General features: G+C 44.7%; 2 protein-coding genes and 1 long non-coding RNA gene across 8 annotated transcripts in view; 1 reads left to right on the forward strand and 2 right to left on the reverse strand.

Annotated features, from left to right (window-relative positions):
- Positions 1–2283: 2283 nt before the first annotated feature.
- On the reverse strand, positions 2284–23351 carry Ddo (D-aspartate oxidase). 2 transcript variants are annotated; one of them, XM_034524540.2, is made up of 5 exons: positions 23213–23351; positions 21280–21454; positions 19960–20068; positions 15618–15794; positions 2284–4785 (listed from the first exon to the last, which is right to left on the reverse strand). In XM_034524540.2, exons 2-5 carry the CDS (start codon positions 21443–21445, stop codon positions 4218–4220), a joined length of 1020 nt encoding a protein of 339 aa, XP_034380431.1. In that variant the 5' UTR covers positions 21446–21454; positions 23213–23351; the 3' UTR covers positions 2284–4217. The 2 variants fall into 2 exon arrangements, with proteins under 2 accessions (XP_034380431.1, XP_076773095.1); XM_076916980.1 differs by lacking the exon at positions 15618–15794.
- Positions 22206–38998, forward strand: LOC143435279 (uncharacterized). 5 transcript variants are annotated; one of them, XR_013105423.1, is made up of 6 exons: positions 22206–22680; positions 22810–24029; positions 31699–31752; positions 32326–32509; positions 36734–36877; positions 37737–38998. It is a non-coding gene; the product is annotated as an uncharacterized LOC143435279 (long non-coding RNA). The 5 variants fall into 5 exon arrangements; XR_013105424.1 differs by lacking the exons at positions 31699–31752; positions 32326–32509 and adding an exon at positions 36298–36327 and having other exon boundaries at positions 22209–22680; XR_013105421.1 differs by lacking the exon at positions 31699–31752 and having other exon boundaries at positions 22210–22680.
- Positions 38999–52388: 13390 nt separating this feature from the next.
- Slc22a16 (solute carrier family 22 member 16) overlaps positions 52389–71335 on the reverse strand; it is a 35212-nt gene continuing 16265 nt past the window's right edge. The window contains exons 6-8 of the mRNA XM_076916510.1: positions 66783–66892; positions 62108–62207; positions 52389–53096 (exon numbers count right to left, since the gene is read on the reverse strand). Of these exons, the coding sequence (XP_076772625.1) occupies positions 52584–53096; positions 62108–62207; positions 66783–66892 (723 nt within the window). The 3' untranslated portion in view covers positions 52389–52583. The remainder of the gene's footprint in view (positions 53097–62107; positions 62208–66782; positions 66893–71335) is intronic.

Here is a 71335-nt window from a genome sequence, read left to right on the forward strand (position 1 = left end):
ATGTGGCATGAGCCAGCCAGTGCAGGCCTGAATGGATGGAAGGAAGGTACGGAAGGATGGACCTCTTCTCTACCGTAACTGGGCTATCTCCTGTCATCAGACTTCAGCACTCCCAACCGTCACACCAAGACTGGAGCTGCTCTGGTTCCCAGGCTTCAGGCCTGGACTGGAGCTTTCCTGGATGCAGGTGGACCATTCCATCATCTGCAAAATGGAGATCTTACAGACATCTGCTCAGTCTCCATGCTCATGTCATCTGACCTGCTCCTTGTGATAAATTTCTATATAGCTATATCTTGGCTTTATTTCTCTGAAGAATGCTGACTAACACAGCAGTCAAAAGAAAAGTGAGGGCTAGATCTTCAGTGCTGGTGTGGGAGGCGGCCTGAGTCCCTTGCATTTGGCAGGTACTCGAAGGAGGCAGAGGAGTCAGAAAGCTTTGGAATGGGAAAGGGGGAAGGCGTCCGTAACGTCCTGATTGGAGACCTTCCATGTGGAAAGCAGCAAGCAGGTTCACAGAGGCAAGACGTCTACCCTCACTGGATAGCAGTCCATATTTTGATTCTTGGGTTGATCCAAAGTTAGAAAGAGAGACAAAATTAAGGAAGATCTTGGTTATCTATCATGCCCTGAGTGTTTTGTGTCGATCCTTACAGAAGTGATTGTTCAGGTTTCCAGACTGGAGCCCCTGCAAGTCTGACACACAGCAGGATGCTGTCCTGTGCTGCATCTTGTAGATAAGGGGATGGTTTCCTGGACAGAGGTCATGCCCAGAGCTCTATTGTCTTACATGCACAGGTTGTTGTTGTTGTTGTTGTTGTTGTTGTGCGTGTGCATATCGATCACTCATCTTTCAGACAGGCAGCTGTCTCTCAGCAGCTAACCTCTAGCTGGCAAGCTAATTTCCAGCATTTCTTGAGAACCACTAATTCTCATAAGCCACCTTGTCCAAACAGAGTGCATGAGGATGCATTTCTGAAGCCAGCACACTCTGCTAGCTCTGCAACATGGCGACAAGGGAGAAAGGGAAGGCAAGGGTTATAGCAGCAACAAGAACTCTAAGGGAAAAAGAGGCAGTGCCCTGATACCCAGCCAAGGCTCAGAGCCCAGTGGACAGCTCTAAACACATACTAATGCCGCAGCACCTTCCCCTCCCCCAAACCCACCGGTTGTCTTAAAGATTCTGCTGTGACAGAGCAAGGCCATCAGGACCCCCACCCCCAGCTCCCCATGTAAGTTTAAGATGCAGCCCAGATCGGCGGCTCATGACCAACATGAATAATATCCTTTGAGAAATACCAAGGAAGCCTTTAGCAATTAGTGGCAGTGAAATCGGGGCAGGTAGCCAGGAAGCCTCTGGTCTCCCAATCCTACAGCTTGGAGCTTTAGAGATATAAAAAGGCTGAGAAGCTAAACCGGAATGGCAAACAGAGAGAGGTCGCGCCAGAGTGTGGGAGACTGGAGATGCAAAATGCGGAAGCTGGGGCATCTACGAGGTACAAGAACCGGATGAGAGCACTTAAAACACAAGCCACGTGGGGTCCCAGCACTGAGAGGGCTGTAGACCCAGGTCCCCGCCCCTACCCAAGGTGCCATTTACAACTGACACCTGACGCCAAAGGAAAGTCAGTTTTCTGCATTGGCGTGGCACTGGACGTGTCAATCACACTCCACGGCAAGTCCAGGCGTAGCTGGCCCACGCAAAGCGAATTCCACGGCTTGCAGTTTTGCTTGGGTTACTTTTTTTTTTTTAATGGGATTTATGTTTTCGGCCATTTGTTTTAGTATTTTCTTGTCTTATTAGGGGCTTGGGGGTTACATTTTTTTTATTTTTGAGTTCTTGCGGGTGTTTTGTTTCTTCAAAGAGAGCATAAAGGTGTGTGAGTAGGAAAGTGGGGAGAGTCTGGGGTTGCCTGGGGGAGGGGAAACATGATCAAATATAATGTATGAAAAAATGTGAATAGCCCTGTGAAGGACAGGACTCCCGTTGTGCTGGGCTGCACCCTTCGTTTTTTATTTTTAACCATTGGTTACCTTGTCATGTTAAAATACCAGTTCAGTTTTTCATGCTACATTTCCCATGTGATGCACTTGTTCTCGATGTAAACACATGCATTTCTTGCCTACTTTAAATAGAATCTAGAAGAGTTGGATTTTGACCATAGAAATTCTAGTCTCCACATCAAAAAGAAAAAAGACGAAGAGGAGGAAGCAGAGGAGGAGGAGGGCAAGGGAGGAAGAGGGGGAGAAGGAGGGGAAAAAAACCTCACACACGCCACACACTTCCTTATCTACTTTTTATTTCTTATCATTTCTACATTTTCAGAGGCTCTGGTTTATTTGCGATTGATACAACATCGCCCCCTGGTGGAAATGAATAGAAATGAGCCTGCTTGATTTAGCAAGAATTTTAGCAGTCCATTAAACACTGTTTTGTCTGAAGCCCCAGCCCAGTGCTCTCTTCAAACAAAATCACACACAAAACCTCAACAAAAAAGCAAAAACAAGCTTCTCGCCCATAGGTTTAAAAATATTTTTTAAAGATTTATTTAATGTGTGTGTGTGTGTGTGTGTGTGTGTGTATACCTACAAAAGCCAGAAGAGGGTGCTGGAAACCTTGAAGCTGTAGTTACAGGAGGTTGTAGGCACCTCACGGGCACTAGGAAACAAACTATTTCCTCTAAAAGAGCAGCAAGCAATCTTAACTGTTGAGCCATCTCTCCAGCCCTGCCCCTGTGTTTGTGGCCAATCCCATACCTCCTAGGAGGTTCAAAACAGGCCTTATTATTCACAAACAAAAAGTACCTCTCTCCAAACTTTAATGGCATCTTTGCCGAGGATTGCTTACCTCGATGAATAATCTTTCCCGGGGCCAAAAACCCTACCGAGGTTCCGCAATGTACACGAGAGGTTAAGGGCTCTGAATAGACCTAAGTTAGGGAGCCAGGTTAAATTACTCAACTCAGCAATTCTCAAATTTACATTATCACAAGACACATTCCCTCCCTCCCCCACACTTTTTGACATGAAGAACACTTTGTGTCGTATGTCATTTAAAATAATTGCTCTGTCTCCATTACTAAATTAGCTCCTCGGTTGCATACACGACTCCATCTTCAACAGTGTTCATCCACTACGCGGTCAGCGGCTCCGGATCATTTGTGGTAACGGAGTATACACCCTCCGTGGTTACTATGGTAAATCCCTATGGGCAGCCTGACAAGATAGGGGACTGCTTAGGAGAGCCCTAAAGCACTCCTTTGAGTGGGGCTGAAGGTGTTTCTAGATACAGATGACCTACCTAATCGATGACTTAATCCTCGGACAGATTCGAGAATTAAATGAACTATTGGGAGAAGGTAGAGGTATTGGAGGAGAATTGGAGAGGAGAGCAGATAACTGGGAATGAATGCTTGGGCCCCATATCTCACCCCATCCACCCTGGTTCCTCCTCACACTACTTTCTTACAGACATGGATTTACCTTGTAGAACAGCTCTGTTCTACAAGGTCCTCCCTGGCGCGATGGGCAGCAACTATGAGCAAATTAATTCTTTAGGTTGTTTCTGTTGGGTGTTTGGTCCCAGAAACAACAAAACACGCAGTGACAGACACAAAGCTGCTCCAAAAGCAGTGCAGCCTTCGCAGGCAACTCCGCCTCCATCAGCTTCCATCCGTACCTGCTGGAGGGGGGAAGTGGCTGCCGCCTACACTCGGTTAAATACAGAGGTGAGGGGTGGGGGTAGGGGTGGTAGCGGGGGTGGTCAGCACTGCGTGGTCCTATCTAGTGAGATGATAACACTTCCGTGGTTGGCTCTATGACCTGAGAGGATCACGTACAGCTCTACGATGGACAGGGAACCAAGTATTTCCCACACATTAGTCTCCTCTGGTGTGCTTACGTGCTTCTGAGCCAAAGATACAAAAATCCCTATCGCTTACATCATTCATATAAATTAGCACTCTATCCTCCCCAAATCTTACCCTATAGCACAAGAATTTTTAAATAGCACGTATTTTGACAAAAATGGAGCTTTGTTCCCTGTGTCATTCCTGGCAAGCTTTCTACGTCTACTGATACGCATTGCGTAATTACTAATTTTGGAAGCAAAGAAGGTCAGACCTTCAAGCAGTGGGAAAGTTATGAGACCCGGTTATGGGCCTTAACTTGTGCTTTGACCCATGTCATCTGGATTATTTGCTGTTACTTGGTGTCAGCTACAGCTTTGACATGGAAGCTGGGGTCCTGAGGGTACGGATACATTCCATCACCAGCCTGGTGGCTTCCAGAGCAGAGCCCCAGTGCACTGAGATGCCCCCACTCCCATGGCCGTAGTTGTGGACCACAGGCAGCCTCTGTTCCCCACGGACCAGGATCTCCTTCTGCAGCCGCACCCCTGGCCTGCTGGGCCTCAGGCCCACTTTCTCTTTTATGTCACGGGCTCTGTGGAGGGAAGGCTCGAGAGCACAGCATCGAGAAAAAATCTCTCTGCTAAGTTCTGCATCTGGGGAGAGATTCCAGTCTCCTTCCTGTCTAGTTCCTCCCAGGGTTACATAGGACGTACCGGGGTAAACGTAAGTCAGTCCGCCCCCGTCTCGGATGAAATGCTTCACCCAGGGGGCCTGTGCCTGGAGCACTTGACCCCTTACTGGGGAAATCAAGGGGTCTCCTACAAGTCGTCGGCTTCCCAGGCCTGAGCAATTGACCACGATATCAAAAAATGGCTGCAGCTCCCACAGGTCGTCTATTCTCCTGGTGAGTAGCAGACCTCCGCTTCCCTTTATCCTGGGAAAGAGAGACTGGCGTGAGCCTTGGCAGCCACCTGCTCACCCACTTCCCAGAAATGAAGGGCAACTGGAACAAGAGGCTTTCGGGCACTTTGAGGGCTCCCGCGTCGCACCACAGTCTGGCTCCGTGCTTGGCCAGTGGAGACTCCTATGGTTAATCTTTGGAAATCCAAAACGGAGAAAATCATGTCTTGCTCCTATAACATTCTACAGAGTTCCCCTATCTAGATGCAAAACAAATACCAAATTGATCTGTGCTTTAGACACCCAAGTGTTCCTTGTTCAGATACTACCCGTCTCCACTCTGTGTCACACGGTGTTTATTCTTGCATGTGCCTTTGTATCCATCAGCTCTCTACTAGATGGTTGCTCCGTGCTCTCTGTCTCTGTGTCTCTGTGTCTCTGTCTCTCTGTGTGTCTCTCTGTCTCTGTCTCTCTCTCTGTCATACACACAAACACATGCTCACTCACAGGGTAAGGGGGGATGTTTTCATCAAAAGAACAATATAGAGAGCTGATGGAGTAATGGCTTCTTATTGTTGGGCCAAATGAGAAAAATGGCTTAGCAAGCCTTGTAATCATCGTTGAATTGTAGGATAATACACAGCATAAAACCTAACCACAGGGCCATTTTTTGTGTATACAGCTCAGTGGCCCTAAGCTCATTTGTGCCATTGTATGACCCTTGTCACCACCCATCCCAGGGACTCTCTTCATATTGAATGTGAAAATTCTGTAGCCATTTAAAAAAAAAAATAAGCCCAGTAATCTTGTCATCATAATCTTAATCCTTTATAATCCTATAATCTTATTCCAGGTTTCTTATAGGATACAGGGGATTTAATATAAGAGACTCTTGGCAGTTCTGTTCAACAGACGCAGGTTGATGTTCTAGAAGCAAAACACTGCTAAGAGGAACAAAAATGTAGTAAGACATGGTGTCTTTCTCAGGGGCCAGAGAAGAACTGGGAGAGAGTGTAGCTAGCTGAAAGAGTGAAGTGTTAACATATAGATATGTGCGTGTACACACACACACACACACACACACACACACACACACGAACACACACAATCAGTTCCATCTCTGGATAACTCTGACAAATAGACTGGTACCACAGAGACATCTGTCTCCCTGTCTGCTGTCACTCAAGAGAGAGCACAGGGACAACGTGACTGACAGCAACAACAGAGGTTTGGATGCCTGTACCCCCCCTGCCTCTGAGACAGCAGAGGTGCACACGCCAGTTCTCAGCATGCCCCTCTTCCATTCCAGATGAATAAAAGCTTCACAAGAAAGAAAACACAGGAAAAGCCAGAACCGCCCAGACATAGTCGCGTATAGATGTGGCTAGAAATGGCATAGCTTCATTGCTGATTTCAACGGAACAAGAAAAGACTCTGACTTTCCATGCCCACTTGCTAGCTGGGAAGTTCAACTGTGACTTGCACTGAGGTCTGCGAGGAACTGGCTTTCTGACGCCAGCCTCATTTCTAGAAAACACCACAAGTAGAGGAGAGTACAGGAGAGCATTGGCGTCCCCAGTGTCACAGACCCGACAGCTGCCTTCTCCACAGTTCTGCCGAGGGTGGCTGGTGATCAGTTCATCAATCGCCACATTCCTTTCCCTGTGGGGACTATTTCACCACTGAACAATTTGAAGGACAGCTGGAAACCTCTGGATTTGACTCATGTATTATATATACCAAACATTTACAGAAGACTGGCTATACTAGGCCTTCAAACCTGGAGTGCACTTTCTTTCCATTCAGTGCAAGAGGACATTTCAGGCACCATTGTTCAGCCTGTGTATCCTTGCTTGTTATTCAGAAAACCAGTGGAAGGCTTTGGCATTTTACCTGGGACAGGAAAATCAAAGACCCTGGCAGGCATCCATGGGGCCACAAATAACCATGAAAAGTATCAGTGTGCTGGAGTGATTTGTATGAGTGAGAACAGAGCCTCTCATTTCATGGACATAAGTTTCTGCTCTTGCCATGCAACAATTTGGAAGCCAAGATCATGTCCGCTGGATGTACACTAACGGTCTGTCTTTACAGGTGAAGCCATTCTCTCAGGCGGAACAAGGCCACAGAAAGAGGAGAGAGTCAGTGCTTCGCAGTAACTCTAACCAGCACACTGTTTTGTGGTGTTTAAGACAGAAAGCACCAGCCCTACAGAAACATAGAATGGAAAAAGTGTAAGAGGCAGAAGGTAGGGAGGAGTTGGGGGGGGGCAGGGGCAGGGTAGGGGCAGGGGCTGGGCGGGGCAGGGCGGGGGCGGGAGCAGGGCGGGAGGAAGGTCTTCTGGACATTGTCATATAACCATGAACCAGCAGCAGCTATAGTGACAGGACCCACAATGCTTCATCATGGATGGGGAGGGGCTCAGGAGGCCCCACCCTTCCCTGGTAGCTTCTGGAGGAGAAGGTATTGTTTATTTCAGTGGGGTACCCACTGATAATTTGCCCATGCTCTAGTAATAACTGCCCCACCCCACACACACACACATACACGTTTTAATTAAACTCAGTGGGTCACAAAAAGGAAAAGAAGTACACAAAAGTAGGTCAGGGGCTATTGGAAGAAAGGTGAGCTACTTACTCTTGTTATGTTTTCTTTTGCCAGCTTGACAAAAGCTAGAGGTACTCTCCCGAAAAGAAGAAACCTCAATTGAGAAAATGCCGGCCATCAGATTGGCCAGTAGGCAAGCCTGTAGGGTATTTTCTTGAGTGGTGATTGAGATAGGTGTTGCCATCCCTGGGCAGGTGGTCCTAGGTTATATAAGAAAGCAGACTAAGAGTGGTGGCTTGAATAAAAATGGCCCCCATAGCCTCATAGGAAGTGGCATGATTAGGAGGTTTGGCCTTGCCTTCTGGTCTTCGCTGGTGCGCAGAGCAAACCCGGAGCATCAACTCTGCACCCAATCCCCCAAAGCCCAGAGAAGGCTGGACTCCTAGGAGCTCTAACACGCCCAGGATCGTAATTATCTAATATGAGGATGAGGGCATGTTTGTGTTTTTTTCTGCAGGATGCTATAGGAACATGGTGGCTGCCAGGGAGATTGGTATGACATGCTGATGCTGGGACAAAGAAACATGCTGACCCATGAGATGGCTGAGTGCCCTGACAATGGTGACTGGGAAGCTGTATTGGACATATGTTCCTGATCCACCTTTGCTTGCCTATATCCCAGATGGGACAAGCTGCCTTGCCTCAAGTTTTTAGACCTTGTGGGATAGAGAATCAAAAAGAAAAGTTATAACAACTCTTGTATTTTTCTTAAATGTGACCAGTTTTTCAGACTCAATCATGTACTGGTCTAGAAATCAATCCAATATTGGAAATAACAGTCTTCATTTGGAAGGCTGGTTCTGGACATTTTCAGTGACATATTGGGAAATTAGCTGCGATTCTCTATGATGTTATGTTAGCAAAAGATAAAGCTGGGACAGAATCTGGATTTCAAACAAGTGTCAGTACGTGTGTTATAGCTCTTTTAATTGTCAAATTAAAATTACTTTTTTCTACAGTATTTAATGTAAGCTGTATTAATTGTGTATTTTCTAATTGTGTTAGTGTGTTGAAACCTGGCATGTCTGTTACAGGGTTCTATCAACCAGCTTTTGTCTTATTGCCTTGAGTATCACAGAACCTTGTTATTCTGGAAAAAAGCTAGCAAGTACTGGAAGAAGTGAGTCAGGCTTTAAGCAGAAGAGGGTCGTGGGTTTGATTATTGCTGGTATAACAGCTTTAATTACATTAATTGCTAGCACCACTGCTTCTGCAATTGCTTTGGCACAAGTTAAGACAGATAATTTGTTAATCAATTAGCAAAAAAAAACAAAAAAAAAAAAAAAAAAAAACCATAATAATAAAAGAGGATTTAGATAGGCATTTGGAACAATGGATTGATGCTCTTTATCCTATTCAGATTATTGGAAGGAGGTTCAGAGTTTAAGAGTAAGGAGCCATCTCGAGTGTCATGCCAAATACCAATGAAGTTGTGTTACTTCTAAAATTTACAATGATAGTCATTATAATTAGGAAAAAGTTTAAAGACACTTGCATGGTATTTGGCATAATCCTAACACCTCTCTGGATGTTTTAACTTTGCACAGTGAGATTATGAATTTAAAGAATGCTGCTCTGCTGAGCTTTGATGCTGCAGATAATGCTGATAAAAATTATCCATGGCTTAAGGTCAGTATTTCCATTTTGGTTAAGTGTCAAGAATGGCATATATAGCTTGATCATGCAGCCTTTTTTGTCCTGGGAATACTTTTATTCCTGCCCATCATGTGAAAGTTTGTCTTTAACAACATCAACATATTGGCAGCCAAAGTATATGACTTGAAACTGAAAATGGACCCCCAGACAGAGTTATTAATTTGACAGGCTGACAAGCCAAGGACAGGTAAGATTCTGCACAGAGCCTTACCAACCTAAGACAGAAATGCATTGCTTTTGATAATACATATTCCATGATGGGAAAGGAAGGCATTCTTGTCAAAATGACCTAAGACAGGCTCAGTCTTGTTTATGAAATAAAAAGGGGGTGATGTGGAGAGCTTTTGGGGCTGCTTGGCAGGAATCTGACATTGGCCAAGGACAAGGAAATGGGCTTCAGGCAGGAATCTGACATTAGGCGAGAACAAAGAAATAATTTCAGGCAAGAAAATAAATCTTAGGCTAAAACAAAGAAGTAAGCTTCAGGCATGAAGATGACTTTGGGCTAGGACAGGGAAGTAGGCTCAGATGTTTTGGTCATCCTGATAAGCCCTTAGAAACAGTGGTCACTGGAGTGTTCATGGAACTTTATTACCTTGCTTGTTCTTTGACTGTTTGCATCTGTTGTATTGCTAGTTCCTCAACTTAGAACTGACCTTAATATTTGCATGTAATTAAAATGGTATAGAAGCAAAAAGGAGGAGGATGGATAACACCTGAAATATAAATAAATAAAATATCCCGAAAAAGGAGGTTTGGCTTTGCTGGAGTAGGTAGGGCTTTGTTGGAGGAAGTGTGTCACTAGGGGAGAATGGGCTTTGAGGTCTCAGAAGCTCAAGCCTGGCCAATGTCTCATTGTCACTTCCTGCCACAAGTAGATCCAGGTATAGAGTTCTCAGCTCCTTCCCCAGCACCATGCCTGCACACTGTCAGGCTTTCCACCATAGTGATAATGAACTAAACCCCTGGACTGTAAGCCAACCCCAAATGAGTGTTTTTTTTTTATAAGAGTTGCCATGGTCATTGTGTCTCTTCAGAGCAATAAAACCCTAAGTAAGACACCAAGCAAGCCATGCAGAGCAATCCAGTAAGCAGCACCCATCCATGGCCTCTGCATCAGCTCCTGCCCTGAGTCCTGACTTTCCTTCATGATAGACTGTGATCAGAACATACAAACCAAGGAAGCCCTTTCCTGCCCACGTGACTTTGGCTGTATTTTCTCACAGCAGCAGAAAGCAAACCAGGACAAAGGGTTTGAACAGAGGAGGCAGAGGCATGAGAGGGGGTAATGAGAACTGAAAACAACTGAAAGTCCTTATATGCATGGCACTGTCAAAGACTAAAAGCAGACAGGTACTGGGAAAAGACTTGGGGAGCCAGCCGTCTACCCCTCCCTATCCCTGCAACCCATCAGCTCATTGTGAAGCTGAAAGAAGCAGGCCTGACACCAGGCAAGACAAACCACAGCTGCTGCAGATGTTTTCCTAGAAAAACAAGAGGGGTCAAGGGTCAAGGGTCAAGGCCAGGCTCTGTTATCTATGGGCAGCTCTGTTTCACATCCTATTTAACTACAACCATTTAAACTCTTTAAAGGCTTTACCTGGTTGCTCTTTTAAAAAAAAAAAAAAAAAACAAAAAAAAAAAAAAAAACAAAAAAAAAAAAAAAAAAAAAAAAACAAAAACAAAAAAACGCTATCTTGGCTTTGTTTTTGTTTTTCTTTGATAGGCTGTGGGTTCCATGTGCTAGTCTTTGAACATTCTGTCCTGGGCTCCATCATTTGAATCAGAATTCAGGGTTTTTTTTTTTTTTTAATTCAGGGAAATAAGTAGACTTCTCAGCCTTAGGGTTCATGTAATTTTCTTAAATTCGCTGAACTTGTTTCCTTAACCATAGCCCAGGGATAAGCGAGTGCCCAGCTCAAAGAGTAGTTAGGTCTATGAGAGAATTCAATAAATGCAAATGTTCTTTTCTATTTCAACAGCCCTTGCCGGGAGCTATGGTAAGAGTCCAACATGTCACAGGAGAGGAGCCAAGCGAGCTTTGGGAAGGCCTGGCCAGGCTTGTTGTGCCGAGTCCCTTTTGGATTGGCTGGAGGAAACTTGCTGCCTATGTCCAGAGACAGATCAGCCAGGGCTATCTGACTGTGAGTGCATGGTGCTGCCTGGCCATCATTATATATTTCAGGGATATGGTTTGTACATGCTCGGCCTGGGGACTGGAGCTATTAGAAGGTGTGTCTCTGTGGGTGTGAGTTATAAGACCCTCGCCCTAGCTGCCTGGACGTGAGTATTCTGCTAGCAGCCTTCAGATGAAGATGTAGAACTCTCAGTTCCTCCTGCACTATGTCTGCCTGGTTGCTGCCCTGCTCTTGCCTTGATAATAATGGACTGAACTGCTGAACCTGTAAGCCAGCCCCAATTAAATGTTGTCCTTATAAGAGTTGCCTTGGTCATGATATCTGTTCACAGCAGTCAACCCTAACAAAGATTATCTCTGTATTTCTATCTCTATCTCTATCTCTATCTCTATCTCTATCTCTATCTCTATCTCTATCAAGACCCTCACACCAGTGTAGAGAAGGAAACTGTATCCAGAAGCCAGATATGAACTTAGATGACCAGGTCCCTAAAAGTTGCTTTTACAACCATACAAAGCTGCTATTACAGAAGTCGGGGGGGGGGGGGGACAAACCAGGGCTGTAAAAACACTCAGTTGCTTTCCTCTGGGACTTCCGGCAACTGAGCGAGACCCCATCCTGTAGAAGGAGCACACCAACGCCTGAGGACCCGTGAGGAAAAGGCAGCTGTATTGACTCAGAGCACTGAGGCAGAAGGAGGGGCTCTGTTGGAGAAGCACTGCAGAGACGGGCAGGAGTGCGCAGAGAGCTTTGGGTGGGAGAGCAGGGCAGGGCAGAGGGAACAGGTCAGTGCAGTGGCAAACTCACTCCACAGAGCTGCCCAACCATGCCCTGGGACCACTCACCTGGGACCCACCTATGAGACACATTCTAATCTTTAAATAGGAACCTGATGAAGAGAAAAGGAAGAACAGTCGACACCTTTAAATCATTTCAATTCTAAGTGGGTTCTAAGCTGGTGAACATTTCTTTGAGACAGACTATACCTTATTTTGAGAATGTTACCCAAGTAGTCCTCTGCATTGATAAGCTATAAGGGAAAACTCCTTTTGCAGACTAAGTCAATGCTGGAGACAAGGTAAAAGACTTGAGGTTGTGTCTCTGCAGACTACATGCCTGGGAAACTTCTGCGGCTAAGAGGAGAGGAAGGAGGCTGGTACCCTGCCCATGCCCAGCTGGCTTCTCGGGCATCGGTGCATCCTGCCTCAGAGGGTGAGAGCATCGATCCCAGTGGAATGGAGGAAGCTGGAGGTGGAGCAGGGCTGCCTGGAATTGAGATTCAGATCTGAGTGTGGAATGAACCCTGGTAGGAGCGAAAATAATCTAGACAGGCTTGTCCCCTCAATATAGCATTCAGACTGCTGAAAATGGATCCCAAGAAATTAAATTTTCTCAGGAATCTCATGCTGGGGGAGGAAGGCTGAAACCCTGACTGTGTTAGACAGAGGGGGAGTGTCTCCTGGAAAGAGATTTGGGCAATTTGTTAGACCACGTGCAGAAAAGACTGCAGCTGGACACAGTGTGGTACCCAGAGCACTCCCTGACCAGAGCTGTTAGGTTACACATACCTCTGGCCTTCTCTTTGAACCCAAATCTAATTTTAGCACCCTGAAGGTGGATCTGGTTCTGGAGGGTGGAGTAGACCTCTTTGTTTTTGTCAGTGTGGCTAGACTGAATAACGCTCCTTTCTGTTAGTTTGCTGGTTTGTTTGCCCTGCTTTGCTTTTCACTGTTACCTGTGCGCTTTATTGGCTTAAGGAAGATGGGGTCAAACCTGGCTTGTTAGGGTCCACTCGGTATCTGAAGGAGGACATTCTCTCTTGATATGGAGTCAGGTCTCCTCACCCAAGAATGAATAGAAGCGACCCTGGTGGGGGTCTCTAGAGTCCATCAGAATGAGCTTTTAGTCACGGTGGGAAAGCAAGTTCGGAGTGGAGGTGTGAGAAACAGCGAGAGGCTTGAAGCCACACTGAGGGTGAAGAGGACCGTATGTCCACGCTGGACTCAAGAACAATGGAACTTGTGAGGGTTGTTTTAGGATTGCTGCATGTGCATTGTTAATCAGCTTTCAAGCTGACTCCCAGACCTCAACCCAAAGAACAGCACCTTCTCATCCGAGATCAAAAAACTACCACAACAAAACAAACAACAACAACAAAAAGAAACAAAAAACGAATCATCTATGTTCTATGTTCAGTCAATTTGTTCAAAAACAAGAGGAAGCCTAGTTTAAAGTTTGAGTTGGCAAGTCTTAAAGGGAGACCTAGTTTCTTCATAGCAACACATCCTGTCACCACGCCTGACGTAGCTCCCAGAGTTAGAGCCTTAAAATATATTTTAGGTTGGCAAAGCCGTCAGATGCATATGGTCTAATTCTGCCTTGACGTTATCACTAACTCCCTCACGGTGAGCTGCATGCTACTGCACACCTCTGGCAGTGTCCACCCCAGCCTGGCCAACTCCATGAATACATACAAATCACTCCAAGCACAACAGGCATCAGGTATAAGGCGGCCTCCAGTCCCTCGGTCCCTCGGAGGAGGGTATATGGACATGGCCCAGGGGTTCTATGGGCAGACAGGCCTGAACAGGAATAGTCATGCTCCCTTAGTCTGTAGAGGTGATGGTGAGGAAGGAGGTCCAGCCAGGAAGATGCCTCCAAGCAGACGAAGGCCTTAATAAACCCACAGGGGCTGCCGTACCTGCATCCTGCATCTGTTCCTAACAAGCTTACCACCAGCATCAGGAAGAGCAGGCGCCATCCTCTTTCCGCCTTTGACAGTGTCCTCTCAATTCATCCTTGCTTTTACCCAGGAATAAAACAACAGTGAGCACATTCAACTGTATCTGGGGCCTGTGTGGTCTCATACTCCTCTGACGGGCACTGGAGGACAGAAGGTAGGATATAGTGGCAGTCCCTGAGGGGATGCTTCGGACGAGCTATGCTCCAGTAGGCCCAGCGTGGGCTGCTGGGCCAGAGGAGCACAGGAGTCTGCCCCCGCACACAAGAAAAGGCCCTTGCAAGTTGGTCAAACATAAAGCTGGGACAGCCTGTCCCCTAGGTGATGTGCAGTGTAGGTGTGTATTTCTACATAATCGAGAAAATCACAGGTGTCAGGCAGGTGGGAGAACCCAAAGAATGGGAGAAAAACTCAGGGAGTCAATGCCTGCCCAGAAAAGACAGCAGGGATGCCAATGGTGTGGGCAGGGAGGTCGGCTGTGCGATCTGTGTGGGCCCTGGGACAAAGCCTGCGTCCTGGAAAGGAATCAGCTCGTCTAAATTATAGGCCTCTGGCACTGATAGGAAGCACCTTCTAGATGCCATCAAATACAGGGTGACTCTGCTCCCTTCAGAATAATTTACTTAGGTAGGCTGCCTGGCAGGAGACTTACTGCCTCTGTGATTCATTTCCTGAGATGGCAAGCAAAACTGCATGGGTGACTAAACCTCTGAGGGCATTTGCATGTCGGTTGTTCTAGGCATTCTTGGGCAATGTTTGAGCAGGGGTTGACCTTTGCTGGTTTTGGAAAAGAATGAATGATTTAAGTTATAATAAAATAATATGCTTGTCCTGGGTTGTTGTGATTTCCTAGCTAGCGCTGAGGATGAAGCCATTGCTCCAGTGCTCGCTGAGAGGAATGTTCCCTTTTGAATCAGGACACAGAAGGCTGAGTGCTCACACTGTGGGGGAGAAGGTGTAGGAGGCAACAGAACAGGCCCAAGTGTGAGGAGCAGCAGGGATTGTGTGGCTGCCCATCTGGGTCTGCCTAGCCCACAGAGTGAGCCCCAGATGCCCAATTCCTTCATGGTGGCTCTGCCCCACCTCCTGCCAGCCTGAAGGTCTCCCCTTGGACTGCTATGAGGCCCTGCCCTGTTTCACAATGCCTTTTATAAAAGAAAAGGGGGCGGGTAACCCTTGTCATCTCATATTGGCCATCTGGCCAGATGCCAAGCTCATTAGTTATATTTAAAAAAAAAAAAAAAAAAAGGAAGAAAGAAAAGAAAACTAAATTTCAAAATACCTCCAGTCCCAAACATTTTAGATATGAGTTCTTTACACCACAACCAAGTTTGAGAACTGACAGTGCATATGTTTTACAACCCCACCCACCCCCGACCCTCAACATCATGCAATGGCTGAGAAAATCATCAAATTTATTAGTGTGTCTCAAATGAAAACAGTCTTGCTGTGTATCCTAACAATCTAGACACAGGGCATGCTGAAACCAAGCCAAAATGAACGCTCAAAGGTTTAAGGTGCAAATTTTAAGGAAGCAAGTACATACTTTCAAAAGGTTCTCAATTTAAATGTTCTCAGATGCTTGCACAGACCACTGTGCAAGCCGTTTGTGAGCAGTAAGACCGCACAAGAAAGTCCCAGAGAGTCTGCTGTGTGCTTTATGAGGCTGTGCAATAATTTATCACCACGTCAGACAGGACAGAGCACAGAGACATTTCAACCAACCTTTTCTCCAGCCACGGGAGGTAGGCAGAAGCCTCGCACTTCAGGGTTGTAAAAGCCTGACCAAACAGGTACTGAGGGAATCGCTTCAGCTCAGCCTCTGTCATCTTCCGAAATCCCAGCACAACATCAGCCCAGAAAGGCACTTCTTCAGCGGGGACACTGCGAAATATCTGCCAACTGAAGCACCGGAAGTAGAAACTGCTCCTTACATTTTGTGAAGTTGTGTGTTTTTCATTAACTCCCTAAACTTCATTCATACACATCTCCCTAAAGCACTTTAAAACATTACTGCCTATAAACACAAAGAGGGAGAGATGAATTCCTCCATTCTCTTGCGTTCTGATGAGTGAGTAGCTAGATTTCAGATGTTCACAACTGAAGGCGTCAGATGCTTGTAAAGTTCTCACAAGGCTGGGACATTACTCAATGAGTAAGTCCCACTAGCATTCAACAGGTCAGATGTTTAACCCCCAGCAAGTCAAAAAAAATAAAATAAAAATAAATAGAATGTCTTTTTTAAAATTTTACTTGCTAGGCCAGGCAGTGGTGGCCCATGCCTTGCACTTGGGAGACAGAGGCAGGCAGATCTCTGTGAGTTCAAGACCAGCCTGGTCTACAGAACAAGCTCCAGAATAGCCAGGACTGCACAGAGAAACAAAACAAAATGAACAGAACTTTATTTTTTCCAAAATTCTTTTTCCATCATTTCCTTTACTTAAACGTGACTGTGCATTTTAGAGGAAACGTCTTTAATGTTTTACACAACCCTTCACATGAAGAAGAAAAGGAAAACATGAGGAATGCAAAGGTTAGCCTTGATTTTGAACAGATCTTAATCAGTAGGGTTTTGTTTGTTTTTGAGACAGGATCTCACCATGAAACTTTGGCTGTCCTGAAACTCACAATATAGCACAGGCTGGCCTTCAAATCATAGTGATCCTCCTGCCTCAGCCTCCTGAGTGCTGGGATTAAAGGTATGAATCACCAGACCTGGATAATGGAGGGAAGCAGGCACTTAAGTCAAGTTCTAGGTCATAAAGTGAGGGGTCACCAAGAGGAGCCTATGGAGGGGGCACTGGGGTCACAGCACAGTCGGGGTGGAGGGGGCAACAGTGCTATCGGTAGTTAACAAGAAGCTTGTGAACACTGGATGATTCCAATCAGAGTGCACTTCGTGAAACTTTCAAAGAACTAACAACAACAACACTTTAGATTAAAAAAAAAAAAAAAGGCCTGGAACAGGCTGCCAGTGGCTGCTCCACAACTGGACTTGTTCAGTCCTGGGCTGTTTCTGTCAGCAATTGGTGACTGTCCCTGTTAAAGACATGGCTGCTGACGTGCCACAGTTAGTGTCTCTAAGAACACCAGTGTTCACTCACAGGAGACCCCGAGAAGGAGGAAGTGCGGCTTGGGCCTTTTTCCTTGTCAATCTGCAAACCCTTCCTGGGTTCGAGGCCCTCCTTCACAACTTCAGTGCAGTCACTTCCTCCTCCAGCAGGGCCCAAGTCTAAAATGTTAATTATCTTGCCGGGAGCTCATAAGAGCCCTCCTTGGTCCCTAGTTCCCCACACCATTAAGTTGGGTTTTGTTGTTGTTGTTGTTGTTGTTGTTGTTATTTTTGTTTTGTTTTGTTTTTGTTTTGTTTTGAGACAGTGCCTACCTATGTAGCTATGGTTGTCCTGGAACTCACTTTGTAGACCAGACTGACCTCAAACTCACAGATATTCCCCTGCCTCTACCTCTGGGAGTTGCCACCATGACCCAGTTTAACTATTAAAGCCCTTCAAGTTCCTCTTAGGCATTTCTCTAATCCATCCACTCTGTCTTCTCACTATCAATATATCCTACCATTATCTCTCTTTCCCCTAACCTAGTCTCTCCACTACAGATAAAACACATTTACAATACAAATCTGAAGTTACCTCACTGTGTTCAAGACCCCCATGGCTTCTCAATACCATGGATTTACTTGAGTTTTCAATACACCACAGTCACATGAGACAGGTCAGTGTGTGTGCTGTCCTCTCTACCTGGACCTGTCTCCTGTGAGCCTCCCTCTGTCCCTTCATCTGTATGAACTTATACTCATCTTGAGTGTCTCGTGGAAACCATGTTTCCCTACATGGCTTCTGATGAATCTTTAAAGCAAGTGTCTTCTCTATCTCTCCAGCCTCCAGTCACTGATACTTCGTTTATAACTAATAAGATTTGGGAGATTCCCCCTCAGGCCAGAGACACTTGAGGACAGGACTGTGTCTGTCTTCTGCAAAATTCACTTAACGTGTATTTATTAAGCATTTATTGTATGTGAAATTCTTTATTGTCACCTCCCTAAGACCTAGAAGACCATCTGCAGAGAAGGTTGCCAAAAGTCCTCTTCAAAGAATGAATTGAAGATTAAGGTCACATCGAAGATACATGGGACATTTGTAAGGCCTTAATTCTGAAAGGAAAGAATATATGAACATATATGTTTCTAAAAATTAGAGGCAATATTGATGAATTTCTATTGGTTTTGGAACAAATTAAGCATGACCATAACACAGAAAATGACATGCCTCAATGTGGCTCAATAACTAACGTTGGAGAGAGAGACTAGACTCTGCCATTGATAAAAAGAAGTCCATGCTTCGTGTTTAAGTAAAACCTGCCATTTTGGGTAGGGGCTTGGGAAAAGTAAGGATTTTGCCATCCATCCTGGTGGTTCTATGGTGAGGGAAGGTGTGGGAGAAAGAATAGAAATTCTTCTGATACAAGTATGCACTTGATGCACACATGAACTTAGAAGAGGTGTCCTGGGGCCTGGCATCAGTTGGGTAGACTGGTACTTTTGCTTTCTTCTGTTTGTTTTTTTAAATGTTATTTGGTTCTTATATGTATATGTATGTGTGCTTGCATATGTTTATGAATACTGTATGTAGGCAGACACACAGAGGCCAGAGGGGACACCAGAGCTCCTGGAACTGGAGCTGCAGGTGGTTGTGAGTAACAGTGTGGGTGCTGGGAACTGAACCCAGGTCCTCTGTGAGAAGAGAAAATCTCCTAACCACTGAGCCATATCTCCAGTTCCAAGACTGGTACTTTTTAAATTGTATTAATGTCACAAAGATAGAATTGTCCTTGAAAACATCCCTCTGCTCTTTGGAAGGCTGTGCTGACACATAGGATAACATGGGTGACAAATGTTTTTTAATGACACCAAGACCTGAATTAAAGTTGCTAGATCATTTAATAAGCTCTGCCTAGGAGAATGTAGGATGAAATCATCACGTTTTGAGAGCTGTCTGTGTTAGAAATGTTAAATTGAACACATCATTAAACCTCACTTAATTATGCATCTCCTCCCAATCAGATATTAACAAACAAATAGAAACGTATAGATCATCTCAGAAATACTATTTTCCAAATGACACTCGGAGAGATAATTTTAGGACTGGAGAGATAGCTCAGTTGTAGAGGGCCTAGTATGTACAAGGCCCTAAGCGCAATTTCCACCGCTATCCCTCCCCCAAAAAGCAACTTTAGTGATGCATGCACAAAACTTACTTTGGGGGGCATCTTGTTTTCTAATGATTCTCAAATAAATTAGACACTCCTCTGCCTAAGATCTCTGCCATGCCTGTACCCATCTCTTGGCTTTCCATCAGCTACGCCACATTCCACACACCCACACTCGGGGTTTATTTGCTATTCAGGACCTTTGCTTGTTTTCTCCATATTTGCAAGCCATTCCACATTCCTTCAGTAAATATATATATATATATATATATATATATATATATATATAAAATTTATAAATATATATAATATAGTATAAATAAATAATGTATTATACACATATTATGTTATACATATATATGTATGTTATACATATACAGTATATTACACATATACAATGTATTATACATATATAATATATTATATTGTATATTATATAATATTAAATATTTTATATATGTGTATGACAAGAAATGGCAGTGGTTATTTATTGTTGAAAACAAAAATGGGGCTGGTGAGATGGCTCAGTGGTTAAGAGCACTGACTGCTCTTCCAGAGGTCCTGAGTTCGATTCCCAGCAACCACATGGTGGCTCACAACCATCTGTAATCTGATGCCCTTCTCTGGTGTGTCTGAAGACAGTGACAGTGTACTCATATACATAAAAATAAATAAATCTTTAAAAAAAGAAAACAAAAATGAACAATTCCCCTAACTCTGTAAGCAGCGTTTCTCAAGTTCTCAGAAGTCTTTTCTTTATCCTCCCTGGGGCTGATAAATGCTCTGCTGACCTCTGCTCTCTACCTTGTTTTTGTCTACAACAACTTCAGATTCCTTTCCTTACCCGGACACCAGGTGAACACCCGCATCTGCAGCCTCTGCAGACTTGGCGATTTCAGAAAGATGCTGGAAGGTCTCTCTAAACCATCGCTTCTGTGTGGACACAGGAGTATCTGCAGGGTCACAGAGAAAAGCAAAGGATGGTGTGAAGGAAGTGGCCATGACTGTGACTTCTGCCACGAGTGTGGTCACGGAGGAGCATTTCGACAGAGTTCCCAGAATTTTGAATGTTGATGGGCCTATCTGACTCACTCTTGCAATGCTCTACTGAGGGATGGGAAACAGGCTCAGAAAGACAAAGCATGTGGGGCCCGAAGCATTGGCATAGGCATAGTTCCAAGATGGCAGCCTGAGAAGGACTGGGTGTGTGTGTGACTGGGAAACCCAGCCAGGCACATTTCTGGGACAATAGAAAGAACTAAGAGGTTCCTTGTAAGAGGGATGGAAACACAATAGGTGACAAGCAGGGACCTTAGGTCAATATGGATCTATTAGTAGCAAGACTTTTAAATAAAGCACTGGTTATAGAATCAATAAATATTTCTGTAATACTGACTAAGCATTGACATCAATAAAAAGTGTGCCCATGTGAGTGCCACACTCTCTTCCCAAATTGCAGATGGGCTCGATTGTTTAGAGATAAAGAAGAAATAAGAGTCATGCTGCAGAATTATGTTAGACCTCAATGGACCGTCCTCCAGTGACCTATGTCAGTGTGGAGAGCTGATTTAATATGCATTCCCATGTTCCTGCCCCCAAACCCTAAAAACAGCAGACGAGTGGCTAAGAGCAATCATTCCCAAATAACAGACAGTTCCAATTCAACTGTGGACTGAGCAAGCATGCTGACCTAATTCATATTCAAGTGCTGGTCGGGCAAGACTGTCTTAGCCAGAGTGGCAGGAGTAATTGCAAATGCTGATGAAGGGCTGACTCTGTGCAGGGCACTGTTTTAAACTCTGTGATTAGCTCATTTAATCCTCACAAGAGCCTGACTCTGGGCAGACATGGAGCAGAAAATGTTTGGTCTGAATCATGTCTTAGGAAGAAGTCCGGGGAATGAATCAACGGCTTCATCTAACAACAGCAGAAAGAAAACGAAGCTGACCCAGGAGACCAGGGCACTCAGCCAGAGAGAGAGCGCGGAGGCCCCTGCGATTTGGCAGAACTCTCAAATGAAGTGCCTCCTTTAAAGATGACTGGGGGACACCAGGCAATCTTCAGGATCACCCATGCTTATCGTAAGCAAAGGAACTCTGGGAAGTGGTCTCAAGAAAGGTGCCTGGTGTGAAATTAGCATCTTACAAATATACCCTTCTCTCACCTGGATACGTAGGAGGAATGAGCATCCCAGCGGCTACATCACTGGTGGTATCAGGAGTGAACCTGTCTGAGATGACAGTAATGGAACTTCCGGGGACCAGCTGGGAAATGCACACGGCGGTAGACAGCCCTATCACGCCAGCTCCGATGACCGCAATGCACACCATGTCCACGGCCTAAGGAGGAAAACTCAACTGAATGACCTTGCTTAGGGCAGTATTCTGCCCTGATGGAGTCTGACCGTACAGTTCCTTCCTTACATCTGGCGGCCTCTCTGATGCTTCCGTGGGTGCAGCAACCCTTTTTTTTAAAGATTTATTTGTTTTATGTAAGTACAAACATACCAGAAGGGGGTATCAGATCTCATTACAGATGGTTGTGAGCCACCATGTGGTTGCTGGGAATTGAACTCAGGACCTCTGGAAGAGCAGTCAGTGTTCTTTTTTTTTTTTTTTTTTTTTTATTTATTTATTTATTTATTTTTTTTTTTGGTTTTTCGAGACAGGATTGTTCTGTGTACCCCTGACTGTCCTGGAACTCACTCTCTAGACCAGGCTGGCCTCGAACTCAGAAATCCGCCTGCCTCTTCCTCCCAAGTGCTGGGATTAAAGGCATATGCCACCGCTAAGCCATCTCTCCAGCCCACAGCAACCCTTTAAAGTCTCCTTCCATAACTAACAGTGCGGACATGGAGGCCTCTTCACAGGCAGTCGCTACAATCACCCTAGATTTGCCTGCTGTGCCCCAGCATCGATCACGTGGCATTTGGGGGTAGAATTCTAGTCATGGTGACCTTGCCTGAACTTTTCTGCTATGGGCAAATCCTAGGGAGTGCTGGGGAGGTAAAGTAGTCCTGATAAGCAGCTGAGCTGTGACCTCTGCTCCTGGGACTCTGGGGAGCAGACACAGGGGTCATCTCTGGCTGCCACATATGATTTCATAACACAAAGGAATGGCCCGTGGTCTTTTAGCCTCTGTGCCCTCATCTGAAGATGACACCAAATGAATTCTTATTAGCTCCTTTAAGTGGTAAATGACAGACCACGAAGGCTGTCTCCCAAATAGATCCCTTGTGGGAGGGTGTAGGGAAAATGTAGGTACCAGGTGCCTGTGCCAGGCACCCCAAGGCTGACATCTCGTGTGGAAGGTATAGAGTAACTTCAGTGTTCTCCAACCTCTCCGCAGAGGCAGCAGGAATCCCTTACTCCCTGCTGACTTGAGTGCGCCCGTGCCCAACTCCCTCTCTCTGGCTCAATGTTCCAGTTAGCCATTGCCATTCTTTGAGGGTAAAGGTCTAACACTCAGCCAGCTGTTTGGGTTGTCAGCCTAAAAACCTGCCCCTGGCACAATCCCTTCCTGCACCGGGCAAGGTGGAGTCAGCCATGGCAGAAGACATCACGAGGTCTGGCTATGGGTGGTTCCCTGCCTCCTTCCTAGATCCTCTCGACTCCCACTCTGTGAGCCTTTGAAGCCTTTCAGGAAGGTTTATGTGTGCTTTTCCTACTACTGAGCTGTGTGCGTTTCTGAGCAGGTAAGCTGAGATGTCAGACTGCCGGGGCTGAGGAAGACAAGAGAAGGGTCCCGCAGGAGACAGACCAGGGGAGAAGGCTGGGAGAGGGAGGTCCTGCACGTGTTTCCAGAGGAAGGTAATAGAAGACAGACAGCCATGATCTTACTAGCCACCATTTGTTTCGCAGTGCCTTTGCCTGCCCAGCAGCCTTTCTCCACAGCTCTAATAAGTTAACACGAGGGTGAAAGCAATCGGTGGCTAAGAATAACCAGCTGTCAGTGGAGTGGAAAGAGAGCCAGAAACAGGAAGGATCCTGGTATAGTGTGACCTGTCAATCTCTGGCCCCAATCCCACCAAGACACACCCCTAAAATCCCAGAATGCATACAGAACAACCCCTGAGCCAAAAATGAGGATTCAAATACCTGTCTCTGAAAAGGCAGTCTGTTATCCACCGGAGGCCCTGGCACCAACACTTGTTTTCCAGTGACCTGTTAGCCTGGTCTCCTAAGAGACAGGGAAAACAAAACTCCTTCCCATTGGGGAAATTATTAAGGACACTCTCTCTAAGCTTACACTCCATTGGTCCATGCAACAGTGTCTGCCTCTGACTCCCCAGCAGAGAGGAGCATGGAAGCTCTGTGGAACGGCCTCTCTGCCAAGCCTACAGGGGAACTTTCGTCCTCCACGACCTGTCTTTGTCTGGCTTCCAAGCACTTCAGCTTGCCACCAGCCTGGAGTTTCTCCCGCTGATGTGTTTGTGTGGTAAATAAACAGGTGGTCTGTCTGACTTCCAGAAAGTCCCAGCTAGAACCAAACGCCTGATTCCACGTTGCACTGTTCAAAGTTGTTGATAGCCAGCCCGGTTGGCAGCTGGACAACTTACTCAGAAAGTTAGAATGAACCAAATATTTATAGAAGGGAACCAGTATTTGCTGAGTGTCAACCGTGTGCAAAGCACTGATCACTTCAAAGTTGTTTGTTTCTAGAGAAGCATTTGGATGTATCACAGTAGTGATAATAATATATTTTAAAGATTTGTTTTATATTTTAATTGCTGTTGTCTGTTGGGGTATGTACACATGATTGTAGTGCCCACGGAGGCCAGAAGAGGGCATCAGGGGCCCTGGAGCTGGAGTTACAAGTGATTGTGAGCTACCTGGTGTATGTGCTGGCCGCTAAACTCTGAACCACACTGGAAGAGCAACGCATGTTAACCACTGAGCCATTTCTCCAGCCCAGGTACCATTTAATATAATAGTGTTAAATATATTTAATATATTAATATACTAATTGGGGATTTAGCTTTAGCCATGCCTGTGTTGCTGCTGTCCTATGGAATGAGATGTACCCTCCTTATTCTATAGAGATAAAAACTGAGGTTCCACGATACTGAGGAAAAGCCGGTGGTCTCTTGTGTGATAAAGACCATTCTGAGTAGCAGACTCCATGGTGCATGCTCTCAACCAAGTAGAGGTCTCATTATCAAAGCAGGGTCTTCGATGTCTTCACTTGAGCAAATCAATGGCTACCTTAGTCTGTTTTCCTGTCTGAAAAGAGGAGAAAGATGATTCCCTTTGCAGGTGGCTATGAGCCTCTGGTGAGCTCAGCTAGATAAGATTCTACACAAGGCCGTCCAGGTGTCAAAGGGGAAAAGAAAGGGCATTTTCCCTCATGCCCACAATCCCAAAGTCACAGAAAATGAGACATTTCTGTGACTAGAGGAATGGGTTCTTTCTCCATACACATCCAGAAACCAATAGAACAGATTCTCCAGCAGACACATCCAGTATAGCAGGATGCTCTTTCAATTCAATCCTGGCACCTTCAATTCAATTCTGGCACCTTCTCCCTGAAGATGGCATCTGATGTCACAGGTCAGGGCTCAGTTCTTAAGACTTACCTCTTATCAAAGGTCAGATGCTAATCTCAAACCTCAGGTTGTGCCCTGTGCCTTGGGTCTATCAATAGCACCACAAATCTGGGGTTCTAGGGGACCCACACTGGGTTCAATGCATTTGCCGCAGCACCTCACAGAACTCGGGAGTGCTTAGTCTGCTATAAAGGCTGAAGATGAAGGGCCAGAGGGAAACCGCTAACCCTGTTGTCTTAGTTGGGGTTTTACTGCTGTGAACAGACGTCATAACCAGGGCAACTCTTATAAGGACAACATTTAACTAGGGCTGGCTTACAGATTCTGAGGTTCAGTCCATTATCGTCATAATAGGAAGCATGGCAGCATCCAGGCAGGTATGGCTCTGGAGGAGCTGAGAGTTCTACATCTTGTTCTGAAGGCAAACAGGAGACTGGATTTCAGGCATCTAGGGTGAGGGTCTTAAAGCCTACACCCACAGTGACATACTCCCTCCAACAAGGTCACACCTCCTAATAGTGCCACTCCCTCGACCAAGCATATTCAAACCACCACACCTGTCTTTTTAGATGTTTATGTCGACTTACATTCATGGATGTGACTGGCCATAGCTTTGAGGATCGAATCTCACTTCTCTGGAGTCTGAGGGGGGGATGCTAAAAGCCTCTGTCTTCCAGTCATGCCTTGTTCTTTTCTGTGAGAAGAATCCCTCATGAAAGAGGCCCTTGTCAACAAAGTCAATGAGTCTGCATACAAAAGACACTCCTAACCCTCTATGTGCTACGAGTTTTAGGAGCTATTAGGATTTGGGAATGAAAACAAAATGTAGACTGCACTATATCCCAGGCAACATCCATATTTTATTGAACACGGCTATAAAATCAGGAAATGCTTACAGAGCAGTCCCTCTGTAAAGGACACTTCAAAGGCTTTAAAAGATTTAAGGATTTGTGTGTGTGTGTGTGTGTGTGTGTGTGTGTGTGTGATTTATTTATTTATTTATTTATTTATTTATTTATATTTTTCCATTCATTTACTTAATTGTTCACGCTGATCACAACCTCCAACTTCCTCCCAGTCCCCCCACACAGCACCCCTTCTCCTATCGCTCCCCTTCATCTTCTCAACCTGAGAAGGATGAGGTCCCCACTGGGTACTGACCCACCTTGACACCTCAAGTCACTGCAGGACTAGGTATATCCTTTCCCGTTGAGGCCAGCCAAGACAGTCCAGTTAGAGGCCTGAACAGGATCCACAGACAGGCGACAGACTCAGCGTGAGCCTCTGCTCCAGATGGAGGATATGCATGAAGATCAAGCTGCAGTCTGCTGCATATGCATGCGGAGGGAGGGGTGGCTAGGTCCAGCCTTGCATGCTCTTTGGTTGGTGGTTCAGTCTCTGGGAGCCCCCAAGGGTGCAGGTTAGTTGTCTCTGTCGATCTTCTTTCGGAATCCCTAGCTACTGTAGGTTCCCCAATCCTTCCCCCAACTCTTCCACAAGACTTCCAGAGCCCTGCCTAATGTTCGGCTGTGGGTCTCTATATCGGTTTTGGTCAGCTGCTGGGTGGAGCCTCTCAGAAGACAGTTATGCTAGGCTCCTGTCTGCAAGCATGATAGAGCATCATTAATAGTGTCAGAGACTGGTTCTTACCCATGGGATGGCTATTCCCTCAATGTCTGTGGCACTTGTTGGAGGCAGGACAATTTTTGTGTCGGAGTTTTTGTGGATATGTTCGTGTCCTTATCCCTCCAATGGGAGTCCTGCCTGGCTACAGGATTTGGCCACTTCAGCCTCCATATCCCTCGTGGCTAGGAGCCTCAACTAGAGTCACCCTCACAGACTCTCTGTAGCCTCCCCACACCTCTGGCACGTCCTAGAGATGCCACCCCACTTTCCCATGCTGATTTCTATGTACTCTCCCTGCCCCCTCTCCCAGCCTTTGCCTACATCTGATTCCAAACTGCCCCCATCCCTTCCACTCCCCACCCTCTCTCCTACCCAATTCCATAAGTTTGGTTTTGTTCCTTTATTTCTGTTTTTTTTTTCCTTTTTTGTTTGTTTTGTTTTTCTGTCTGTAAATACACACATATACTTTATTTTCCAATATTTCAAAACAAATGCTTCTTGTGAGTCTCATTTTATTTCAAGGGTACTCTCTAGATCAGAAGAGCTTCCTCGGAGGACCTTCCTTACAATTCTCCACGTGTAAATTAGATTTACATCCCTGTCATTTAGAGGATGACAAGTATGGGGGACAAGGAAAAGAATTCAGAGGGTGGTGATCGACCGATCGCTTTGGGTATTTCTTTCCTGTGTAACCTTGACTCTTGACTCACAGTCCAAACAAATAAACACACTAAGAAGAAAATAAACCGAAGGAACCAGTTGCCTTGGAAGCCTGCCTGGTGTTGCTCCAGAGTCTAATTTTTAAACATTTATTTATTTATTTTATGTATATGAATACAGTCACTCTCTCTTAGAGGCAAATCCACTTTTTTTTTAAGGTTGTTCCAAAGCTGGGCAGTGGTGGCACATGCCTTTAATCCCAGCACTTGGGAGGCAGAGGCAGGCAGATTTCTGAGTTCAAGGCCAGCCTGGTCTACAGAGTGAGTTCCAGGACAGCCAGGGCTACACAGAGAAACTCTGTCTCGAAAAAACAAAAACAAACAAACAAAAAACAAAAACCCTACTGATCCATGAACAAGGAAGATCTTTCCATCTTCTGATATTTTCCTCAATTTTTTTCCAGAGACTTGAAGTTCTTGTCATACAAATCTTTCACTTGCTTGGTTACTGTGATGGTTTGCATATGCTTGGCCCAGAGAGTGGCACAATTAGAAGGTGTGGTCCTGTTGGAGTAAGTGTGTCACTGTGGGTGTGGGTTATAAGACTCTTATCCTAGCTGCCTTGAAGTCAGTACTCTGCTAGCAGCCTTCAGATGAAGATGTAGAACTCTCAGCTCCTCCTGCACCATGCCTGCCTGGATGTTGCCATGCTCTGGCCTTGATGATAATGGACTGAACCTCTGAACCTGTAAGCCAGCCCCAATTAACTGTTGTCTTTTGTAAGACTTGCATTGGTCATGGTATCTGTTCACAGCATTAAAACCATAAGACAGAGTTACACCAAGATATTTTATTTGTGGCTGTTGTGAAAGGTGTTGTTTCCCTGATTTTTTCCTCAGCCTGTTAATCATTTGCATAAAGGAGGGCTACTGATTTTTTTTAGTTAATTTTGTATCCAGCCACTTTACTGAATTTTGTGTACATATCACTTATGTATACTGTCATATCATCTGAGTATCGATACTCTTGACTTTTTTCCAGTTTGTATTCCTTTTATCTCCTTTTGTTGTCTTATTGCTCTGGCTAGAATTCTACTTCAAGTACTATACTGAAGAGATTTGGAGAGAGTAACAGTCTTGTCTTGTTCCTGATTTTAGAAAATTTGCTTTAAGTTTCTCTCCACTTAATTTGATGTTGACTATTGGGTTGCTGTATATTGCCTTTATTGTGTTTAGGTATGTACCTTGTATCCCTGCTCTCTCTAGGATCTTTAACGTGAAGGGATGCTAGATTTTGTCAAAGGCTTTTTTCTGCATCTAAGGAGAGGGTCATGTGATTTTTTTTCTTTCAGTTTGTTTATATGGTGGAATACGCTGATGGATTTGTGTGTATCGAACCACCTCTGTATACCTGGGATGAAGACTACTTGATCATGGTGAATGGTGGATTGTTGTTGGGTTTTTGTTTGTTTTTTGTTGTCTTTTTTGATTCAGTTTGCCAGTATTTTATTGAGTATTTTTGCATCAATATTCATAAGGAAAACTGGACTGAAATTCTTTGTTGGGTCTTTATTAGTTTGGGTATCAGAGTGACTGTGGCCTCATAGAATGAGTCTGGCAATGTTCCTTCTCTTTCTATTTTGTGGAATAGTTTGAGGAGTATTGGCGTTAGCTTTTCTTTGAAAGTCTGGTAAAATTCTGCACTAAAACCACCTGGCCCTGGGTTTGGGGGATTGGGAGACTTTTAATGACTGCTTCTATTTCCTTAGGGGTTATAGGATTATTTAGATTATTTACCTGCTTTTGATTTAATTTTGGTAAGTGTACTCTATTAAGAAAATGATTAATTTCATTTATATTTTCCCAATTTGAAGTAAGACCTAATTATTCTTTGACTTTCTTCAGTGTCTATTGTCATGCCCCTCACTTTCCATCTTTGATTTTTGTCCTGCATTTTAGTTAGTTTGGCTAAGGGTTTGTCTATCTTGCTGATTTTCTCAAAGAAGCAGCTCTTGGTTTCATTGATTGAACTGTTCTTCTTTGTAATTGATTGATTTCAGCCCTGAGTTTGACTATATCCTGCCATCTACTCCTCTCGTGAGTATTTGCTTCTTTTCATTCTAGGACTTCCCTTTGTACTGTTAAGTTGCAGGTATGAGAACTCTCTAATTTCTCTATGAAGGCACTTAGTGCTATGAGCTTTCCTCTTAGCACTGCTTTTCATTGTGTCCCATAAATTTGGGTATGTTGTGCCTTTTCATTGAATTCTAGAAAGTCTTTAATTTCTTCCTTTATTTCTTCTTTGACCCAGTGGTCATTGAGTAGAGAATTTTTCTATTTCCATGAGATTGTAGGCTTTCTGTTGTTGTTGAAGTCCGACTTTAATACATGATGATCTAATAAGATACAAGGAGTTATTTCAATCTTCTATCTGTCAAGGCTTGCTTTATGATGAAGTATATGGTCAAGTTTGGAGAAGGTTGCATGAGGTGCTCAGAAGAAAGTATATTATTTTGTGTTTGGGTGAAATATTCTATAGATATGTTAGGACCATTTGATTCATAACCTCTGATAGTTTCGTTATTTCTGTTTAGTTTCTGTCTTGATGATCTGTCCATTGATAAGAGTGGGGTGTTGATGACTACCAATATTCTGTGTGGGGTTTGATGTGTGATTTAAGCTTTAATAACATTTTATGAATGTGGGTGCCCTTGCATTTGTGAAATAGATGTTCAGAACTGAGAGATCATCTTGGTAGATTTTTCCTTTGATGAGTATAAAGTATCCTTCCCAGTCTCTTTTGGTTACTTTTGGTTAAAAGTCTATTTTTTAAAAATACTAGCATGGCTACTCCAGCTTGTTCCTTGGGTTCATTTGCTTGGAAAACCTTTTATTAGCCCTTTGCTTTGAGGTAGTGTCTATCTTTATTGTTAAGGTGTGTTCCATGTATGCCCCTAAATGAAGGATCCTGTTTATGTATCCACTCTGTTAGCCTGTGTCTTTTTATTGAGGAATTGAGTCCATTGATGTTAAGAGTAGTGACCAATGATTGTTAATTCCTGGTATTTTGATGCTGGTAGTGGTTGTGTGTGTGTGTGTGTGTGTGTGTGTGTGTGTGTGTGTGTGTGTGTTTCTAAGATGATGTTTTCTCCCTTCAGTACCAGGTAGCGTAAGGTCAGTCTCTTACAGCACAAAAGTGAGTGTTGCATAGGTGCAAGAGAGGGGAAGGAAGGTATCAAGATCCCAAGGACCCAGGAACTTGAAAAGAGAGGAGACATGTTGCAGGAAATATTAAAAAATGGCACCAAGTATTTCCTGTACTACACCCAGCTACTCTGCCCTGGCGGGCTGGCCAGCCTATTCTCATCTCGTGGAGACTCTCTGACTCAAAGCTCCAAAATCTCTCCACACCAGCCCCATGCTTCAAGCCCCCACATCCTTTGTGGTGCACATCTGGCAAACCCATGCTTTGCCACCATACCTTTCCCTCTGGAATCCAGTTGAGCTGCCGCATGAAGGAAAACACCAGAGAAACTTAGTTCAGAAACAATGGTAACTCAATCTCTGGGCGCAACAACTAGAATGCTAATCCTGTAGGCCATATTAAATCTAAATCCTCCAGTGGCGAATCCTGGCAGATCCATCATTGAAACCGGGAGACACTAGTAGCTACGTCTTGTCCTCTCGATAATGCCGTCCCAAAAGCCCCTAACTCTCTCCTGCTTTTCTAATTAAATTTCTTGAAAACACCCTAACAATAAACTAGAGCCATGAATTTGCTATCTGACCCTTAACTCACAGGCTTAATTACCTCAGATCAGTTTATAATAACAGTTACAGAAGGACTGGGTCCAAGTCTTGCACTTTAAAATTTTTGTATCAATAGAAGACATTTATACCAATAAAAACCTTGATATTGCATCAAAATAAATTCTGTAACAAAATAAGAAACCATGACTTCAACTTAGTAACAATTATAAAGATTTCTACCAAATGAGATTATGGCTATACAATCAATTCTAGTTATTCCCACCCACAACCCATCCCCGTTCCAATTATGACCGCTTCTAAATTCCCCAGAAAGGCAACCTTAAAATAATACCTCCATCCCCCAAAGTCCAAGGAACTGGGATGATGATTCTTCATAACTTCAAGCTGAATATGGGTGTTGAGATATTTTTGAAGGGGGTGCAGGTAAAGGAAGGGAAAATGGAGAAGTTGGTTGGCCTTAAGAAGGCCACACCAACTATTGTATTAGTCTCTGGTATCTGTGTCCTGACTGGATCCGGCTGAAAGTCCAAGACATCAGTTCAAGTAGGTCAGTTCAGCAAGTCTGACGATGAGATTCACCAAGGCTGCATATTCTGTAATATGCAAATCTCAAAACAAAATTTTAGTATCATCAAGATAACTTTTTTTGTTTGGTTCTCTGGAATCTAGTTCTGGGGGTGGGGGGTACGGGGGACGGGGGACGGGGGATCTCCATCTATGACATCTGATCCATGTAACTCTGGAAGGTGTATGGACACTGATTGCCTTTTCTAAAAATGCAAAGACAAAACCTTCCTACAAAATCAACATATCTTTGAGGCAGTAACCAGGGAAACCTTTATACTGACCTCTCTCCCAGAGGAATAATATAACCACAAAACTCAAACTCACACTCATTTTGAAAGCTAACAATCCAAAACAAATGAAGTAAACTAAAATACTGTATGTGCCTATTCTTAGGCCTTTCCTCTTTTGCCATGTAGGATAATAACCCAAGACTCCTGTGGAGCTCACATTAGACAGAATTTGAGTATCCTGTAAGGTCTGTTAGAGCAATATTATCTCTACGCCATCTTTAAAGCAATTAATTCAAACTTTTACTAATTCCTGCCTATAGGAAGCAGGTCACTTTTAGTTGTTAAGCTCTCTGACTAGAGCAGCCATCTTGTTATACCATCTATGTGTTTGGCTCCCTGCCTGGAGCCACAGACATTTATAATTAATACCTGATTATAGCAGGTAATTCTCACTGCTCTCTCTCCTTGGCATCAGTGACTAATTTTCCCTATCCTAGCTCTGAACTGCAAGCGAAATTCCCCACGTGATTTGGACAAAATCTATATATAAATCTATCCTAAAAGCAAATAATCCTAGTTTTATAAATTCTCAGTTTAATCAATCTCTGCCCCAAGGAGTATAGGCCTTTTCCTTCTCCAGGTCTCTGACTAGAGCAGCCATCTTGTCTCTTTCCATAGCAGCGGACCTCAGAACCCTCTTTCTCTGGTTCAAGGTTCTCACGCTTGAGTCCACGTGACTCGTCCCAGCACTACCCAGCTACTCACTTAAAAAATAAAACTCTAACTCTCAGGCTAACAATCTTAAATTTCTAGTGGATTCTTGCCCAACACGTTGGTTCGCCACCTGAGGCCAGAAGCTTGCACAGTGAACTACAGAGAGAGTATTACCCAACCAAAGATTGGGGTTACCCTAAGAGAAGAACCAAAAATTGGAACTACCTGAGGAGGTGTGTGTAGGAGCAGCCTGTGGAAGTGCTGGGGTTCCAAAGCATGGAAGGTAGGTAGTGGGCTCCTCCCCGTATGCTGTCCAGGGCTCTGCTTTACTTTTAAATTCAAGAAAAGGAAACAATGTTTTCTAAGAAATAAAGGCCAGGGAGAGAACAGTAAAACAGTAAAAGGTCCTCAGTTTCTTTATATACAGCAGTAGCAATGTGACTTGAACAAGGGGTCATGTGGCAAACTGGTTTGGGCATAGCTGAGGAGGACAGTCAACAGTGCTGAGGGCCATCGGTGAGTTCGATTCTCAGCAACCACATGATGGCTTACAGCCATGTATAATGGGATCTGATGCCTTCTTTTGGTGTGTCTGAAGAGAGCTACAGTGTACTCTTATAAATAAAGTAAATTTAAGAAAGAAAGAAAGAAAGAAAGAAAGAAAGAAAGAAAGAAAGAAAAGAAAGAAGAGAGGGAGGAAGAGAGAGAGAGAGAGAGAGAGAGAGAGAGAGAGAGAATCTCCATGCAACAATGTGAAGTATAAAAGGCTTAGCACTTGGTGAGATTTGTTAACTTTTATAATCAAAGACCTGAATTTTCTCCAATTAAAGAAAATTATCTTTCTTTTTAATTAAAAACACTGAGGTTGCTAAATATAAGGTTAATATGTAAAAACTGACATAACTCCAACCCTGGCATGGTGGTACATATCTGTAACCTAGTACGTCAGAGATGGAGGCAAGTTCAGGAGTTCAAAGTCATCCTCAGTGACACAGTGAGTCTGAACCCAGCCTGCCACACTAAACCCTGTCTCAAAAGGATAGATAGATAGATAGATAGATGATAGATAGATAGATAGATGATAGATAGATAGATAGAATTATTTTCTGCCAACAATGTGGTTAGAAATATCAGTATTTCTTCCCATAATTATTTTGTTCCTCCTTTTAAGTAGCACTGAAGCATCCACACTTTGGTCTTCCTTCTTCTTGAGCTTCATATGGTCTGTGAGTTATATTGTGGATATTCTGAGGTTTTTGCCTAATATCCACTTATCAGTGAGTACTTACCATGTCTGTTCTTTTGTGACTGGGTTACCTCACTCAGGACTATATTTTCTAGTTCCATCCATTTGCCTAAGAATTTCATGAAGTCACTGATTTTAATAGCTGAGTAGTACTCCATTGTGTAAATGTACCACATTTTCTGTATCCATTCCTCTGTTGAAGGACATCTGGGCTCTTTTCAGCTTCTGGCTATTATAAATATGGCTGCTATGAACATAGTGGAGCATGTGTCCTTGTTATATGTTAGAGCATCTTTTGGGTGTATGCCCAGGAGTGGAATAGCTGGGTCCTCGGGTGATACTATGTCCAATTTTCTGACAACCCGCCAGACTGATTTCCAGAGTGGTTGTGCCCACTTGCAATCCCACCAACAATGGAGGAGTGTTCCTCTTTCTCCACATCCTCACCAGCATCTGTTGTCACCTGAGTTTTTGATCTTAGCCATTCTGACTGGTATGAGGTGGAATCTCAGGGTTGATTTGCATTTCCCTGATGACTAAGGATGTTGAACATTTGAACATTTGTTTCAGCCTCTCAGCCATTTGATACTCCTCAGTTGAGAATTCTTTGTTTAGCTCTGTTCTCCATTTTTTAATAGGGTTATTTGGTTCTAACTTCTGGAGTTCTTTAGAGACTAAAGGAAAGGCCATTCAAAAACTGCCCTACCTAGGGATCTATTGCATCTGCAGACACCAAACCCAGACACTATTCCTGATACCAAAAAGCACCTGCTGACAGGAGCCTGGTATATCTCTCCCCGTCCCCTGAGAGGATATACCAGAGTCTGACCAATACAGAGGTGGATGCTCACAGCCAACCATCAGACTGTGCACAAGGACTGCAATGGAGGAGTTAGGGAAAGGACTGGAAGAACTGAAGGGGTTTGTAACCCCATAAAAAGAACAACATTATCAACCAACCAGACCCACAGAGCTCCCAGGGACTAAAACCACCAACCAAAGAGTACACATGGAGGAATCCATGACTCCAGCTGCATATGTAGCAGAAGATTACCCTATCTGGTATCAATGGGAGGGGAGGCCCTTGGTCCTGAGGAGACTCAATGCCCCAATGTAGGGGAATGTCTAGGGTAGTGAGGCAGGAGTGGGTGAGGGGGTGGGGGAGCTCCCTCAGAGAAGCAGGGGGAGAGGGATGAATTGGGTGTGTTTGCAGAGGGGAAACCAAGAAGAAAGATAACATTTGAAATGCAAATAAATAAAATAACCAATAAAAAAAGAAATATCAATATTAAAAACCTGGGACTTTTTAATTGTCACATAAATTTACATCTGGTAATAAATATACCCAAATATTATTACTGCCAGCTCCATTCCTTTACCTGCAAGTTTCGTTATTCCCAGACCTCAGATCTCAGAACTCCTAGACAAACTCAAGGAAGTGCCAACCCCAATGTAGTGAGACAAAAGAGCCTTTTAATAATGAGAGCCTGGTTCGCATCACAATCCGGACCCACTGCGCAGATTGTGATTGCATCGGATTGTGATGCCGAGATTAGGGGCTCAGGACACTTATACACAGGCAGATTCTGGGGTTTCAGGGTACCTGCCAAGGAAAATGAAAAGGGAAGTGTCTCTCAAACACAATACCATTTGTTTAGGTGGCGGTCAGGATTGCACGATGGGGGGGGGGGGGTGATTTCTTTTGAACTTTATGGTGCTATCAGGGACTAGTGTTTTCACAAACTGGCCACAGCTGTCTGGGAACACTTGATTGCCCCAAAGTATGGTGCTTATCTCCCTAAGGATGTGAGGTCTTTTGCTTTTCCCAAGGACAGGGGCCACCTGCACTGGCGAGTGCTTACCTACCCGTGAGAGAGAGTGCCAGCCTCCGAGACATGGGGGTTGGGAGTTGGTGCTGTTTATCTGCTCTCAGGCTGGCATTTGCCATTCCAGGGAGGGGATTTTGTTGGGGCACGCCATTATGAAATGGGGATAACCATATTTCGGTGCCAGGCTGTGCCTCCTTTGAAAGGTCAGGCGGCAGGAAAAAGCAGGGGGCGAGGGGAAGCTTTGTGTGCGGCGAGAGTGCGGAGGCTGGCTGCCCAGCCTCTTCATGTTTTTATAGATGAATGAAATTCCAATGTGTAGATTGTGGGAAAACTCTGCTAACTAAGGTCAGAGTCTACCTTTGACCCAATAGCCTCGAGGACTCCCTTGATAGGCAGGACTTCTTCTCTGACCTTGTCTGGGGAATTCAAAACCCCACACACATCTCTCTACTGGTGGACCGCCTTAGTTAGATTACAGGTTCAACTTCCTTCCTTCCTTCCTCCTGATAAGAACCTGTTCAGCTGGCACTCGAGACTCCGGAAATGCTTCCCCATGCTAATGAGGCATTACAGTCCCTAAGTCTTCAGCCAGTGACTTTTGTCTATCCCGATGTTCCTGTCCCTAGTCCCCCAAATTACATAAGCCTTGAATCACCCCAAGTTGGTCCAAATGTGATCATTCACCAGATGTACTCACAGGGCTCCCGAACCCCCATTTCTCCGGCTCTGCTCCCACTGCCCTGGTGGACTGTATCAGCCGCCAATCCCTGAGTGCAGGGAGAGCCACACAAATGTAACCCATTTTCATTATCCACTAATCAGCTGGCAAGCATCCAGGCTGTTTCCCTTCCCAGCTATGGTGACCGGAGCAGCAGTGAGCATGGATGACGAGGCGTCTCTACAGGAAGATAAGAGTTCTCTGAGAGTGAGCCCAGAGAGGAGCAGCTGGATCTAAATCTAGCTTTTTTTTTTTTTTTTTTTTTTTTTTTTTTTTAGTGGCTGCACCAGTTTGCATTCCCACCAATGGTGAATAAGTATTTCCCTGTAGCTATGCCAACATTTGCTGTTAATTGGTTTTATTTGTTTTGTCTGGGGGTGGGGGAGTTAGTGTTGTTTTGGTTTTTCATTCTAGCCATTATTACTGGGGTAAGATGAAATCTCAACGTGGTTTTAATTTTCATTTCCCTATGGCTATGGATGCTGAATATTTTTAAAAATAGAGTTTAGCTGACTGTACTTCTTTTGGGAACTCTTTTTAGTTACATGCCCTATTTTTAAAAATAGAGCTGTTTTCTTGGTGTTTTAAGTTCTTTTGCATGGTCTAGAGATTAATGTTTTCTCAGATGTATAGTTGGTAAAGATTTTTTCTGTTCTTTAGGTGTCCTCAATAATGGTGCCCTTTGCTCTACTGAAGCTTTTTTGGTCTCATCAGGTCCCGTGTGTCAGTTGTTGGTATTAATTCCTGCACTACTGCAGTCTATTCAGAAAGTCCTCCCCATGGGATGACAACATGAAGCCGGGCCTAGGTTTGATTCTTTGCTGTGTTCACATTGACAGTTCCATGGAGGTTGGAAAAGTAAGGATCCGTTGTGGGGTGTTCCGAGGGATGGAGGGGTGCAGAACACAGGTGACATGAAGAAGGAAAGAGGAGTGGCAGGGTTTAGGTGAGGTGGAGGTTGGGAAGGCAGGGAACAAGAAGGCTTGGGGGATGGGAAAACAAACACTAAAGACCTTGGAAAAAGCCATTTGGAAACCAGCTATTGTAGAAGCTTCATGAAATGCACAGATGTAATTAATACTGAGTTTAGCTTGCATTGCATTCTAATGGGGGAGGACAACGCCCCTCCCAAACACCATAGGCTATTAAACAGAAAGCCTGTACTGGGTATGGGTTATCGCTTTTTGACTTGTTGATCAAGGGGGTCCCATAGGTCGTCTCAAACACTACAGGCTATTGCTGTTGTTCTTTAGACCTTGGTAACATGAGCTAAAGACACTGCATAATTGAGTCCTAATTGAGAGATTAAGCTGGTACCAGCCTGGGAGCTTCATCCCTGCTGGATAGCTTTCATGCTGCTATGACATAGCATACAGTTGCCACGTCTACTACTGGGAAACAAAAATAATCAGTAGTCTTGCCCAGCTGTGAATCCTGCAAGGTACCAATGCCAACTGGTCTGGAAATACGTGCCTAGTGGTACAGTAGCCACACAGATGTTATGGGTGTGTAACCAAGCACTTATTGATTAGATTGGAACTCATGCCTGGTACTGTTAACTAAACCAAGAACTCATGGCTGTATAGATCATAGATCCTAGGGGAGAAGCTTCTGTCATTATTCTGGAAGTGGTATTAAACGACTCCCTGTGTTCTTATCATTATATCCATGGACTAGTACATCTCTCGACCCTTACCAGAGACACTTCTTTTTGCAGTAGATGGCTGTCGCTTCTCTATCCGACCAGCAGACAGGAACGACACAACTTGGAGTTCTTCTCAACACAGTTTATTCAGGAACCTTTTACAATCTTCTCTCTGGAAGCCCCCATCCCTTTAACGGCAGTCCTGCTACGTGGGCCTGCCTCATTGGTGCACGTCAAATGGCCCGATTCTGCATGGCAACAAGTCTGCACAGCAGTTCTGCAGATGTGGCTCTGTCAGGGAAAGGAGGGTGGCATGCAAACTGCCAAGAAATGGTGCTCAAAACTCAGCAGGCGCCATTTTAGCTGGCTGTGCCACCACACCCGCTCCTCACAATTCCCCCTTATTTATTAATTTTGGCAGAGAGAGTGCCTGTCTTAGGTTTCCCCTTTCAAGCAATGCTCCTTACCCGTCATGGTGAGTCAAACAGCTTTGGTTTGGTCCCTGTCTTAGGTTCATAACATGCCCAAGGAGTCTTACCCGTCATTGACTACCTCTCTAGCATGCCAAGCCACACTTGAGGAGACTGTCCCATCTCCACTGCTGCAAACGCTTGTACAATCAAGGCCTGAGATGTTTTCTGTCGGGCTTTCATCTGACGCATGCACCAAAAGGCAAGGCAACTGATGAGGACCAGGCACATAGCAACTTCCCTGATTCCCACCCACTCCTTGATGTGGGACATTGCTTGAAGGATCCAGCTAGTCAATCTGGAGGCCAGGGAGGAGTCCACTCTGGTCGAGTTAATGTGAACAATGGACTGTCATAATTCTCTCAACATTCCCTCGAATTCTCTCGACCAATTTCCTGTAAGGAACTGAGAAAGGCTTTTGGAAAGATTACTAGCATGGCTTATATTCTGAAAAGGCATGAAGGTAACACATATACCTGTATTTTTCCATTGGCAACCCAATTAAGCCAACTCCATCAATACATCTACCTGTTCCTGAACAAGATCAACTCTTTGATAAAGCAATTAATATTTCCTTGAGTATCCAAGGCCTCAGCAACTGCTGCAGACATATTATTCAAAGCAGCTGTGGTCTGGACTGTGGTGGTCGATGAAATAGCGGCCGCTGTGGCTGTGGTGGCTGAAACAGCAATGACTGTAACTATTGCTGCAGTAATGCCAAAATCTCTTTTTAGATCTAAATAAAATCATGGCTGAAGGGGCTTCCACAGGCCAAGGAAGCTATTGAGGCACACGGGCAATCATAGCAAAATGATATTTAGAAATATTCCAACATAATGAATAAAAACAACTATTAAAACACTACCATTAAAACTATCATTTTATACTACAAATGTAAAAGGAGGCCACACACACATACTGGTGTGAGTTGAAAAGAAATATTTTGTCCTGAACTTAAAATTTGTACTGAGCTTTCAAAGGTGAGACTTCCATAACAAAAACTAGCATTGCTCCTTATCGCTGGTAGCATCCACATCAGCAGAAGAGTCTTCCTTAGCATCTCCATTCCTGTCTTCTTGCTGTATAACCCTGGTAAGTCTTTCTGGAACCCAAATTGGCTGATGTTGATCCTGAGGAAACACACAAACAGACCCTCTCGCCCACACCAATACTGGGTCAGGGTCACTCCATTTTCCTGTCAATATGTCCTTCCACATTACCATGCCTTATTGGTAGCATCGAGATCAGCATGGCGATCAGCTGCAGACCGTCCCTGCTTATTCAGAGTCAAAAAATTTAGGGTAAAGAGGGCTATAGCCACTCTCTCTCTAGGCTTGCAGCCGGAGGCTATTCCCCCTCTTTGTTTAAGAAGACATTCCTTTAGGGTGCGGTGTGCCCATTCAGCAATGCCCTGCCCCTGAGGATTATAAGGCAAACCATGGTTAAGGTGAACTCCCATGGTCTTACAAAAGGACACAAAAGAAGTAGAGGTGTATGGCGGTCCATTACCTGTCTTTAAACATTTAGGCATACCCCAGGCTCCCCAGGTTTCAAAACAATGAGCAATGACATGGCAAGCCTTCTCCCCAGAGAAGGCAAACATAATTCCAGAAGCAGTATCTATAGATACATGAATATATTTTAATCTTCCAAACTCAGGGAAATGGGTGACATCCATTTGCCATAAATGTAGGGGGCATAGGCCTTGGGGATTAACCCCAATTCCCATCTGGGGTAACAATGGGGCACAAGCTTGACAAGCTTTCACTATATCTCTAGCATCAGCATGAGGAATGCCAAAGCGAGATGATAGGGGTTTAGAATTTCATGAAACTGGCTATGAAAGTGTCTTGCTAACTCCACAGAATCATAGAGTGCAAAATTTGCAACATTCAAACAGGTCTTTGAAGCTTTATCAACAATATTATTTCCTTCAGTCAATGGACCAGGTAAACCAGTATGGGCATGAGTATGTTGAATAAAAAAGGGTTGTTCCCTATTCCAAATAAGAAATTGCAATTGGGTAAGTAATTCTCCTATGGTGGACTTTAGGTTTATTTTACCTACAATTTCCAGTTGTTTAATAGCATTTACTACATATTGACTATTAGATATCAAATTAAAGGAACGAGAAAATCGTTCAAAAACCTTTATCACAATCTGTAATTCTATAACTTGAGGGGACACTGGAGGAAATTGGATGGTTACAGGAAACGATCCTGCAACCAAAAACGCTCCACATCCTGTCTTAGAATCATCTGTAAAAATAGTAGGGCAATTTAGCAAAGGCTTTCTATGGGTGATCTGTGGAAAGACCACAGGATGAGCATTAATCAATTGTAATATAGGGTCCTTTGGAAAATGATTACCCATTGTCCCATTAAAAGTACATCTCAAAATTGCCCAATCATCCACAGTGGCCATCAATACTTCAAGCTGAGCGGCTGTATATGGTACAATTAGTCTTGTAGGTTGGATGCCAAAGTGTTGAACACTCTGACGAATTCCCAGCATAGCTAATTGGGCTACTGCAGTTGGATAATGAGTGAGTGTCTGATCAGGAGAAATTTTCGAATGCACCCAAAGTAAAGGGGCCCCTTGCCATAATACTCCTGTAGGCTGACATTCAGTTGGCAATATGCATAATGTAATATCCTGGGATTCATCTCTATGCCTCAAGGCTGCATCTTGTGTGCTCTTTTCCACTAATGTTACTACATATTTACTACATATTGACTATTAGATATCATAATGCCGCTCCAGCTTCATTAGTTAAATGTCTAGGGGAGTTGAGGTCTGAATCACCTGGTAAAATATCATATAATGGCTGTAATTGTTTATTAGACAATGAGAGATAGGGCCTAAGCCACTGTATATCTCCCAACAATCTTTGAAAATCATTCAAGGTACGCAAATTATCTGTGTGAATCTGGATTTTTTTTTGAGGAATTACTTGTCCTAAAGATATTTTTGTTCCTAAATAATTAACCACAGAGCCCTTTTGTACCTTCTCAGGAGCTATCACTAACTGTTTCTTTCTTAAACTTAACACAACAACTCTATAGGCTTCATCAAGCATCTGCTCAGTAGGAGCAGCAACAAGAATATCATCCATATAATGATAACATTTGATTTTCAAAAATTTCTGACTTCTTTCAAGGCGGCATCAACATACAGTTGACACATAGTGGGACTGTTGGCCATGCCTTGTGGCAATACAACCCATTCATATCGCTGATCTGGCTCTGCATGATTCATGGAAGGGACTGTAAAAGCAAACCTAGCCTTATCCTTTTTGATGCAATGGGATTGAAAAGAAACATTCTTTACTATCTAAAACTATGACAGGCCAATTTTGGGGCAATATGGAGGGTAAAGGCAGACCTCGTTGTACCAGTCCCATTAAAATCATTTGTTTATTAATTTCTCTTAAATCATGTAGAAGCCTCCATTTCCCAGATTTTTTCTTTATCACAAAAATGGGTGTATTCCAAGGTGATGTAGATGGCTGCAGATGGCCTAACAATAATTGTTCTTTTACCAGCTCTTGTACAACTTGTAATTTTTCTGAGGGGAGTGGCCACTGAGGAACCCATATGGGCTCCTCAGACTTCCACAATATGGGAAGAGCTTCCTCGGTGGCCCCTAGAAAAAAACCCAGTCCTGTCTGACCCTGTTTTCATTAGTCTATCTTTATTTAAAGTCAACTTGGGTAAATCACAAACTATCTATCATTTTGCAATCTAAAACTAGTGAGGCTTCCAAACTATAACAGTCTGACTTAACAATGTGTTAATAATGAACACATGAGAGTCTGGGCCAGAGCACTGAGCAGACCTTGGGTGGCAGCTCTGCCCCCAACATCCAAGAACCCAGAGGAAGCAGGGATCCCAGTTGCTCGAACTCAGGCAGTATCTTAGGTAAGCAGACAGCAGGGCCCGCCCTAAACAGGGAGTAACTGGGAACCAAAAGGACCCAGGAAGTCACTCCTGGCCAGGAACACTGGTTCCTTCCAATCTGGGCCAGAGCACTGAGCAGATCTTGGGTGGCAGCTCTGCCCCCAACATCCAAGAACCCAGAGGAAGCAGGGATCCCAGGCACTCGAACTCAGGCAGTGTCCTAGGTAAGCAGACAGCAGGGCCCGCCCTAAACAGGGAGTAACTGGGAACCAATAGGACCCAGGAAGTTACTCCTGGCCAGGAACACTGGTTCCTTCCAATCTGGGCCAGAGCACTAAGCAGATCTTGTGTGGCAGCTCTGTCCCCAACCTCCAAGAACCCAGAGGAAGCAGGGATCCCAGGCGCTCTAACTTGGACAGTGTCTTAGAAACTAGTTCTCAGATCTGAGGCCTAGATCAGACCTCTGCCAGGTCTGCTGTTGTGTGGACCCCGGATTCCACCTGAGACATACTGGAAGGTCCACTCAATCCAGAGCCACAGAGGAACAAATGAACTCAGAGCTTCAGACAACATATCCTGAGATATTCTAGACAAGACACTGCACCCAGAACAGCAGACACCTAGCTGGACTACTACCTTGGAGGCACCATATCCTGAGGCATCCTAGAGGTACCACTGTAATCAGTGCAGCTGGAAAAGATCACAAAGACATCTGGACCCCTAGGAGATCAGACACAAGCTAGATAACTAGAAAGACAGGCTTCAGTCAGAGACAGCAAGTACAGGCAGCACTAGAGTTAACCAGATGGCAAAAGGCAAGAGCAAGAATGTAAGCAACAGAAACCAAAGTTACATGGCATCATCAGAACCCAGCTCCCCCATCAGAGCAAGCCCTGAACACCCCATCACACCAGAAAAGCAGGATTCAGAATTAAAATCACTTCTCATGATGATGATAGAGGGCTTTAAGAAAGACATAAATAACACTCTCAAAGAACTTAAGGAGAGCACTGGTAGACAGATAGAAACCCTTAAAGAGGAAACACAAAAATCCCTTAAGGAATTTCAAGAAAATGCAACCAAACGGGAAAAGGAATTAAACAGAACCATGAAGGATCTAAAAATGGAAGTAGAAACAATAAAGAAATCACAAAGGGACAATACCCTGGAGATAGAAAACCTAAAAAAAAAAGATCAGGAGTCATAGACACAAGTATCACCAACAGAATACAAGAGATGGAAGAGACAATCTCATGTGCAGAAGATACCATGGAAAACATTGACACAACTGTCAAAGAAAATGCAAAATACAAAAAGCTACTAACCCAAAATATACAAGAAATCCAAGACACAATGAGAAGGCCAAACCTAAGGATAATAGGTATAGATGAGGGGGAGGACTCCCAACTAAAAGGACCAGTAAATATCCTCAACAAAATTATAGAGGAAAACTTCCCTAACCTAAAGAAAGAGATGTCCATAAATATACAAGAAGCTTACAGAACTCCAAATAGTTTAGACCAGAAAAGAAATACTTCCTGCCATATAATAGTCAAAACATCAAATGTACAAAACAAAGAAAAAATACTAAAAGCAGTAAGGGAAAAAGGCAAAGTAACATATAAAGGCAGACCTATAAGAATTACACCAGACTTCTCACCAGAGACCATAAAAGCCAGAAGATCCTGGACCGATATCATACAGACCCTAAGAGAACACAAATGCCAGCCCAGACTACTATACCCAGCAAAACTGTCAATCATTATTGATGGAGAAACCAAAATATTCCATGACAAATCCAAATTTACACAGTATCTCAACACAAATCCAGCACTTCAAAGAATAATTGGTGGAAAACTCCAACACAAGGAGGGAAACTGCAACCTAAAAAAAGCAAGAAAGTAATCTTCCAAAAACCCCAAAAGAAGATAGTTACACAAACATATCTCCACGGATGTTAGTCCAAAAGCTTGGATTAGCGAAGTCTCAACCCACAGACCACATGAAGCTCATGAAGAAGGACGACCAAGAGGGGATGCCTCAGTTCTACTTAGAACGAGAAATAAAAATGCTCAAGGGAGCAAATAGGGAAACAAAACATGGAACAGAAACTGAAGGAGGGGCCATCAGGAGACCTTTCCACCTGGTTATTCACCCCATGTACAGCCACCTAATCTAAACACTGTTGTGGATGGCTGGAAGTGCATAATGTGAGGAACATGATATAGCTGTCTCCTTAGAGGTCAGCCAAAGACTAAAACACTCAGAGGACAATGTTCACAATTAACCACTGATATGATCAGGGGTTTCCCAATGGAGAACTTAGTGAGAGGACTGAAGGAGCAGAAAGGGTTATTGACCCCAGGTGGAAAGCAACAATACCAAACAACCAGAGCCCCCCAGGGTCTAAACCACCAGCCTGGGAACACATAGGGAGGGACCCAAGACTCCACAGGTATATGTAGGGGAGGATGGCCCCGTCGGACATAGGTGGGAGAGGAGTTTCTTGGTCCCATAAAAAAAAAATGAATGAAAAATGAATGAATGAACACACAGTGGGGGGGGGGATGTGAGGGCGGGGAGGGGATAGTGAGGGGGGTAGGTGTGGTCACTGCCTCATAGAAGCATGAGGAGGGGGATGGGATAGGTTTCTGGGTGGTGGGAGGAAGTAGGCTAAGGGGATAAAATCTGAAATGTAAATACTACAACCAATTTTAAGAAGCAGGAAAAAAAAAGTCTTCAGAACCAACATCTTTAAAAAAATGTCATGCCCCTGGGGGTGGGAAATTTTTTTTTTCTTGATACTAAAACTTGTTCTGAGAATTGTATATTGCAGAATACACAGCCTTGGTGTATCTACTCATCAAGCATACTGAGCAGACCTACCCAAACCTCTGATGTCCTGGAATTCCATCTGGATTCAGTGAAGACACAGCATCAGAGGCTTATCAACTTACTCTCCCCCCCACCCCTCTTCTAAAATCTCAATGCCCTTAATCAGCTTGAAGAAGTTAAAGAAGAGTCAGCGCCCCTATTCCCTGAGCTTGGGGACTAATGTGGTTAATAATGGTCTGTCTTTCTAGGGACAAGTAGTGGTTTTGTTGGAACAGGGGGGATTAGCTAGGACTTACTGCATCGCCATAACCTACTGGTAGAAATCTGTATAATTATTATCAAGATGAAGTTATAAACTCTTAAATGGTACAAAATTTACTTTGATCTCAAATTTAAGGTTTTCATTGGTACGAGCTCCTTATTAATATAAAAGTGAGATGAATATTGATACACTCATGGGCATTGTGCCTGTATAACACCTTTAGGAATACAGGGCCTAGACCCAGCCCTTTTTTAACCTTTTTAACTTATTTGGGACTGTTAACCTATGAGTTAAGGGACTATAGCAAATTCATATTTTTGAGTTTATTGTTAGAGTGCTTTCCATATTTTACTTAGAAATAGCTGAGAGGAGTTAACAGAAAACAGTCCAGGTTACCTTACATGGATAGTTGGTTTTCAAAACATCAGAAGTCCATAGAACTGATGCTACAAATATTTATATATTAATGTTCATATTGATTAGAGACCTGTCTGCTCCTGACAGCTTCCTGTCGTGGATTCTAAGAAGAAATTGAGCATCCTTGGAGTTACTCCAATTGTGTGGTAACAGCCACTAGGCAAGAATTGCCTCTCTCCATCTACAGACAAATTACTGTCCACAAAAGGACACACATGCAGAATAGTCGACTGATTATATCTGCCTAGACAGAGTAATCAGTCCTTAATAATCCTGCATCACCAAGGTCTGTCAGATGATTCTGGGCCAGAAGGCTGAAGATTTGATGCTCCAACGTTCGGTAGTATAGGGGCTTTTCAGGTGTTCAGAGGTCTCTATAAATTGGCTAAGTTTTAGAAGCTATGATTTGTGCTCCCCACAATTATAGTTAACTCAGTCATTCTGGATTTCTGACGGGGTTGAAAACTTATAGCTATTTACCGTAAGAGAAAAGATTTGAGTGGATGGTCGTCAGCTGACATTCATCCTAAAGCCAGGTTCAGAACTAAATGTTTTAGTTAGGATAGATGACAGAGGTGCTGGTTAGTCAACAAAATGATGGACTGGGTATTAAGACTATCTTGTACCTCACTGGTACAAATTGGCATAATTATGCTCTAATTGTATTTTGAGAGAAAAGTTTTAACAGGAAGGGTGATGTGTAGGAGGAGCTAAGGTAGGAGGAGTACTGAGAGGAAGAAAAGGAGTAAGAAGAGGAGGAGAAGAAGGATAGGAGAAGCTAGGTGATGAAAGAGAGAAAGAGGGGGGAGACAGGGAGGCAGATATTCATGTATCTCCACCAGTCAAAGATAGTTGTTATATCTAGGTCGGTCAGTGGGTTACACCTCTGATTGAACAATTCCAAACTTATAATGCTTATGATTAACATTATTTTAAAAAAATGTATAAATGCAAAAAGGAAAAGGGGGCATGGGATAGGGGTTTTCTAAGGGGGGGGAATGGGGAAAGGGGATGGCATCTGAAGTGTAAATAAAATATCTAATTAAAATAATAATAATAATAATGAACACATGACCTGAACTTTCACTCTCTTGCTTGATGTAATGTTTGTCTTAAAAGTTAAGAAATCAAGTATTAGAAGCACAAGGGCCTTTTATTTTTAATGCAACTAAAAAAGAAATCCCTTAAATACTGTGTGTTCTTCTTATTCAAGGGCTAGGCTAGCCTTTCATGCCTGTGTCAAAATTCTCTCTCTCTCTCTCTCTCTCTCTCTCTCTCTCTCTCTCTCTCTCTCTCTCTCTCTCTCTCACACACACACACACACACACACACACACACACACACACACACACACACACACAGAGCTTCCAAAACAAATAAGAATATACCAAAGTTTCCATACAGTAAAATTTTACTATATGAATACTGAAAATTAAGAGGGGAAAAGAAATTATCACTCTATTCTATTGCATCAATTCACTACCCTTTTTTCTGGATAGTAAAGTCTTTATACGCCAGTAAATTTTAAAGCCAATTTAAAAACATCCAAACTTTTGCTGACCTCGTTCCTTCGATAGATACTAATAGAGGGGGAAAAAAGAAACAAAGATGGTTTCATTTCCAATGTATAACCTGTATCTCTACTGACTCCTGGAAAAACTTCTGTGGTTGGTATCGAATGCCTTTTAAATCTTAGATCATGCACATGTGGATAGAAAATACCCCCAACATCTATCTTACTAGTTTCCACACTGGTAGTACTCCCGTGACTAGTACCCCTTGTTCCTCGGCTGTCTTAAGATCCTTTCCCAAAACTGAAATCTCATCCACGGCCTGTAAGAACTTTCCCACAGTAGCTTTCTTAAGCCCTACTCCTTTCACTTTCAGTTTGTTCCTAGTGCAACTTGTCCCAAAACCGGGAACTTCTATCGTCTCCAATCCGAAAACTTAACTTGTCCCACTTACATGGAAACTTACCAGCTAGCTGCCCTGACTGCGCTGAGTTCTGAATCCCCATATGGGCCACCACTTGTCGCTTCTCTATCCAACCAGCAGACAGGAATGACGCAACTCAGAGTTCTTCTCAACACAGTTTATTCAGGAACCCTTTACAATCTTCTCTCTGGAAGCCCCCGATCCCCTTAATGGCAGTCCTTTTATCCCCATGCCTGTCCCATTCAGAACCTGCCACTTGGGCCTGCCTCATTGGTGCACGTCAAATGGACTGATTCTGTGTGGCAACAAGTCTGCGCAGCAGTTCTGCCGACGTGGCTCTGTCAGGGAAAGGAGGGCGGCGCGCAAACCGCCAAGAAACTCAAAACTTTGCAGGCGCCATTTTAGCTGGCTGTTCCACCGCACCCGATCCTCACAGATGGCAATCAATAAAAATATTCACAACTAGTGAACAGGCAGAGAATAAGGAAATAGAGTGCTCAGTCCTAAATGGAACATGTGTGTTACATACATGCCCCAAGGCTTAGGGATCATCTTGAATGAAAGCAAAGATTGTGCAAGCCAGAGGAAGTAGATGACCCCTGAGAAACAGGGTTTTCTGGACATGACAACAGGACCATTGCATGCATAAGCTCAAAATGCTGTAACTGCATATACAAGATTTGCACAAGATCAAGCTGGAAAAAAAATCACAGCACCAATAGGAGAGCTTTTGAAGTCCCACCCCTAGCTATTGGCAATTAATAGCTGCAATAGAAGGGAATGTATCGGAATACAGGCTGAGAGGCTGTGGGGAGCCGACACAAGGTGGCTATCATCCTTGCAACCATCTTGAGCCATATACCCTGACAAGAGATTTGATTACAATAGTCTACAACAGCTGAGCACACTCTGATAACATCTTGTTTTAGATACCCAGGATTTTCCCTTGCGTGTGTGAGACTTAAAGGTGTGTTACTTAAAGGCGTGACTTGGAGATCAGATTTAGAGACAAGGCCTAAGGGCATGACTTAAAGGTGTGACTTAGAGGCATGGCTTAGAAGGCAAGAGGCAGACAGAAATGTTCAGTACAACTTGGAGTAGGAATTAGGCATTGAGGAAGAAGACACTTGGACTAGAGAACTCGGAAGAAGAATTATTAGACATTAGGCACTTAGCACTTGTAGAAAGAACTTGGAACTTGGAGGCACTAGGGACTAGAAACTAGGGACTAGGAACTCAAGACTAGGGACTTGGACTAGGAAGAGAGACTGAAGAATAAACAGGATTGAATCACACTCTGTCTGGTCTCCATTCCTCGCATCCATCCTCACTCTCTTTCTTGCTGAACCCCGACCCACAGACCAGAGCAACTTAGGGCAGTGTGGGCTCTAACAACTTAGCCCCCAAAGCTTTTGGCAGTGTAGGTTCACACATTGACAGAACGGTCCAAGACACTTTGGCCCCCAAACGTAGGGTAGCTCGGGCCGCAACATTTTTGGGCGGAGGCGCACTGGGAAAGGGTCTATACTTTGCTTTATAGACCCATGCTATGGCCCTATACCTACACACATACCAGGAACACTATGTGAACTTGGTGCATTTAATAAAGGAAGTGAAGGGAAGAAGGAAAACTGATGCAGGGTATAGGGGAAGAGCTGGAGGGGTGGATCTGATCAAAACATACCCTAAGTGTGTACAAAATTCTCTCGAAATGTATAAATTATATATATTTATATCATACAAAATATAACCAAAAATATGCAAGACTGTTTTGAATGAAATTATATTTCATTAAGAGACATTAAAAGATAACTCAAGCAAATAGTGTGCTGGCTAGTTTTCCGTCAACTTGAAACAAGCTGGAATCATGTGAAAGAAGTGAGCGTCAGCTGAGAAAAGATCTATAAGATTAGACTATAGGGAATTTTCTTACTTAGTGATTGATGAAGGAGGGCCCGGTCCATTGTGAGTGGTACCATCTCAGGGCAGGTGGTCTGGGGTTCTATAAGAAAGCAGACTGACCTATCCATGGAGAGCAAGCCAGTGAGCAGCACTCCTCCATGGCCTCTGCATCAGCTCCTGCTTCCAGGTTCCTGCCATCTTTGAATGACGGACAACAGTGTGGAAGTGTAAGCCAGATAAACCCTTTCCTCTCCGACTTGCTCTTAGTCGCGTGTTTCATCACAGCAATAAAAACCCTAACTAAGACACAGATGACCATTAACAGAAGAGTTTATAGCAGAACACAATTTCAGCTTTCCCTACATTGATCTGAAACTTCTGTTTAATTGGAGCTGAAAGCAAGGCTACGGCTTCCTTGGCAGCAGGGTGGGCTTTGGGACAGCAGCAGAGCTGTCCCTCCAGCACTGCAGAAGCCTGCTAATGAGCTCCAGCTGTGAGCAGCCTGTTGGTCTCCAGGAACCTTTTCCTAGTCCAGTTTATCAGGCCTGTCCTCCATACACTTTTGTAACTAATTCCTGAATTCTACCCTTCTCCGACTAAAACATCTTGAGTGGCTTCTAGGTTGTTTTGCTTTCTTTTGTCTGGATGTTGACGAGTACACATAACACATGGACGCTGTGGTCTCAATATTTATGTCCCCTAATAATGTCAGAGTCCTAACTCCCAGCATGACTAGCATCATTAAGAAGGATCTGGATCGCCGGGCAGTGGTGGTGCACGCTTTTAATCCCAGCACTTGGGAGGCAGAGGCAGGTGGATTTCTGAGTTCGAGGCCAGCGTGGTCTACAGAGTGAGTTCCAGGACAGCCAGGCTACACAGAGAGAGAAAGCCTGTCTCAAAAAAACACCAAAAAAAAAAAAAGAAAGAAAGAAAGAAAGAAAGAAAAGAAAAGAAAAAGAAAAAAGAAAAGAAAAAGAAAAAAGAAAAGAAAAGAAAAAGAAGGCTCTAGATCCTTAACTCAGAACACTGTATCTGTATCTCTGTGGGCTAATTCCTCAGAGCCAAGTGTGCTTTTCTCATCTGGAACTATCTTTTCTGCTGTCACTGTGGGACTCAGATTGACTTCTTCTGAAGATTCGTGACTCTGATTTAAGGGATCTTCTAACCTCTGTTTTATGGCCTGTAACCTAGCAGTCTGTCTCTCAGTCCTCTCTGTATCTAAGTCTGTGTTGTTTCAATCTTTCTTTAAAGGGATATATAAAACTGTAATCACTGCTGAACATATCATCATTTTTATGTTGACAGTCAAAACAAAACCGTATGGGATCCAAACGCCTTCTTCTCTGGTGTTTTCCATTTTTTTAACATGGAAAATATTTTCTTTTTAATCTCTCTAATTTTCTCCTCCCTCTGTTTATTTCAGTTTATTTTCTCTCTCCTTGTTTTGGAGACATTATCTTCTATGTGTATTTATTTATTTCTCTCCTAATGCTTTCAAAGCTTAATACCGTTTCCTGTGCTTAAGTTCCCTTAAACTCTTTCCATCTCTATGTGACTATTCTTTTTAATTTATTTAATTTTCTCTTTATAGACTTCATTTTGTTAATTTCAAACTATTTATCTGTCTGTGATGTTTTTAGATTTATTTATTTATTTTGTGTGAGTACACTGTTGCAGTCTTCAGACACACCAGAAGAGGGCAGCAGATCCAATTACAGATGGTTGTGAGCCACCATGTGGTTGCTGGGAATTGGACTCAGGACCTCTGGAAGAGCAGTCAGTGCTCTAACTGCTGAGCCATCTCTCCAGCCCCTGTCTATGATGTTTTATACCCAGTCTCTTTTTTAATTTAGCGTTCAAGCACAATTCCTATTTCTTCTGTGTGTTCTGTCTCCCTCTGCTGTTTAGGTTAGAACACTGCAGTGATTATTTCTACCCATGTCTTTACACTCACAGGGAGCAGTAGTTTCTCTGCAGTTCCACCAGAGAAATGGCAGCTTCTGTGTTTGGGGACCTCTCTAGGCTGGCGTGCATTCTGCCATCTTGGGTCTCATGCCACCCTGCTGCACTGCCCTGAGTTGGTGTTTGCCAGCCTTGAGTTTCTCCTAGCTCCGGGGCACTGCTCACCTGATGCCCGGCCCCTCCCCCTCGGCAGGCTTTTCCCACTTTGTCCGGATGCTTTGGGAGAAGTGCATTGCAGCTCTGGAACCCACCAGCTGTGTTAGCTCGTGGCTAATCTTTGAGCTGCACATGGATCTGAGATGCTAGCCTGTGCCGCATGCTTCCGCATGCTTCCGAGATCCGAGTAGGCTTATCCCACAGCCGTTGCTAGGAAACCATTAAAGGTCATGCCTCCTGGGTACTAGTGGTAATCTTTGGGCACAGGAGTTCATCCCTAGGCCAGCAGTTTCTCCTTCCACCAACCTTTGTGCACAGCAGGGGTTTGCTGCACTCTATGGTTGCCTCGGAGACTGTGTTGCTAAAGGAACTTGTCTGTTCCTGTTCTAACCTGTTTTAGCTCCCAAATAATTGACACAAAGACTTATTATTAACAAGCTTGAAGCACTCTGACTAGCAGATATTCATCTATTCTAACCCTCAGCCATCTATATCCCACCCACATGGCCCTTTACCTTCAATGTGAGTGTCATCTTGGCTTGTTCTGCTGCTCCGTGTGTGTGTGTGTGCCCTCATGGCGAATCCCCGGTGACTTGCTCATCATGGACTGCCTGGACCCTCTGCCTCATCCTCATCTCTCCACATGATCTCTCTACCTCTTTCCCCATGGTCCTTCTCCTACGTCTCTCTTCCTGGGACCACAGTCCTGAGATTGGAAGTCCTGCCTTCTCTGTGCAGCCGTGAGCTGATTACCTCTTTATTGACAAACCAGAGACAATTGGGGAACATTCTTTAGACAACATTGATACCGGAGATAGTTCAGTAAGCAAGACGATTCCACTGTCTGTACTGTAACCAAATCTCTGGGCAAAGAAATCAGCATCTTAATACACAGTGCACAAAACCATCCCTCAACACATACTGGTTTTATTTCATTAATTTTACAAAACAATTGTTTAAAACTTTCTCACAACATTTTTTATGCAGATACATAAGTAACATGTGGAAAGTAAGAATAACACCCCTCTAACACAAAGTAACTATGTCAATATCTCAGGTGCTGGCACCATAGAAGACATGTTTAATTATTGCCATCTGAATCCCTCAGGTTACTCACTCCCTTGTTTTCTATCTGATTTTCCATCTCAGTGTTCTGTTCAGGAGGGGCTATACCTGAACCCCACCTCTGGGCATCAAAAAGGACTCTGCCTGAACCCCACCTATGGGCATCAGAAGGGGCTCTACCTGAACCCCACCTATGGGCATCAGAAGGGGCTCTGCTTGAACCCCACCTCTGGGCATCAGAAGGCGCTCTGCCTGAACCCCACCTCTGGGCATCAGAAGGGGCTCTGCCTGAACCCCACCTCTGGGCATCAGAAGGGGCTCTGCTTAAACCCCACCTCTCAGCAAAAGAAAGGGCTCTGCCTGAACTCCACATCTCAAAAATATCAGAAGAGACTTTGCTTAAACTATCTTTGTTTTCTGGCACCTGCTGTTCAGTCGTCTCCCAAGTAGATGTCATTGGTGTGTTCTGGGTTTCTGGAAGCATCAATGACAACAGTCCGCTCAGTATGGCCAGGATCCCAAATAAAATCTAGGTGATATGTAAAATAAATAAACAAACAAATAAATAAATAAATAAATAGCAATAACAGTCACACACACACACACACACACACACACACACACACACACAATGTACCCTTCGGAGAATAAGAAGTACTGGACCTTATTCAGAGGGTGACAGAGCTGGAACTGACATCGGATGTTTGCTGAGGTCTTGAGCCTGGGCTGGGCTGGGCTGGGCTGGGAGTTCAATTTAGCATTATCGAAACTTAATCCTCATTCATTCGTTCACAACCACTGAGGAGCATCTGACCAAGAAGAAGAACCAGCTCCTGCTTGTATGACTTCCCTCACAAACTCTGCCCTGGGAACTAAGGTATAGGCGGGGAGAGGGAAGCCTTGCATCTTTCTCTAGATGCCAGGATGTACAGAAGCCAGGCAACTGAGCCTTGAGTTAGTCAACCCTGAACATTCCTCAGGAACTGGTACACTGCATCATCCAGTGTCACAGAGTTTCTGACCCCTGGGAAAAGATCACAAACTCAATCCAATTATAATTAAAGGATTTACTGCTAGCAGGACAACAATCTCTGGGCCAGGCTAGAGTTGCCATGAGAAGGGGAGGGAGGGGTGAAGCAGAGATTTTTAAAGCAGAAAATCATAAGAACTTGAACATCTGCATAAGGAAGCCAAGAGATGTTTTGCTCTGCCAAGATTAGGTAGTCAAGGTGACCTGAATGCCTGCATAGGCAGGTTACAGAGCCAAATGCACCAACAAGATGGTCACAGCTGTACATTTCTGCATGGACAGAAGATGAGTCCAGGGGAACCTGGGAACTTATCTTCCAGTGACTGGAGTCAGAGACTGGTGGATACCAAAATGGATACCTATCATAAAATGGAATCTCTGTAGCCATTATATCAGTAAATGATGAGGAAGTGGAACAAATAAATAAATGAAACTTCCAATGAGTTAGAACATACAAAACTTAGGGGAAACAAAGACAATGAATTCATCACTGCGTGGCAAGGCAAGGACCTGTGGATCTCTCATTTTCTGTAAAAGTTAATAGGATCTCACTATGCAGCTTAGGCTAACCACGAATTCACTATCCTCCTGCCTCGGCTTCCAGAATGCTGGGATCTTTACCATGCCATGTGGCAGTAATTGCCAGCCAGGCAGTAGACAAGTCCCCAATTCTTCCTCCTACCACCCTGACCAACTCATCAAAAACACTTCAGCAGACCTCTGTCCTGCTGGTCGGGCAAATCCCTCCATTCTGGGAAGCCTCTGTCATCTCACTTACCCCTTAGCCATCTTTGTCACTGTCCCTAATAGTCCTCTGTCCTTCCCACAACTCACTTTTTCCTTCCTGGTGTCTGTTACCCTCAATAAAAACCAGTCTTTAGCCATTATCATCCATATACCCACTCTGTCTGTGTTCTGGCCACTTGGCACCTCTGGGATTTTGTAGGAGTTACTCAATGTCCTGGCTTCTTAGTTTTCTTATCTATAAAATGGAACTAAGAATGGCACCCACTGGTGCTGGGGAAAACGGCTCAACAGTTATGTCTGTTGCACAAGTGTGAGAACTTGAGTTCGGATCCCAAGTTCCTACATAAAAGGCCAGGTAGAGTAGCATGCACCTGTCACTGCAGCAGGGGGGATGGAGGCAGCTGGATTCCTGGAGGATTGTCTGGCAGCCTGGATACGTCAGCAAGCTCCATTTCAGGGAGAGACCATGCCTCAAAATCTAATGTGGAGGCCCAGAAAGATGGATCAGCAGGTAAAGGTGTTTGCCGCGCAAGACTGACAACATGAGCCCAATCCCCAGGATGCACATAAAGGTGGAATGCACATAAAGGCACTACAGAGCTGTCCTTTGACCTCTGCACACAAGCTGTGGTGCTCACGCCCATATGCGCAACTCGCACAACACGCACAAACAATGTCTTTAAAGTGGAGACAATAGTTGAGGAAGAACCCTGGTACCAACCTCCACACATCCAACCACACCGGATACACTCATGGGAATACACTCATGGCACACGCATGAAGGACATTCAGTAGCTGTCTACAGGGACTACTGAGGTAGTGATGCAGTTGAGGCTGAGAACAGTGCCTGGCTCATGGTGAACAGTCAATATACACTAGCTGTCATTACTGTCTCAAGACAAACATGTTTTCAAGGTTTTGCCACTTCCGCTGTGATATATTAGTAAGCAGGACATGTGTTTGAGTTCTCTTGTCCATGCTGTCCTTGGGTGTCCTTGTGTCCATCCTCTTTCCCAGCATTCCTGGGCCTGCCCCTCTTCTGCTTGACAGCCCCCACCCCCACCCCAAAGTTGTTCTTCCCAGGTACAAGGGAACCAAGTTCCTGTCCTGCTGGGTCCCAATTGCTCTTCTCCCCTGCCTGCCCTGTCACATGCCCTGTGGAACTTAGTCACTCTCTCCTGCCTGCCCTTCCATCTCCGCCTCATTCCCTCTTCCTACTGCACCTTAACATCTTTGCTCCTGGGGCCCTGCTCATTGGTCTCCCGGATCTGCATCTCCGAGCTCCAGCCATGCAGGAACACCCACCTTAGGGTCTCATCCTGGCCACCTTGTGAGTATCCCACCCACGCCATATTCACATCTCCTCCTCTACCTGCGATCCCTCCAGCCCTTACAGTGACTTTTCCTGGCCTCAGACACCCAACAGGCCACCAAGGACCACCAGGGATTGTGGATATGACCTTCCCACGAGTAGTTTGAACATTATTACAGGAGACGATCTTCAGTGCTGATTGCCATGTTCCCAGGCTCTATGCAACAGTTAGTAGCCACAGTGCCTGTATCCAGTGTCCCTTTCCCTTCAAACCTCTGTTTTTCTGTTCCCTGTGCATGAAGTCTGTCTCCACCTGGCTAACTCTTCCTGGACTCTATACTGAAAAAAGGTCCTTCCCTGCAGGAAGCCTCTCTGATCCTAGCCTGGGTTAGCAGCCCACTCTCATGCCCCAAGCTTCAGCCATATCTCTGGCTGTTGGTGTTGGCTCTTCTCTCTTCCCCAATGCCTGGAAGTCTTGGGTTATAGGCTTTTCCTTTTATTCCTGCTTTATTGCCTAGCAGGGTACCAAGGCAAGACTGAAAACCAGCAGGGCAAATTCCAAACTCTGTATCTCTATGTCTGATATCAAAGTACTCTTCAGAACTCCAACTCCTTCTAATTTTGTTGACTGCAACACATTTCTCTCTTGGGATAGTCATACATCTAGTCTGCAGCTCTCCTTGGCAGGTATCCTATGGCTCTGGCATCTCCAACTTCTTGGGGTCTCCAGGGCAATCCAGGCTTCATCTTCACAGCTCCATACAATGGCCTCTCTAGGCCTCCATGCAGGGTCACTCCTAACACATGCCTGGCCTCAGCAGCTTTCCTTAGCTGTAGAGGGAGATTCCACAGCCTCTGTCTTGTATCCTTGACTCTGATGTGACCTAAGCTGACAAGTTCTTCTGTCTGCAGGAGCTGGAACATCAAATACATTCTCATCAGCTTTCCGATTTCCATGGTTTCCTTCACTGCTGAAATTTTTGATCAATTCTTTTTCACGAGTTGGAAGCTTAGCAGGGTGGACCTCACCCTGAGGTCACCACTCTCTTTAGTCCACTTAGCATAAGGCTTTCTTTTAAACTTTCTATCTCCTCAAGCACTGGACTTAGCGCCATTTTTTTCCTGGTGCTCTTTTTCTCCTCAAAGGGTAAATTTTATATTTTTTCCTGCTCAGCTTGCTCCTTTTCATTATAGACCTGCATAAGACTGGCCACTAATAACCACGAAACACAGTAACTACTAGGCTGTCTTGAAATCTCTTCTGCCAACACCATTAGTCCAAAACTCTTCAATGTAGCCTCAGGTAGCCATATTCTTTGTCAAGATATCACAGGAATGATTTCTAAATCACTTACTGATTCTCCAACCCTCTGAAACATCTGGAGCTGGACCATTATAATCTGAATTGCTGTCAGCATCACTGTCTCCCGCACTCTTACTAGAATGACCCACTAAGCTCTGCTTAAAGCATTCAACTGCTTTCCTAGTACAAAGTCCACAAGTAGCATGGTCAGGCCTGTCACAGCAAAATCCCAGTCCCTGGTACCAACTTCTGTCTTAGTCACTGTTCCACTGCATGGTGAAGAAACACCATGACAATGACGGCTCTTACAAGAGGAAGTGTTTACAGTTTCAGAGGTTCAGTCCATTATCATCGTCATGGGAAGCATGGCAACACACAGGTAGACATGGTGCTGGGGAAGCAGTTGAGAGTTCTACATCCAGACATGCAGGCAGCAGGAGAAGTAAGACACTGAGATCTGTTGAGAACCGCTCTATCAATGCTGGAACCCACACTGCCAAAAGCTGCTCTGGTCCGCTCGTCAGGGTTCACTTCTTGCTTGTACATGAGGAAACAGCAGTATCTGCTTTACACAAAAAAAAAAATAACATTTGAAAGCCCTTAGAACTAAGCTCACTTAGGTACCTATTAAATAAAAGATCGCTTTTATTCCGTATTCCTTAAAACACCTTTGCAAACATCCTTCCCTACAACTTTTTTGTGTGAATTTATAGCAGTTTGCTTTTATGGATTTGTCTGTTTTCTTTTTGTGAGTTTTACACCTTGTTTTAGAAAACATTTTGATTTCTGTGATCTCTCCCTCCCACCCTTCTTCCCTGTCTCCCTTCTTCCCTCTTCCAGGAGCCAAACCCAGGAAATTATCTGCTATTCTGGAAAGCCTAGTCAATACAAGGTTAAGAATGGACATTCTCAGGCCTCAGGTCCCAGGAACTTAAAGAACTTCTGGTATTTCTTGGGAGCCGGTTACAACAGTGGGATGGTCCAGGGCAATAAGAATATGACAGTGAGATGGTCTAGGGCAGTAAGGATACGACAGTGAGATGGTCTAGGGCAGTAAGGATACGACAGTGGGATGGTCCAGGGCAGTAAGGATACGACAGTGGGATGGTCCAGGGCAGTAAGGATACGACAGTGGGATGGTCTAGGGCAGTAAGGATACGACAGTGGGATGGTCTAGGGCAGTAAGGATACGACAGTGGGATGGTCTAGGGCAGTAAGGATACGACAGTGGGATGGTCCAGGGCAGTAAGGATACGACAGTGGGATGGTCCAGGGCAGTAAGGATACGACAGTGGGATGGTCCAGGGCAGTAAGGATACGACAGTGGGATGGTCCAGGGCAGTAAGGATATGACAGTGGGATGGTCTAGGGCAGTAAGGATATGACAGTGGGATGGTCCAGGGCAGTAAAGATAGGACAGTGGGATGGTCCAGGGCAGTAAGGATACGACAGTGGGATGGTCTAGGGCAGTAAGGATATGACAGTGGGATGGTCTAGGGCAGTAAGGATATGACAGTGGGATGGTCTAGGGCAGTAAGGATATGACAGTGGGATGGTCTTAGACAATGAGGACTCAATAGTGGGATAGCCCTAAGCAATGTCCTTCACCTAAACTTCCCATTTTGCTGTGTCTTTATAACCTGCCCCCAAAATTAAAGTTTCAGGGCTTGATCAGAACCCTAGACTTGCTCTCATTCTTTGTGTCTCTTGTCCTTTCATTCTTTCTCCCACTTTCCTAGGGTATCCTCGAATTTCCCACGGGCCGAGCACCTCTCTAAAAGAAAAAAAAAAAAAAAAAAAGTGCTAGGTCTAAGGAGACGCTTTCAGAAAATTCCCTGCTTTAAAACGGCTGGTGGACTTTCCCTGAACACCTTCTGTGTGCATCCCTGAGGCCGGCCTCTGACCTCTGCACACCCATATTCTTTCTTTTCCTATAAACAAGCTCTCCCAAGTTAAATTTGCATAGCTAACTTCATTCCAGTCTGTTCTGGCAAGCTATCAATGATTTCGAAGTACTTGGGTCAATAAGCGCTGGGCGCATTGTAATGTTTTCTGTGCCACAGCAGTTTGGGCCAACAGGGCACACCACGTAATTCTCCTTTCTTCAGCACTAGGCTCTGTTCGCAAGGATGACAGTTTCACTTGATTCCTCTCATCATCTTCATGGCTTACGTTGAACCCTAGCATATACTTTTCACTTCGCATAACAGCTTGGAGCGTGGAGACAACTCGCCTCCTTTACGGTGGCCACCACTTTCCCCAAATATTTAATACAGGGTAGTCCCCTGAAGTGGAAACTTAAAGGTCCTTTGAAAAACCAGCTGTATTGGATGGTGTTTTGCTTGGGCAAACATGTGAAGGAGTGTTTTCCTGAAGCCGACACAGGTGAAAGGATGTTTTGCTAAAGTAAGCATGTATGGGTCCGCCTTACAGTGTGTAGTTGACCTTCATTTGTCGGGACTCCACAGAGAGAAACGCACCAAAAACTTCTGGTGGTGTAGGGCCGATTGGCAGAGGCAGACTCGTGCTAAGGCAAGACACACGGTGAGGCAAGACCCGGAGAGGACATGAGATGTTTGGAGGGAGTATACATAGGACTCAATGGACAGTGACAGTGACTGAGGCTAAGCTGGGCTTGCTTGCATAGCTAACACTTCTTGGTCTTGAATCTTCGCTTCATCAACAGAGGCACAGCTGAGAACTCCAGGCACTCCCGTTGGCCCTGGTCCCTCCTGCTGACTCATACCAAGTCAGCTGAGGCCTGGCTGTTCCTGCTGTTATGTCACCACTGCTGATTCATGTTTTCTATCCCAACTCTACCAAACTGGACTGCTGGCGTATCCGGAAGTGGATCGGGCCACCATTGTTGATTTCCTGATGACACAGGTAGGATTTGCTCTGAAGAACCATTTCTAAACAGGTCCACTTCCCCCATATCCCGTCTTTTCCACTAACTCTGGTGGGTGGTGGACTAGACGAGAGGTTAAAGCGTTTAAGAACCATCATTAAAAGTGAGCTTGGAAAAAGTTAAAGCTGCGGTCCCCAACCAAGATCACTTGCCAATGTGTCCAGAGTGGGAGAAAAGCAAGTCACGTCTCTCAACCTAGAATCAGCTGACAACAGAAGCTGGGCTCTGGTACCCAGAGAAGCTGGCTTTGCTGAGCTTTGTCCCTGGGATGTGGGAGTTACTCCTTCAGGCCACTGAGTCCCAGAGAGTAATGTGCTTTTCACTTATGTATTCAAGATGGTGGGGGACTCAACACTTTGGTTTCTCCTGAGGTTAGGTTAGTATATTTTACAAAAACATATTGGTATGGTGTTGAAGAGTAAGCTAGGTTAATAAAATGTTATCTACACAGCACGAAGACATCAATTTACTCCTCAGAAGCCACACAAAAAGCCTAGTGGTAGTGCATGTTTACCATCCCAGCATTGTAGAGACAGAGATGGATAGATCCCTGGAGGCTGGTTGTCCTAGAGTACTTGGTAATCCCCAGGTCAATAAGCAATCCTGCCTCAAAGATGGGTGGCTCCTGAGGAACGCCTGAGGTTGACCTCTGACCTCTGCACACACATACATGAACACACAGGAACACAAAGGGCATCTGCACACACACAAATGCATTAGTATTCGAGTACTAAGAAGGCAGTTCTTCAGGACAATGAGAGCTTCGAGACAGTACATGTGAGGTGAGGTTAAGAAAGAACCGTAGGATGAGTAAGAGGCCGTGTCCACGTGTTGTGCTTGAACTCATGGACTAGGCTAAAAGTAGGAGGCAAGACGAAGACGGTCTCCAAATCACTGACCAGCTCCAAAGGTTCCAGGGACAATAGCCAGGGGCCGGGTTGTAAGACACATTTGGAAACTGAAAGAGATGAAGGAGGGGCACATTGAAATCTTGAAGAAAGCAGCAGTCAGAAGGGGAATGGGCACTGAGAGAGACCAAGAAGCATAGAGGAGCAACTTCACAGGGAGGGTTTGGAGGAAGAAGGCCATTGTGCTGAAGACCCCAAGTCCCCAGAATGGAAGTGCCATGTACCACCATCCCTGACCCAGCCTCCCAGACCCAGATTCCCCCTGACTGGAAAAGCCAGGTAGACCTGGATATACCGATGACCCACCCTCCCTCCCAGCCTCTTAGTCCTTCCGTGCTGCTCTGAGCACAGCTGCTCCACGTTCCAAACCCAAGCCAACAGCTCACACTTTCAGGACCCAGAGAACTCAGAGGGAAGGAAGCTTCGCCCATGGAAAGCCCCTCACCCTCCAGGCATCACGGACTCTTTGAGGGAGCAGCAGATCCACTACAGGAGTGCAGAGGCAAGGGCGGAGCTGGGTGGTTAGACAAGGGGTAGAGCTGCCCTGGTGGAGTCCTGGTGGCTCCTGGGTAAGGGTGGAGTAGAATGAACAGTAACTCGGGGGGGGGGGGGGGGACTGAAGGCAGTCAGTGGACGATAAAACCACCCTGAACTCCCTACTTAACCTCTGGTGAGCTAACCCATTTCTATAGACCTCTGCCTCCACTACGCAGTGATTATAGTGGCAAAGAAAGAAAGAAAGAAAGAAAGAAAGAAAGAAAGAAAGAAAGAAAGAGGAAGGAAGGAAGGAAGGAAGGAAGGAAGGAAGGAAGGAAGGAAGAAAGAAAGAGAGAGAGAAGGAAGGGAGGAAAAAAGAAAAAAGGAAAGAAGAAAAGAAGGAAGGAAGAAAGAGAGAAGGAAGGGAGGAAAGAAAGAAAAAAGGAAAGAAGAAAGGAAGAAAGAAGGAAGGAAGGAAGGAAGAGAGAAGGAAGGGAGGAAAGAAAGAAAAAAGAAAGAAAGAAAGAAAGAAAGAAGGAAGGAAGGAAGGAAGAGAGAGAGAAGGAAGGGAGGAAAAAAGAAAAAAGGAAAGAAGAAAAGAAGGAAGGAAGAAAGAGAGAAGGAAGGGAGGAAAGAAAGAAAAAAGGAAAGAAGAAAGGAAGGAAGGAAGGAAGGAAGGAAGGAAGGAAGGAAGGAAGGAAGGGAGGGAGAAGGAAGGGAGGAAAGAAAGAAAAAAGAAAGAAAGAAAGAAGGAAGGAAGGAAGGAAGGAAGGAAGGAAGGAAGGAAGGAAGGGAAGAGGCAACACTGGCTGTGCTGCCTGTCTGCTACCCCAGTGTCTAGGAAGCAATAAGGACCTGTGGTGAGAAGATCCAGAGTTTGGAGACGTAACCGATGAGTGGCACGACCATGATTGCCATGTGGGACACCATGTTGCTGCTCCCTACAGCCAAGCACCTGAAAACACCAGCAGAGTTAGTACACAGGCAACTACAGGGAGCGAGCAAAGCAAAGGGTGTGTAGGGTGTTGGACCCACACTCATGTAAGCCACGGACGGCTTCTACCTTCGTTGTCTGAAACACCTATGTATATGTGCATAAGGAAGGCATAAGCTAACCTCAGTCTACTGTTTAAATGAGGCTTGTGTGTTTACAGAGCCAGCTTAATGTCAATATCAGGTAGATTTGTTGAGGGTGGGGTATGGGAATTTGGGAGAACAAAATATTTGTCTATGGGCTGTTCTAAGCAGTGTCTTTAAGACTTATTTTAACTTTTTGTTTTGGACTGTGTGGGTGAGTGTGCACACACATGCCACATGTGTGCAGGTGCTGGATCCCCTGGAGCTGGAGTTATAGCCTACAGTTGTAAGGTTAACGTATGGGTGGGCACCACAGAGTCAAGGACTTGACTCAGGATACAACTCAAGGGAGGAACGTAAGGGCTCAAGTTAACACGGAAGCCCCACGGGCTCAAGTATGGATAACTTCCTGGAATGTTGGGGGCTGTTATTCATGTAAAGTAACAAGTCACAAGCCTTCACTTCAGTAAACAAGTTTGCTGGCCCCAACTGCACAGGACCCTTGATCACATGTAGGCAAACGTACACAGGCAGGAAATATGTCAGGACGTAAGCTTGCCCCGCCCCGTGAATGGGGGGGGGGGGGGTGTATACCTTAGCCTTGTGGGTTCTGCCTTTATGAGCACCTGGCTGACCAAATTCAGTGCCATTCTCTGGGAATCCCAGGAATGGACGTGGCCACTGTCCGTCTTCCTGGCCAGGATTAAATGAAACTTGCTTTAATTGGACAATCATGGATTTGGTCTTTCTCCTTGAAATTTTCAGGTTTAATACAGTAAGTCACCTGATGTGAGTTCTGTTCAGTACTATGGGTCAAACCCAGGCTCTCAGATGTTCTAGGAGCCATGTGGTTTGGACGTAGAATGTCCCCCATAGGCTCACGTCCCCTGGTCCTCAGCTGGCAGCACTGTTTGTGAACATTCTGGAACCCTAAAGAGGTAGAGCCTCCCTAGAGAAAATATGTCACTGGGGCAGGCTTTGGGGTTTTATAGCCGGGCCCCCTCACTTCCTTTTGCTCCCTCTTAAGGATTGCTGATGTAATATGGCAGGCCAGCTTCATGCTCTCTCTTCCAATCCTTCATCACCAAGTTGGGCTGCACCCCACCCCCACAAACTATAAACCAAAACAAGCCCTTTCTATCTTAAAGCTCACTTTGTTGGGAGATTTTATCATAGCCACAGAAATGACACTAATACAGAAATTGGAACCATGCAGCGGGATGAGACTGTTAAAGACTGCAAGGGGCCTTTCAAGTTGGGCTAAACACTTTTTGCATCATGAGATGGCCGTGAGCTTTTTGGGATCAAGGGAGGAATGTTGTATTTCATTAGGAAATGTCTCCTATAGGCTCGTGTGTTTGAACACTTGATCTCCAGCTGTGGCACTGTTTGGGAAGGGATGGAATCTCTGGGAGAGGGAGCCTTGCTAGAGGAAGCACATCACTGCAGGCAAGCTTTGAACAGATGCTCTGTCACTGAGTTACATCACCAGCCCAACCAAGACAGCTTTTAATATGCATCTTCTGAGTCATGGCTGTTCATGTTTGCAATCCCAGCGTTTGGTGAGGAAGCTGAGGCAGGAGGATTGCTACAAGTTCAAGCCCTCCGTAGGCTACAGTGTGAAACTCTGTCTTAAAAGATCACCACCAAGAAAAAGTCAATGGTACTTTATCTTTTCTAGGTCGTACATATTTGTTACTTAGCTACTAAAGCTCGATGCTCTTCTGAGAAAGAGTTGACACATAAACAGATCTTAAGATGTTCAGGAAGCCTACAGAATCTGTTAAAGATGCCTTGTATTAAATATTCATACCCTGGGCTCTTCTCTCCCTTCTTCCCCACTTTTCTCCCTTCTTCCCTTCCTCCCCACATCCTGCATTTCCTTCCTTCCTTCTTTCCTTTCCTTTCTTCTTTCCTGCCTGGCTTATTTTTGAGGACATGTACCTGTGGCTACAAACCAACCAACTAAATAAAAAATGGTCTTAAAAAATACCATCATATATACATAATGGCAATACCAACCAACGTGGTTTGGTTGGATAGCCCTCTTTTGCATATAATATGCATTCCCTCATGTAGGTACATACATGCTGTGGATAGATTTGTAACTAGGGGAGCCCACGGTTCCCTTCACCCCAACCCGGACTGGGCAGAAATCCACCCAAGTGCACCCAGAGGCCACAGCAAACAATGTGCCCCATTTTACAGAGCATTCTCTTCTCTGAGGCACTATCGGGGTGCCAGCCTGAGCTGACAAGTAAATGACCTCCCTCTGTGTTGTGTTACACAGTGTCCCCAACGTCCCCTTCCACAATCTGCATTCCATCCTGTCAGCTGCTAAGCACTGTCCTGCTGTGATCGAAAAGGACTCCGAGAAGCCCCTGCCTGAACGCATTTCCCTCTCTATTCAAGGAGTTCTGGGCAAGCAGCCCATCCCACACTGATGCCCAGATTTGTTTCCACGAGTGTTTCTTGCACATTTCCACTGAAAGGGAAAAAGGGCCCAGAAACGGAGATCTAAGTTCTTTGAATCTAATCTCATTTGAGTCTCAGCTCCACAATCTTTAGACTGGAGACCGTGACAACACTAATCTCAGCAGAATCATTTTGTGGAGTAAGGAAGGCATGTTTATTAGATCTCTCTCTCTCTCTCTCTCTCTCTCTCTCTCTCTCTCTCACACACACACACACACACACACACTACACACACTACACATACACACCACACTCACACCGCACACAAATACGCTGGGTGACCTGGAGGGAAGAAGAGAAACCCACATCTGCACTCAGACAACTGGGATAGCGGACAGTTGTTTGGGGAAGCTAAGCAAGCAGATGGCCAAGTCCTTTGCAGAAAGCTTAATGTCCAGCCCCTCCTTTGTTACCATTAACACTGGCTTTTTTTTTATAGGCTAAAAAATAGACTCACTGAAAGTATTGTTTTTCCTTAGAAAATCGAAGCCTCTCCCAGGTATTTCGGTACAGGCCTGTAATCCTAGCACTCAGAGAGGATAAGGTAAGAGGAACATAAGTTCAAGGCCTGCCTGGGACACAATGCAAATTCAAGGCCAGCTTGGGCAATTTAGCAAGACTTTGTCTCCGAATTTAAAGTGAATGGGGGAGGTGGTTATGGATATAACTCAGTGGCAGAGTCCTTGCCTAATGCATGTAAGGCTCTGGATTTAATCGCCTATACAGGGAGGGAGGGAGGGAGGGAGGGAGGGTGAAAGGGAGAACTACTGGATTAAGTGGGTCATAGGTAAGGTCACTTGGAGGAGGCTGTCAACAGGAAACTATTCTAGATCTTTCTAGGGAAAGCTGGGGCATGGGCCTTTCATGGTATCATTGTAACACTAACCACTATTTAAACTTTAAAATTCAAGATAATTCTCTAAACAAAGGGGAAAGGCCCCAATTCAAACTGTGTCTTGCAGCAGATGTGTGCAGTCTCTGGCCTCGGTGCAGACACAAGGGCCTGCAGTAGGAGCTGTGGGAATCAGAGGATGCTTTCCTGCATCCACAGAGACCAAAAGGGGCTTCCAGAGCATCACCGGGGCTTCCAAAGGACCTGGGCCCTTCGAGTGCTGTTCTCACGGGAAATGTCATTGCTAAGAGTCTTCAAAGGGCTGGAAGAGCCCTGGACTTCGGGTCACTGAGACCTCAGAGAAAGCAGGTGGCAACCCAGAATCACCTGTAATCCTGGAGCATCTGCAAGCGCAGTGTGGAGACCCAGGGCTGGGATTTTGTGTCCGATGCCCCAGACTTTCTTACAGCTTGGGGATGTCCCTGATGAGATAGTCTCAGGGAACCAGGGACTTGTTAGGGGCTAAACTGTGTCCCCTCAAAATGCAGATGTTAAAGTCTCTGCCCCACATACATAACATCTTAGACTTAGGAGACAGGGTCATTAAAGGAGAGATTATGTTAAAATGAGGCTCCTAATTCAATAAAACTGGTACCCCGTAAGAAGGTAGAAAGCCAACCAGGGTGTCCACAGAGCTTAGGCCTTATGGATACACTAGAGATCAGCCAATAGTAGCCTTCAGAATCCCAACACTTTGATCTTAGACTTTGCCCACTCAACTACGACAAAGTGTCTGCTCTTTAGCCACCTAATGCATATGCCCACCATCAGAACACTGAGAGGCACACATGGGAAAAACAGTCTTGTGTGACACGCACAGAGCCAGCAGACACCTGTTTTATATAGGATTTGGTGTGAGTTTAATAGTGTGACTTCAAATCAATCCCTTGATGTCCTTGCTAATGAGCTACAAACAGCGGTTTGGAGTCAAAATTATCAAAATCTTTGTGGGATTTTTTTCCCACATCTCAGAGATCTGAGGACCATCCATGGAAAGACCACATTTGTATTTAAAGATCAAACATGATGAAATGACATGCAAGTAGAAAGTAACAGGAATCCAACAGAAAAAATGAGAAGACTTACCTTACGGTTGTTGGATACAGCTCGGCCGTATAAAGGTAAATTAAGGCGAATACAGAGCCTATAACAATTTTGATAACAAAAGCTATCATTCTTTTCGCAGTCTTGTAATTCTGGGGGGAGGCGGGATGCATGCACACACACAAAAAGAGGAAAATAGCAAATCATTAAAGTCGCTTAAATCTTCCTTATTCTACCAGCATGTTTGACAATAACAGAGTTTTAAATTTCCTGTCTGCATTTATTTTGTAAACTGTACTCGTGGGTTGCAAAAGCTTTCTGCCTTTGTGGGATTTAGGGGGAAAGCTTTGAGTGTGTCCTCCTCTAGCCTCGGGAGGACTGAACGCCTGTCAGGATGAAGATGCAGGGCTGGGTACACTCCCTAAGCAGATGACTGCACCAGTCACTGACAGCCGGGAAGGAGCCCTCAAAGCAAAACCTGCATTTGGGGAGAGTAAGCTAGATTTAAAACTATCTCCAAACGCAATCCTGTAAAAGTGTCTGCTGTTTTTATTTGTTCATTGACACATCCCTGAAAACCTGTCAGTGTCCCCAACCCACTGTCTGCCGTCTCTAAAGTGCCCCACTCTGAGGGTGGTTCATGAGGAACTTCCCCACTCCGCCATCTCCTCCCTCCCCCTCCTCTGTGAGGTAGATAGCAAGTGTCAGTGGGTTAGACCACTTGATGCTCTTGCAGAGGACCTGAGTCAGGGTTCCCAGCATCCACATGGCAATCTACAGCCACCTGCAACTCCAGTTCCGGGACCAGACACCCTCCTCTAGGCTCCCAGAGCATTGGGCATGTACATGGTACACAGAATTACCCTCAGGCAAAACATTTTTCCATATAAAATACAGTAGTAGAAAAATGGTAATGGTCGGCCTAGGAGCCTCTCACTCTGGCTAGACAGCCAGTACATCACACCACGTGCTCTGAGCATATAGCACATTATGTTGAGTCATAGGTTTGGGGGACCTCTTAAAACTGCTAACGCCTCTGTTATCACACACAATGTTTGCTGAATGAACTGGCACCCTGCCTTGTTTCCGTTTTTCCAGTGCTAGAGACCGAATACTTGTCTCCACATGCCAGGCGAGCACAAAACCACTGAGCTACAGGTCCAGCCCCAGTCAGTGTGAACAAAACAGTAATAATAGTGGTAATAACTTTCACCATGTTGACGCTATCTTTGAGGAGTTTTATTTGAGGGAATATATTTGAAGTTGTGAGTTACTGCTCTATTTCTAGAAGGTTCCAGAAGCCACTCTCCTATTAAAAAATGTGAAGTTCTTAGGATTCTGCTAGATCCAAAAGGAGCCGTCATCAAGCCAACTCGGCCACCTTTTAAAAGGCATGGATAAACTTTTCCCAGGCTGGCGGAAACCGCCCTGCCCCGCATAGCTTTATTCATACTAACTGTGTGCCAATCATTTGGAAATTCAGTGATGTAAATAAAACATGTGGTTCACCAGCCCTGATAATTCAGTGGAATTGCCATTAAAGGATGTTGCTTCTGACATAAATCAAGTTTCAGGCAGTATGCAAAAGTTAGCCTGCTTTGCTCTCAACTTGGCACACCATCATTTAGTAAAGGTAACTGTTGAAGAAAATGAAAAGAAAATGACACAAACTATCTTAAGGTATAGCTGTAGCAACCACCATTTTCAAATTAGGATTAAGATGCAGGCTCAGGTAGCATTCAGGGCAGGGGGGGGGGTGTCTTCTAGATGCATGGTTCACCAAAATACAGCAATGGAAATACAGCTTCTGTGGTGTAAAGAAGCATTTCTCATTAAGAAGCTGCATTTTCAAAAATAAGGTTCTTGGCCATCCCCTGTAACCAGGCAAGGTCTCAAGTGGAGGGATTGAGACATCAATCCAGCCACAAAGTCTTTGACCTATAGTTTGTTCTGCCTGCAGAGTGCTCTGGGACCAGAGTCTAGCAGAATCGTCCTCAAAGAGACTAGAGAGATTTCAACCAGCAACTGATGGGACAGATGCAGAGACCCACAGCCCAACATTGGGCTGAGCTTGGAAAGTCCTGCGGAGGAGGGGGAGGGAGGATCAGAGAACCAGAGGGGTCAGGGACACTATCATGAGAATGCGGCCCACAAAATCAACTGACCAGGACTCATGGGGGCGCCCAGAGATCAAGGGGCCCCCTGTAGGGCCATAATGCACATACATTATGGTTGACTACCTTGGTGTGCTTTGGGGGATCCTGGGGATCCGCTCTCTGACTCTTTGCCTACTTATGGGACCCTTTTCTCCTGCTGGGTTGCCTTGTCCAGCCTTGCTGTGATGGCTTGTGCCTGGTCTGATTGTTGCTTGTTATGCAGAGTTTCATTGATGTCACTGGGAGGCCTGTTCTTTTCTAAGGGGAAGTGGGTTGTGGGTCTGGGGGAGAGGGAAGGTGGGAGAGAGAGACTGGTGAGAGGCAAGGGAGGGACACTGCAGTCAGGGAGTGATGTATGAGAGAAGAAAGTTCTTTTTTTAAAAAAAAAAATTTTTTTAATTAAAAAAAAACAAGCTTCGGAGCTGGAGAGATGGCTCTTGCATAGGACTCAAGTTCAAGACCCAGCACTATCAGAGGGCTCACAACTGCCTACAGTTTTGGCTTCAGGGGGATCCAATGTCTCTAGCTCCCCAGGCACCATGTACATGCCTGCACATAGGCACATACATATACACACATATAATTTTTAAAATACTAGAATATGAATTTTTTAAATTCAAATTTTTTTCAGAAGATTAACGTATACTATATTCAATGTACAGTATGTATTATATGACCGACTGTGAAAAAAGGCAGAAATTATCTGAATATTTGACTTGTCATGTTTTTTATTGTTCGGATGTCCTCGTGACTCCTTTATTTGGGTTTAGCCTGTGCCTTTAGGCCAGATCCCACAGCCCGAACTCAGCCACACACCCCCAGCCCCTGCAGCTCTATCTGGACAGAGTGAAAAATTAGTCTGTGCTGCAGCTCACAGCTCAGTTCACCATACTTGGCTCCCCGGGGCTCTCTGTCACACAAACGATGCTGAGCTAACCCACGTGATGTAAAACTACCTGCTACCCCTCTATGCTACCCCTGCATAGAAGTTCTAAAAGTCAGATTTTTTTTTGTTGTCCAGAAGATTAATCCAGAGGTTTCTAGAAGGGTGTTGGTGTGGCTTCATGAAGTGCTCTGAAGAGGGCTGCTCTCTGAAGGGGCTCCTCTGGCTCATCCTCCAGGGCCATCCCTCTCATGGCCACTATCTTTCCTCCTCCCTGTCCCTCTCATCCTTGCAGTTGATGATGGTCCTCTGCAGGACACCTGCTCTTCCCTGCAAGGCCTCCTCATGTTTAGAACTCCACATATCATGCTGTCCCTGTCTAATGCACCAGCTCCCACCTTGAGGCCTGATCGTGGCACTGAGGGTCCATTCTCATAAACCTCAGAACTGAACGGAGTCACGTGCCAGCTCCCTCGCGCATCTGTGTGACATCCTCCACGGTTTGCTTAACACTAATTGTGGGTCACCTCTGAGAGATGCATCCCCCTAGACCCTATCTCCCTCTCTCTAATTCTTACTTCACACAAACATGCACTCACTCTCCTCCCTCAACTTGTTGTTGTTGTTGTTGTTGTTGTTGTTGTTGTTATTATTATTATTATTATTATTATTATTATTAGTTTCATTCCAGAAACTTGATTCACTTGTCTTTGTTACATGCTACACAATCCTTGAGGGATCAGTCTGTGCTGAGTGAGTGATTTCCATGCATTGGCTGGAGATGGCATGGCTCAGTGGTTAGAGTGTTTCCTTGGCATACAGGCAGCCCTGGGGTTCAGTCTCAAGCCGCAGCTAAACTGAGCATGATGGTGTAAGCCTGCAATCCCGATGCTCAGGGGCTGTAGGGGCAAGAGGACAACAAGTCAAAGGTAGTCCTTGGCTGTATAGTGAGTTTGAGACCAACTGGAGCTACATGAAACCTGTTTCAAAGAAACCAAGTTTGGGAACCACTGGCAGATGTTATCAATTTCCTTCACAGGAGATTGTTGCATTTCTAAAATATAACATATGCCATCTTTGGCATGTGTGGTTATGGGATATATATAATTTTTATATACCCCACATATATAATATGTAATATTATATATCCATGTATATTCATATATATCCCATATATATCTTTTTCCTACAATGAACACAATATTTGTATAAAAGAAAAAGAATGTGTTTTTTTTTTTAAGAAGACACCTTTGCCAGATGATGCTGGTGCATGCCTTTAATTCTAGCACTTGGGAGGCAAAGGTAGGCAGATTTCTGTGACTTTAAGACCAGCCTGGTCTACAGAATGAGTTCTAGGACTGCCAAGGGCCACACAGAGAAACCCTGTCTCAAAAAGAAGGAGGAGGAGAAGGAAGATGAGGAAGAAGAAGAAGAGGAGGAGGAGGAAGAGGAGAAAAAAGAGGAGGCAGAGGAGAACAAGAAGCAGAAGCAGATGCAGAAGCAGGAGCAGGAGAAGAAGAAGAAAATGAAGAAGAACAACAACTAGAAAGAGAAGG

This window comes from Arvicanthis niloticus, chromosome 20 (assembly GCF_011762505.2).
Source record: "Arvicanthis niloticus isolate mArvNil1 chromosome 20, mArvNil1.pat.X, whole genome shotgun sequence".
In the NCBI taxonomy this organism is placed as follows: domain Eukaryota; kingdom Metazoa; phylum Chordata; class Mammalia; order Rodentia; family Muridae; genus Arvicanthis; species Arvicanthis niloticus.

What these genes read in the sequence shown, in the direction of transcription:
- Ddo (XM_034524540.2), bottom strand. Translation starts at nt 21,445, where the DNA reads ATGGTGTGCATTGCGGTCATCGGAGCTGGCGTGATAGGGCTGTCTACC. An exon ending in CATTCCTCCTACGTATCCAG is followed by an intron (nt 20,069 to 21,279) that starts GTGAGAGAAGGG and finishes GTGACCCTGCAG; the next exon opens with ATACTCCTGTGTCCACACAG. An exon ending in CTCCCGTGGCTGGAGAAAAG is followed by an intron (nt 4,786 to 15,617) that starts GTTGGTTGAAAT and finishes TCTCTTTCCCAG; the next exon opens with GATAAAGGGAAGCGGAGGTC.